General features: G+C 42.5%; 2 protein-coding genes across 5 annotated transcripts; both read right to left on the bottom strand.

The window, feature by feature from the left end:
- Positions 1–58244: 58244 nt before the first annotated feature.
- Positions 58245–61416, bottom strand: LOC120973943 (GATA transcription factor 27-like). Of its 3 annotated transcripts, XM_040400272.3 has the most exons (5): positions 61064–61412; positions 59827–60081; positions 59146–59566; positions 58870–59018; positions 58245–58736 (listed from the first exon to the last, which is right to left on the bottom strand). In XM_040400272.3, exons 1-5 carry the CDS (start codon positions 61065–61067, stop codon positions 58675–58677), a joined length of 891 nt encoding a protein of 296 aa, XP_040256206.1. In that variant the 5' UTR covers positions 61068–61412; the 3' UTR covers positions 58245–58674. The 3 variants fall into 3 exon arrangements, with proteins under 3 accessions (XP_040256206.1, XP_045089454.1, XP_040256207.2); XM_045233519.2 differs by having other exon boundaries at positions 59827–61416; XM_040400273.3 differs by having other exon boundaries at positions 58245–58730; positions 59827–61416.
- A 3030-nt stretch (positions 61417–64446) lies between these two features.
- Positions 64447–67975, bottom strand: LOC109760714 (GATA transcription factor 26). 2 transcript variants are annotated; one of them, XM_020319521.4, is made up of 6 exons: positions 67596–67975; positions 66218–66559; positions 65612–66041; positions 65417–65474; positions 65217–65307; positions 64447–65053 (listed from the first exon to the last, which is right to left on the bottom strand). In XM_020319521.4, the coding sequence occupies exons 1-6, from the start codon at positions 67636–67638 to the stop codon at positions 64677–64679; spliced, it is 1341 nt and encodes a 446-aa protein (XP_020175110.1). In that variant the 5' UTR covers positions 67639–67975; the 3' UTR covers positions 64447–64676. The 2 variants fall into 2 exon arrangements, with proteins under 2 accessions (XP_020175110.1, XP_020175125.1); XM_020319536.4 differs by having other exon boundaries at positions 64447–65047; positions 67596–67931.
- Between the last annotated feature and the right edge of the window lie 4114 nt (positions 67976–72089).

Raw genomic sequence — 72089 nt, 5'->3', positions numbered from 1 at the left:
CCCTAATCAAACTCGCCGCCAGCTCGGTAGGCCGAAAAAATGACCACCCCCTCCATGGCTTCACGCCATGCTCCATAACAAGGTATCCTCGATGGACTTTGTCGTATTGTTTCAGCCGTGCAGTTATTCGGCGTTGTAAATAGTAACTTGATGATTGGTGGGTGCGATTAGGAGGGAGAGATGCTGGGTGAGTGTAGTATATATTCACACCAGCATATATCAATTGGCAAAAAAATACTCAGATCTTATAGTAAGCTAATGCTCCTATTCTCTTCTGTTTGGTTGGTTTAGTACCCTATCCTAGTGCAAATCATTTTATACTGTTGTGTTTTTTGTGTTTTCAATTCTACAATTGGGATGGAAAATACTACTCCCTCCGTCCCATAATATAAGAACGTTTTTAATGTCAAAAACGTTCTTATATTATGGGACGGAGGCTGTAAAATGTCTTGTATTAGTTTGGCAGGTTACAGAGTTAAGATGCACCAAAACACACAAATGCATACACACGTACAACATGTCTTAGAGATGCACTGTGATTCTCCGTCGTTTCATATGTTACAACAAGCTTATTACGATTGTGCAAACTGGAACTGATAATGCAGATGGAATTATTAGCACAAATATGGATTGCAGATGGAACTACTGACATAACCAAATTGCTAAAAAGGAAATGCAGCTCCAGACCGACAGATAGATAGAGACGACGACAGATAGATAGACTGAGGTGTTCCAACTTCCAAGTGATGCAGCTATGGCCCATGGGGTTCAGTCACCTGAAGAAGAAAAATATTAATTGTTCATAGAATTATTTTTTGACCATGTATTAAAAAATAATTTTGTTAGAAAAATGTTATCAAGTATTCAAAAAATGTTAAAGTTGTATTTGAATAATGTTAAACATGTATGAGAAATATATATTAGATATATACCAAAAATGTGCAATGTGTATGGGAAAAAGTAGACATAAAAATATAAGTACTCAAAAAATGTTGACCATGTATATAAAAATATTTCAAATGTATAAGGAACATGTCTAATGTGTACTAAGAAAGAGTTAACATGTGTTGGACCAAGCAAAAACCGATGCAAAATGACAAAAAATAATAAAAAACAAAGAAAACCCAATAAAAGCCAAAAAAATGAAACCACGAAGAAACAATTTCAAAAGAATGGACAAGAAAGAAATAAACGAAAAACTAGAGAAAGCAAGAAAGAAAAGAAAAGAAAATCAATGAAAACCAAGAAATAAACAAAAAACACGAAGAAAGAAAGAAAAAAAAAACAGAAAACCCTGAGCGAGAACCGTCGAAGCTAAAGAAGCCTATCTCTTTTTTGAATGGTTGTTCCTTCTCCGTCTCCCACAAAGTTCGAATTTGCAATAACACGCAGTTCCACCCACACCCAAAGTGTAGTGAATTGCCAAAAACCACCACATTTTAGGTTATCATACGGATTTGCCACCCCATTCCTTGTGCGTCCTAAAAATCAACCAGTTTCCTTTCTAATTTTCTTAATAAACACTAATGATCGATCTGTGACGACTTAATTCAATTTCTGACAGAAAGGGCCTGCCTGTAAGCGCTGACATGGCATAAAACGGTCAACACTGTTTGTTGACCGTTAAGTTGGACATGAGGCCCACCAGTCATCAGCTGAGCTAACAGAAGGGTCCCTGAAAAATTACAAAAAACACCCTAGAAACATAATTAGATCACAATGGACCCCTTGCAGGAAGGTTGTTGTGCCCGTGAGCACTGTCACTGCCGGAGGGGAGATGGGCATGAACAGAGGGGCTCGGAAAGCCAACTCCGGCGACCAAAGGAAAGGCTCCCCTCCGGCAGGCTCCCTGGTCGCGGCGTCTCGGGTCAGGAGATCGGCAGCCGCAGCACGCGTGGTTGCTCCTCGGCGGGCACCCAAGCCTCGATCAGCTTGGACGATCCTACATCTCTGAACTTGAAGCAGCTGCTGCACTTCTCTGACACAGGTGCCCTCTGCTTATGATCTGTTCTGCAAACTCGACTCTCATTGCACAAGTTACAGGCAACCAATTACTCCTACTACGCAACTGAGCAACAGAATTTGCAGAGTAGACATTGGATCAACCACACCACACCGATTAAGATGAAGGTCCAGATGTATTAGTGCCAGGCCAACACACTTGTATACAAGAAATGAATTCAGAATTTCAGATGCAGCTACAGCTACAGCATGACTGACTGTTTGGAGTGCAGCCATTAGACCCAAATCAAGTTTTTGACACTCTGAAATAATACATCTGAGGCAAATAGAAAACCAAAGAAGAAAAGAGAACGCAAGCAGAAGCTAAATTGTCTAAAAACAAGACCTGTATGAGGGGAAAGATCATCAACTAGCACATGCAGTGCTCATGAAAGACAGTTAACATATTCTAAAGTCAAGATGCAACAAAACAGACAAAAGCATACATATATAACATGTCTTAAGAGATGCACGGCGGTTCTCCGTCGTTTTACAGGTTACAACAAGTTACTAGGATTGTTCAAACCGGGAACTTTGATAAAGTATCAGCACACACATGGATTGCAGATGGAATTATTGACTGCTAAAAGGAAGATGCAGCTATGGACTGATAGATGGAGACGACGAGATGAAGGCATGGTGTCTCGTTGTCCCCAGGGCTTACAACTTCCAAAGTGATGCAGCAATGACCAATGGGGTTCAGTCACCTGAAGAAGAAAACATGGTCAGCACATTTGGCAAAAGATTACAAAAACAGAGTTTTGACTTAAAACACGCAATGCAACAGTACTTGTACGTACAAAGTTTTTCCAAAATGTCATCTATATGAAATTACTGTAAACATCGCAAATTTCTTCACAGAAATATAAACACATCAAGATTCTATACAGCGTAAGCATTGGAGCTAATAAGCAGAAACAAGACATACAATACATGTAGGTATAACCAATGAGTAAGTTCAGCATACTTTTAGTAATAAGGATTTACGTCCCATTGATACTGCATAATACACGAGTTAGTTATTTCCAGTATATAGGGAATTTCAAATAACAGATAAGTAAAAGCTGGACTGGAAACAAGTGTTACCACAAATACCTTAGGCTGATTCTTCTATTGCTCTGCTCTGCTTCCTTTATTTTTTGAAACAGCCGTTGCTCCACTGAAGATGCTGCCAGTTGCCAGTACCATCTAGTAACTCATCCTCAGAGGCACAACAAATCACACGTATATGCGGAAGTTTAGTACACCACTGGCCCATTATAGAACCTATTTGTCCCCCTAAAATCTTCTCGCAAATTATGGTACGCAGCTTCATGTACTTGCATAGTCTCAGCAAGTCGGAATCGTCTAAGTCACCACTAGGGTATACGTAAACATGACGAACATTCTGGGGAATTTTACCAAAATCACTCTTGTTTTTTAAGATGAAGCAGTCGTGCTCTGAAACTTTTTGTGCCATGTCATGCAACAAGTCATGGATCACGTATTGAGCTGTCGTAGGCGTGCTATGGGTACTTGAGTTGCCGTGTGCAGAACCAACACTAGGATCTTTCTGAAAGAAGGACCGTGCTACAAGGTCTTCAAAATACTGGCAGCCAATGTCTTGAATTGGAACACGGCCTTCAGGTTCCACATAGCCTTCAGCTACCCAAATTTCAGCTAAGTGTGCCTTCTCAAATTTGTATTGTTTGGGGTACACAGCACAGAATGCGAAGCATTTCTTCAAATTAAATGGCAAATATATGTAGCTCAACGGAAGGGCGGGTAAAATCTCACGCACTTCTTGTTTCAGTTCCCACACTTCACTCTCAAGTATATTATTCCAATGTGATGCTTCAGGATTTGTTCTTAACATGCGTGCCAGGGTTTTGGCAGCCAAAGGAGAACCCTTCAATTTAGGAAGTATTTCCTTACCAATGCGCTCTAATTCTGAACCTTAAGCAGCGGCTGCTCTATAATTCACTGAGGTTTGAGTTTGGCTGACTCTGCTATCTTTTCCACCTGCTCTGTTTTTGTGTTTGGACACTCTGATTTTTCGTCTCCATTTGAGCTGGGAAATATGAAACATTCAAGTAGTCCCGTGCACTTTGTTTACGAAAAATATTTCAAGTATTAGTTGTTGGCACGTGGTACGATAGCCATCTCAACTTTGTCTTTTTCTTTCTGTGCCAACCAATCAGTTAAAGTTTTGGAAAATGTATAATATAAATGCCAGTATATTGCATCATTCCGGTGAGAATCCAAGACAGAAAATATATCTTCAACTCAAACGAAATGCTTTTTGTACTCTTGTGAATCTGGTACACACAAAGAAAATGCTTCATCAAACAGGACTTCACCGTCCCCCCGCCAAAAAAAAAGGCTTCACTCAACCATGATCAATTAAAGTCAAAGCAGTGATGCATCAATAGATCTCTGATTGAATTTGCAACGGCTGAAAGGCAACAAAGAATGATGAATCAATCAATCAGTTTCATCAACCACACCCTTCAAACCCAGTCAAAAAAAAACCACACCCTTCAAAGCACATCTCAAAATGTCAAAAGAGGCATCCATCTGCCTGCCTGCTCATTGTTCATTGTTCAGATACTAATCAAGATGAAGATTTAGATGAATGCCCACTCATGCTAAGCACATAAGATTTTTAACATGCTAACGACACCGATACAAAAATGCAAGCATGTCTTGGAGACAGATCGTTTAATAAGTTACGGCAGATTTACTACGATTATGCTACTATAAGGAACGGTGACACGAAGCTTGGGTGTGTTGTTGTCCCTGGGTCTTCCATATTCAAAATTAATGCAGACTATGAGGTTCAGTCCCCGAAGAAGAAGAAAATGGTAGTAAAGCAAATTTGTCGAAAGAGAAAAAATAGTTCCGACTTAATGCATGCAACGCGGCAACACTTGTAAATACAAAGTTTTTTCCAAAATTTCATCAATATGAATGCATTGTAAACATCGCAATTGTTTTTATTGAAATATCAAGACATCAAGGTTACATAATCCAGACTTAAACCAAAATACAACACGACTCTTATGAATTTTCAGTTCAAGACGTTGATCATTTCTAGGCAAACAATACAGCAACACAACAATGCTCAGCAACTTCTTTACACCTCAGTCATCAACAAGCCTCAACCTCTAACATCTAGGAATCTGACATCTAATAAACCCCACAAAACTCCATCCATTCATTTTTATCCTCCCCGTACCCATGCAGATTTAGCAACATCCTTAGCAGTCATGTTGAATAAACATGATTTTGTCTTCAAATAAAGATAAGTATTTATTGATGCTTGCATAGTCAAGTGCAACTGATCAACAAAGTTGCTCCACTACGAAACCTTATATACAAACTGAAATGACCTCCTGCAAAACTGAATTGTATGAACAAGGGGTCAGTAGCTTGTAAATTTTTATCATATTAAATTTCTTTTCTACAAAAATATCATGCCATCATGTTACTAAAACAAATGCACAAAAACTAAGTGACATCGTGAAAAAAGGGGTAAAATTGATATCAAAATGATCAAACTGCTCCCAAAACATAACATATACGTTATTAATATCAACATCAAGATTCATTTAGTAGTTTTGATTTCCATTGGGGGAAGTATGTTTTTTTCTAAATAATTCACTCGGTTCAGTAATATTAATGTGACAAGCCGATGTTAATGTTTTAGGAGGTGTGCATGCTCGTTTAAAAGCTTATACAATATTTTTAGACCAAGCATCAGTTAATTTACCATGTCATTTATGTCTCTGTTTAACTGGATTACGTCATTCATTTGTTTTATATTCCGAGACATTATTAAATCTAAATATCACACTTGTGACTTATTTTTTGTTATCATAAAACTTTCTGAACAATTTATCAAATAATATACATTTTATGCCAAACATTTTTAGCTATCTATGATTAATACATCAACATAAGATCATAATTCATATATTTTTAATATAGACACAACAATAAATACTGCAATGATGGTGTTAAAATTTTAAGATGAAATGTTATTTGTTATAACTCGAATATCTATATTTGCAAATACACATGTGCTAAACTAAAATTGCATTTTGCAACAAAAAAATCAGTTAGTGTTTTTTTCTTAAAATTTCTGAAATTTTTTATTGAAAACCCTTCTTGATCACAAAACATAATAATGAAAAAAAAACATCCCTTTGCAAATTAACATGCATCGTTATATGTGTTTTTATGTCTTCACAACTATTGTAAATATCCTTATAGAAAGCTCAAGAACTCAAGTTTCTAACTAATATCTTCACACAGATTTCTAGTGTGCATAGTTGTCTATCTTTGGTATAAAAAATAAAAAATATTGTAGAACAATAAAACTATAGAGCATATGCATACCCTTTATTACTAGAAAGTGTGCATGTGTAAATGCACGTCTCTCCTAATATTACAAATAATTCAAAAAAGATTAATATTTACAAATATATGTGAGAATTAACATACATATTGTTAGAGTTGTGTCGAATATTATTGTACAAATTAGGTTACAGTTGTACTTGAAGTCGTACGGTGTGTAGACAAAATATGGAGTCGTGTCCAAGTAGGACACTTGTATTCTAGGCCTCTCATATATAGCGATGTTAGACACACGATGTAATAGAACAGACACGCAGGGGGAGCCGGCGGTGTGTGCCGGTGCCCGGGTGGCCGGGGTGCATTATTGTGACGGTGTCATGAGAAGGAGTGCCCGTAGTCAGGTCCCAGGGATGTAGCCATTTCGGTGAACCTCGTTAACAAATCTCGATGTCGTACTTGTGTGATTGCTTGGTCTCGGTAGATCGATGACGGCCTCGGATTTATTTGGTACCATGAGGAAGGATATGAGGAGGCTGCGGATCGTTGATCTAGAGGAAGCGACGAAGACCGGCGGATGGTCATGGTGACCGTGCGGGTTCGCACGATTTCGGGAGGACCTTGGCTTCGCAGATCGTTGGGTGAGAAGCAGTCGGAAGGAGTAGCGGCCGACCTAGCGTACGGCGACGGCAGGATCGTGAAGTTCTCGACGAGATGGGGATGACGTGCAGCGGTAGGACTCCACCAGATCGGATCGATCCAGTCTGGGCGAGCGGCCGCGGTGTGGCGCGTGCGCGTGGGCAGGCGTACTGCCAAGCAGTCCTGGCCATGGGCAGCCCGGCCCGAAAAAGCCCGACCCGACGCCGCTCCCGGGCCGGGCTCGGGCCTAGATTTTGAGCCCGAAGACCGGGCCGGGCCGGGCCCGGGCCCATCATTTTCGCGTTTTCCTGAAGGACGGCCGGGCCGGCCCGAAGCCTGACGGGCTTTTACGTGTTCGGGCTGGGCTCGGGCCCAGAAAACAGGCCCAACAGCCAGGCCGGGCCGGGCTCGGGCCTGGGTTTTTTGCATCGGGCTTGGCTAGGCCCGGCCCGAGGTATGGCCAGGTATACTGCCAAGTGCCAACGCGTGGAATACGCGCGTATGTGCGCGCTGGCGCTGGCGCTGGGCGGCCAGCGAGGAGGCTGCAGTCCAGGCGTGGGCGTCTCGTGCACGGAGCGGGCTGCTGCTAGTGGCACGGCAGGTAGCGATCACGGCCGTTCTTGGCAGGCAGCGAGATATTTGTTCTTCACGGACAGCGCAGGCTCAATCAGGGGATCAACTTTTCTCTTCTTTTTGGCAAATTCAGATTGCAGGCATTGCGTCAGGTACAGGACGCCGTGGTGCATGCATGAGGTTGCTAAGTTGAGGCATCGGGGGTATTTTTGGACAAAGAAGTATGCATGGAGTGAAGCTGCTTGGGTCCAAATAATTTCTCGGATGAAAGCGCCGCGTTGGTCAAGATGGAGCGTGTGACGAGGATGACATAGTGCGTATAAGGCTCAGAGCTCAGAGCGGTCTAGAGCGCGTCGTGAAAGGGTCTGCAACGTATGGTATATACTGTGTCATGGACAGAAATGGTATAAAAAAGAGTTACGATGGGACTTGTGGAGGCATGCATGGTGCAGTCACGGGAAGATACCATGGAAATAACTTTCTTTGGGGTTGCATTGCTAATTGCACAGGTGTTTTTACTAGGAGGTTTGCAGGTTGGTGACACGTGCATAAGGTTCGGAGGAGCCTGGAGTGTGTCATAGGGGATCATGCAAATACAAGGCGTCAAAGGCAATGCACAGATGTGCGGGCGGACACGACGCAGGGTGAAGCATGGTTGCAGTCGCATATTTTCGGTTGGGTAAGACTGGATTGTCTGATGGACTGACATGAATGTTGGTCAAAGCAGAAAACGGCGGTGATTTCAGCGACGACGGCATAGGAGCGTGATGCTGACGGTGGCCGACTTCTGGAGCGTGGAAACACGTGGTGCAAGCCCGAGGGCTTGTGCGGCTTCGACAAGACTATGGCACGGGGTTGATTCAAGATGGTGCGCACAAGAGAGCTTGAAGTCGACAGGGTGCGGAGTAGCGTGGCTAGCTACATGGAGTCATGTTGAAGGTGGAGCTAGAGTCTGAAGGAAGATTTCACTCTGTACTGATGGAGGGGCTACGGCGTAAGATATCGGAGAATCGAAGCCTATTTCAGTGGGAAAGCGGGAGACACGTGGATCGGACTGGGTACGAGTGGTCTGATGGAGGCGTGACACTTGGCATCGGTCGATGATGATCGGTGGTTCTCTGCAGTAGGGCTTGAAGCGGTGTGGCCAAGGTACCCAGAAGACTCGACCGGGACAGCAGAGGCTCGACGCGGTGATAGCGGCGAGGCGTGCGGTAAGCACGGGACACAACGACAGGCCAAGGCACTGGTGGTCAGACAAATTGTGTAGGGGGTGCTGAAGCAGTATTGACGAGTACCAGATTCAAGTTGGTGAATGGGTCTATCGGTGCCGGTTGATGGATAGAAGTTGACCATGGAGAATCTGAGAAAGTGGCAGAAAGTCTCAAATTGTCAAAACAGATAGAGTACATGGCCGTATATTCTGTGGTGCTCGGTGCACATGGCAAAGTGCGGATGACAAAACAGAAGGATGCGGAGTGCTATAGCTGTGGGACATGCTAGAGACTATCCGAGAAAAGGGTGAGACAACTGTGAATTTGACTCAGGGTGACACAAGGCGACGGTGAAATTCCTTCAAGTTTCAGACAGACGGTCAAGAAAGAGTAGTGATGTTGAGTCCAGGTAACTCTTATATGTGATGTCCAATATATATGTGAGTTGTACATTTTCACGCAGATAAGTTATCGGTGTGTGATGGCATTGAACGGATTCTCCGAAAGTTGGGAGCACAAGGTAGAGTAATGAGGAACTTAATTTTTACTCGAGTGTTGACTGTGAAGAAGAAGAGAAGGGACTACAGTTGCGGTGGAGTCACATGGAGTCTGGGAGTAGCTCGTGGGCGTATCTCAAGTCCAATGTACATGGAGGTTCGACGCATGGATGAATTCAAGATGGTGAAGAATATTCGCCAAGGTGAAGTTTGTTAGAGTTGTGTCGAAAATTATTGTACAAGTTAGGTTACAGTTGGACTTGTAGTCGTGTCCAAGTAGGAAACTTGTATTCTAGGCCTCTCATATATAGCGAGGGTAGACACATGATGTAATCTATGCCAACATAATAGCACGGGCACGCAGGGGGAGCCGGCGGCGTGTGCCAGTGCACGGGTGGCCGGGGTGCGTTATTGTGACGGTGTCATGGGGAGGAGCGCCCGTAGTCAGGTCCCGAGGATGTAACCATTTCGGTGAACCTCATTAACAAATCTCGATGTCATGCTTGTGTGATTGCTTGGTCCTCGGTAGATCGACGGTGGCCTTGGATTTATCCTAACACATATAAAGATATGTCATCATGGGTATTGTTAGAGAAAAAAATTGGCATCATTAGGCCACCATGGGTATCCCATATGTTCAAAAAAGAAAGACCAAATTGCCCTGACTGAAATCCAGAAGGTGCACTACTCCGCCGCCGCTGCTCCGCTCCACTGCTCCTCCGCCGCCGTACCTGGAGCTCCGCCATCCCACCCGCCGGTCGCCCTGAAGGTCCTCCACCGCGCGCTCCTCCGGTCCCGCGCTGCATTCTCCTGGCGGCGCCGCCGTCCGCCGACCCTAGCTCGCCCCTGTCCGCAAATCGAGGGAAGGAGGGCCCCTCTCTCAGGTGAGCCTCTCTCTCTCATTCATGTGCCCTGAGATTTATTTGGTATCAAGTATGAACTCTCTGGATCTACCAGGGATGAGCCTTTTGTGCACTACTATTTTTTTATGTGGTTACTGTATTTTGATTAGGGTAAGGCTCTGATTGGATTGGCGTTTCACGTCGCAATACCCCTGTAAAATATACAGACCTCGTCAGTCGTTTTTCTTTCCAGCTCAAAATCAAGTGTGGCTGGTATTATACACCTGTAAAATAAATACAGGTGTATAAAAATACCCCCATGCCAAGCGCGGCCTAAGGGATACATTTCGGCCATTCATGTCATCTACCTAGCAACGTAACGAATTGATACGTTTTGCTCATTCATGATCATGTGGCATTCGTAACGAAATGTAGCCCCACGTTAATTTGGTCGATTTCATTCATGTGTCCGTAGATCTATCTGGGATGAGCCTTTTTGTGCAGATTTTTGGTTAGGGATACATTTTGCTCATCCATGTCATGTTATCAATTGGCAAAGCTAATAAAATGTTGCATTTTATCTATCCATCAATTGCAGGGGCATTTCATCAGCTAACCTGCGAGCGATGCGGTGCCGGAAGAAAGCCACCGCCTCGGCCGCCGTCGCCAGCCTCCCCGACGATATACTAGCCAACATCCACGGCCGCCTCAGCCTCCTCGACCGTCTCGCCTTCGCCACAGTCTTCCGCGCCTCGTGCGCCGCGCTAAAGCCGGAGATGCCATGGCTCCTCCTCCGCGGTCACACGTTGGAGACCGCCACGCTCTTCTCCCTCTCAGACCGCTGCGCCACCACCGTGAGCGCCCCCAAACCCGCTCTGTGTCACCACGTCGTCCTTGGCTCCTCCTCCGACGGCTGGCTCGTCACCGCCGACGACCAGGCCAAGATGCGCCTTGTCAACCCGGTCACTGGCGAGCAGCGCGTGCTCCCGGCCATCACCACCATTACTTGCCTCTTCGAGCAACATGGACACTTCATGCTCGACCTAAAGCGCTTCGGCAGAGCACAACCGCACCGCGTCTAAGACAACCACCCGTCCGACTGGAAGCATAGGATCCCAGCCCAGTGCATGTGTGCCAAGTACATGTGATCCTTCTGCCGCAAGGTCGTCCTCTCCAACTCCCCACCGTTCCCCACTGCCATGATGATCACGGGCACCCAGTTTGGCTTCTTGGCCTTCGCCACGGCGGAGGGCGGTGCATGGCGGCTGTGATACGTCTTCATCGTATCTACTTTTCCAAACTCTTTTGCCCTTGTTTTGGACTCTAATTTGCATGATTTGAATGGAACTAACCCGAACTGATGCTGTTTTTAGCAGAATTGCCATGGTGTTATTTTTGTGCAGAAATAAAACTTCTCGGGATGACATGATATTCACGGAGATCAGTTTTGGAATAAATAAAAAATATTGGCGAAAGAATAAACCAAGGGGGCCCACACCCTGGCCACAAGGGTGGGGGCTCGCCCTCCGTCCTTGTGGGCCCCCTGGACCTCCACCGACCTCAACTCTAACTCTATATATTCACGTTCGGGGAGAAAAAAATCAGCGAGAAGGATTCATCGTGTTTTACGATACGGAGCCACCGCCAACCCTGTTCTTCCTCGGGAGGACAGATCTGGAGTCCGTTCGGGGCTCAGGAGAGGGGAATCCATCGCTATCGTCATCATCAACCATCCTCCATCACCAATTTCATGATGCTCACCGCCGTGCGTGAGTAATTCCATCGTAGGCTTGCTGGACGGTGATGGGTTGGATGAGATTTACCATGTAATCGAGTTAGTTTTGTTAGGGTTTCTTCCCTAGTATCCACTATGTTCTAAGATTGATTTTTTTATGACTCTGCCATGCTTAATGCTTGTCACTAGGGCCCGAGTGCCATGATTTTAGATCTGAACCTATTATGTTTTCATGAATATATTTGTGTTCTTGATCCTATCTTGCAGGTTATAGTCACCTACTACGTGTTATGATCCGGCAACCCCTGAGTGACAATAGTCGGGACACTTCCCGGTGATGACCGTAGTATGAGGAGTTCATGTATTCACTAAGTGCTAATGCTTTGGTCTGGTACTCTATTAAAAGAAGGCCTTAATATCCCTTAGTTTCCAATAGGACCCCGCTGCCACGGGAGGGTAGGACAAAAGATGTCATGCAAGTTCTGTTCCATAAGCACGTATGACTATATTCGGAATACATGCCTACATTATATTGATGAATTGGAGCTAGTTCTGTGTCACCCTGTGTTATAACTGTTGCATGATGAATGCTATCCGACATAATTATCCATCATTGATCCATTGCCTACGAGCTCGTTTCATATTGATCTCTGCTAAGTTACTTTTCCGTTGCCACAGTTACGATTGCTACAAAACTGCTACTGTTACTTTCGCAACCGTTACCGTTACTTCCATACTACTCTGCTGCAGATATTAAGTCTTTCAGGTGTGGTTGAATTGACAACTCAGCTGCTAATACTTGAGAATATTCTTTGGCTTCCCTTGTGTCGAATCAATAATTTTGGGTTGAATACTCTACCCTCGAAAACTGTTGCGATCCCCTATACTTGTGGGTTATTAAGACTTTTTTCTGGCGCCGTTGCGTGGGAGCATAGCTCTATTCTCGAAGTCACTTGGGATTTATATCTGTTGATCACTATGAGGAATCTGAAAGACAACAAAACAAAGATCTATCCCTCAACTACGAGGGGAGGTAAGGAACTGCCATCTAGCTCTATACTTGATTCTCCTTCTGTTTTGAGTAAACTTGCGACACCTACACCTGCTATTGATTCTGATACGCCGCATGTTATTGATGATGCCACTTCTGCTATGGATGATGCTTATGATGAAACTACTTCTCTGCTTGATAATACTGTGCCGCTTGGTGAATTTCTGGATGAACAACTTGCTAGGGTTAGAGAGAATGAAATTGCTGAAACTGATGATGTTATTGAAACTGAAGATTATGATTCTCCCCTAGATATGAATTGCCTGTTGTACCTGAGGGTTATGTTATGGATGAGGAAACTGCTAGAGACTTCTTTGCTTGTAATGATAGAGAAGATCTTAAGAAATTGTTAGCTAAGCTGAAAGAAAAATCCTTGAATGCTAGAATGAAATATGATCCTAATTTTGCTACTTCACCTATCTTTGTTACTGATAAGGATTATGAATTCTCTGTCGATCCTGAGTTAATTACTTTGGTTGAATCTGATCCTTCCTATGGTTATGAATCTGAAACTGTGGTGGCACATCTTACTAAATTGAATGATATAGCCACCCTATTTGCTCATGAGATTTTTTTTGCTATTATTATATTCTTAAATTGTTTCCTTTCTCGTTAAAGGGTGATGCTAAGTTATGGTTTAATTCTCTTGCTCCTAGTTGTGTGCGTAGTGAAGGAAATATGCCCTAGAGGCAATAATAAAGTTGTTATTTATATTTCCTTATATCATGATAAATGTTTATTATTCATGCTAGAATTGTATTAACTGGAAACTTAGTACATGTGTGAATACATAAGACAAATAGAGTGTCACTAGTATGCCTCTACTTGACTAGCTCGTTAATCAAAGATGGTTAAGTTTCCTAGCCATAGACATGAGTTGTCATTTGATGAACGGGATCATATCATTAGAGAATGATGTGATTGACTTGACCCATTCCGTTAGCTTAGCACTTGATCGTTTAGTATGTTGCTGGTGCTTTCTTCATGACTTATACATGTTCCTATGACTACGAGATTATGCAACTCCCGAATACTGGAGGAACACTTTGTGTGCTACCAAACGTCACAACGTAACTGGGTGATTATAAAGGTGCTCTACAGGTGTCTCCGATGGTGTTTGTTGAGTTGGCATAGATAGAGATTAGGATTTGTCACTTCGATTGTCGGAGAGGTATCTCTGGGCCCTCTCGGTAATGCACATCACTATAAGCCTTGCAAGCAATGTGACTAATGAGTTAGTTACGGGATGATGCATTACGGAACGAGTAAAGAGACTTGCCGGTAACGAGATTGAACTAGGTATTGAGATACCGACGATCGAATCTCGAGCAAGTAACATACCGATGACAAAGGGAACAACGTATGTTGTTATGCGGTTTGACCGATAAAGATCTTTGTAGAATATGTAGGAACCAATATGAGCATCCAGGTTCCGCTATTGGTTATTGACCGGAGATGAGTCTCGGTCATGTCTGCATAGTTCTCGAACCCGTAGGGTCCGCACGCTTAACGTTCGGTGACAATCGGTATTATGAGTTTATGTGTTTTGATGTACCGAAGGTAGTTTTGAGTCCCGGATATGATCACGGACATGACGGGGAGTCTCGAAATGGTCGAGACATAAAGATCGATATATTGGATGACTATGTTTGGACATTGGAAAGGTTTCGAGAGAGTTCGGGCATATACCGGAGTACCGGGGGTTTACCGGAACCCCCCGGGGAGTATATGGGCCCTAATGGGATTTAGTGGAGAGAGAGAGAGAGGGGCAGCCAGGGCAGGCCGCGCGCCCCCTCCCCCTCTAGTCCGAATTGGACAAGGAGGGGGGGCGGCGCCCCCCTTTCCTTCCTCCCTCTCTCCCCTTCCTTCTCTCCTAGTCCAACTAGGGAAGGGGGGGAATCCTACTCCCGGTGGGAGTAGGACTCCTCCAGGGCGCGCCATAGAGGGCCGGCCCTCCCCCCTCCTCCACTCCTTTATATACGGGGGAGGGGGGCACCCCATAGACACATAAGTTGATCATTGATCTCTTAGCCGTGTGCGGTGCCCCCCTCCACCATAATCCACCTCGGTCATATCGTTGCAGCGCTTAGGCGAAGCCCTACGCCGGTAGCTTCATCATCACCGTTATCACGCCGTCGTGTTGACGAAGCTCTCCCTCGACACTCAGCTGGATCGAGAGTTCGTGGGACGTCACCGAGCCGAACGTGTGCAGATCGCGGAGGTGCCGTACTTTCGGTACTAGGATCGGTCAGATCGTGAAGACGTACGACTACATCAACCGCATTGTCATAACGCTTCCGCTTACGATCTACGAGGGTACGTGGACAACACTCTCCCGCTCGTTGCTATGCATCACCATGATCTTGCGTGTGCGTAGGAATTTTTTCTGAAATTACTGCGTTCCCCAACAGTGGTATCAAAGCCAGGTTTATGCGTAGATGTTATATGCACGAGTAGAACACAAATGAGTTGTGGGCGATAATAGTCATACTGCTTACCAGCATGTCATACTTTGATTCGGCGGTATTGTTGGATGAAGAGGCCCGGATCGACATTACGCGTACGCTTACGCGAGACTGGTTCTACCGACGTGCTTTGCACACAGGTGGCTGGCGGATGTCAGTTTCTCCAACTTTAGTTGAAGCGAGTGTGGCTACGCTCGGTCCATGTTGAAGGTTAAAACATCACACTTGACGAAAAATCATTGTGGTTTTGATGCGTAGGTAAGAACGGTTCTTGCTCAGCCCGTAGCAGCCACGTAAAACTTGCAACAACAAAGTAGAGGACGTCTAACTTGTTTTTGCAGGGCATGTTGTGATATGATATGGTCAAGACATGATGCTAAATTTTATTGTATGAGATGATCATGTTTTCTAATGGAGTTATCGGCAACTGGCAGGAGCCATATGGTTGTCGCTTTATTGTATGCAATGCAATCGCCCTGTAATTGTTTTTACTTTATCACTAAGCGGTAGCGATAGTCGTAGAAACAATAGTTGGCGAGACGACAACGATGCTACGATGAAGATCAAGGTGTCGCGCCGGTGACGATGGTGATCATGACGGTGCTTTGGAGATGGAGATCAAAGGCACAAGATGATGATGGCCATATCATATCACTTATATTGATTGCATGTGATGTTTATCCTTTATGCATCTTATTTTGCTTTGATTGACGGTAGCATTATAAGATGATCTCTCACTAAATTTCAAGGTACAAGTATTCTCCCTGAGTATGCACCGTTGCGAAAGTTCGTCGTGCCGAGACACCACGTGATGATTGATGTCTACTACACAACCTTCTCCTTGTAGACGTTGTTGGGCTCCAAGTGCAGAGGTTTGTAGGACAGTAGCAAATTTCCCTCAAGTGGATGACCTAAGGTTTGTCAATCCGTGGGAGGTGTAGGATGAAGATGGTCTCCCTCAAACAACCCTGCAACCAAATAACAAAGAGTCTTGTGTCCCCAACACACCCAATACAATGGTAAATTGTATAGGTGCACTAGTTCGGCGAAGAGATGGTGATACAAGTGCAATATGGATGATAGATATGAGTATTTGTAATCTGAAAATATAAAAACAGCAAGGTAACAAGTGGTAAAAGTGAGCGTAAACGGTATTGCAATGCTAGGAAACAAGTCCTAAGGTTCATACTTTCACTAGTGCAAGTTCTCTCAACAATAATAACATAACTGGATCATCTAACTATCCCTCAACATGCAACAAAGAGTCACTCCAAAGTCACTAATAGCGAAGAACAAACGAAGAGATTATGGTAGGGTACGAAACCACCTCAAAGTTATACTTTCTGATCGATCTATTCAAGAGTCCGTAATAAAATAACACGAAGCTATTCTTTCCGTTCGATCTATCATAGAGTTCATACTAGAATAACACCTTAAGACACAAATCAACCAAAACCCTAATGTCACCTAGATAGTCCAATGTCACCTCAAGTATCCGTGGGTATGATTATACGATATGCATCACACAATCTCAGATTTATCTATTCAACCAACACAAAGAACTTCAAAGAGTGCCCCAAAGTTTCTACCGGAGAGTCAAGACGAAAACGTGTGCCAACCCCTATGCATAAGTTCACAAGGTCATTGAACCCGCAAGTTGATCACCAAAACATACATCAAGTAGATCACGTGAATATCCCATTGTCACCACAGATAAGCACATGCAAGACATACATCAAGTGTTCTCTAATCCTTAAAGACTCAATCTGATAAGATAACTTCAAAGGGAAAACTCAATCCATTACAAGAGAGTAGAGGGCGAGAAACATCATAAGATCCAACTATAATAGCAAAGCTCGCGGTACATCAAGATCGTGCCAAATCAAGAACACGAGAGAGAGAGAGAGATCAAACACATAGCTACTGGTATATACCCTCAGCCCCGAGGGTGAACTACTCCCTCCTCATCATGGAGAGCGCCGGGATGATGAAGATGGCCACTGGTGATGGATCCCCCCTCCGGCAGGGTGCCGGAACGGGTCTAGATTGGTTTTTCGTGGCTCTAGAGGTTTCTGGCTGCGGAACTCCCCATCTAGGTTATGTTCGGGAAGTTTGGGTATATATAAGAGGTGTTGGCGTCAGGAACAAGTCAGGGGGGTCTCCGAGGCGGCCACGAGATAGGGGGGCGCGCCTAGGGGGGTAGGGCGCGCCCCCATCCTCCTGGTGGCCTCGTGACTCTTCTGGTCCGTCTCCGATGCTCCGTGGGCTTCTTCTGGTCCAAAAACTATCTTTGTGAAATTTCAGGTCAATTGGACTCCGTTTGGTTTTCCTTTTCTGCGTTACTCAAAAACAAGGAAAAAACAGAAATCGACACTGGGCTCTAGGTTAATAGGTTAGTCCCAAAAATCGTATGAAACAGCATATAAATGCATATAAAACATCCTAGATGGATAATATAATAGCATGGAACAATAAAAAATTATAGATACGTTGGAGACGTATCAAGCATCCCCAAGCTTAATTCCTGCTCGTCCTCAAGTAGGTAAATGATAAAAACATAATTTTTTATGTGGAATGCTACCTAACATATTTTTCAATGTAATTTACTTTATTGTGGCATGAATATTCAGATCCGAAAGATTCAAGACAAAAGTTTAATATTGACATAAAAATAATAATACTTCAAGCATACTAACAAAGCAATTATGTCTTCTCAAAATAACACGGCCAAAGAAAGTTCATCCCTACAAAATCATATAGTTTGGCTATGCTCTATCTTCGTCACACAAAATACTCAAATCATGCACAACCCCAGTTTCAGCCAAGCAATTGTTTCATACTTTAGTATTCTCAAACTTTTTCAACTTTCACGCAATACATGAGCGTGAGCCATGGATATAGGACTATGGGTGGAATAGAATATGATAATGGGGGTTGTGTGGAGAAGACAAAAAGGAGAAAGTCTCACATTGACGCGGCTAATCAACGGGCTAGGGAGATGCCCATCAATTGATGTCAATGCAAGGAGTAGGGATTGCCATGCAACGGATGCACTAGAGCTATAAATGTATGAAAGCTCAACAAAAGAAACTAAGTGGGTGTGCATCCAACTTGCTTGCTCATGAAGACCTAGGGAATTTGAGGAAGCCCATTGTTGGAATATACAAGCCAAGTTCTATAATGAAAAATTCCCACCAGTATATGAAAGTGACAAAGCAAGAGACTCTCTATCATAAAGATCATGGTGCTACTTTGAAGCACAAGTGTGGAAAAAAAGATAGTAGCATTGTCCCTTTTATTTATTTTCTTTTTTTTTCTTTTTTGGGCCTTTTTTGGCCTTTTTTTATTTGGGACAATGCTCTATGAATGATGATCATCACACTTCTATTTATTTACAACTCAATGATTACAACTCGATACTAGAAGAAAATATGACTCTATATGAGTGCCTCCGGCGGTGTACTGGGATGGGCAATGAATCAAGAGTGACATGTATGATAATTATGCATGGTGGCTTTGCCACAAATACGATGTCAACTACATGATCATGCAAGACAATATGACAATGATGAAGCGTGTCATAATAAATGAAACGGTGGAAAGTTGCATGGCAATATATCTCGGAATGGCTATGGAAATGCCATAATAGGTAGGTATGGTGGCTGTTTTGAGGAAGATATAAGGAGGTTTATGTGTGATAGAGCGTATCGTATCACGGGGTTTGGATGCACCGGCGAAATTTGCACCAACTCTCAAGGTGAGAAAGGGCAATGCACGATACCGAAGAGGCTAGCAATGATGGAAGGGTGAGAGTGCGTATAATCCATGGACTCAACATTAGTCATAAAGAACTCACATACTTATTGCAAAAATCTACAAGTCATCAAAACAAAGTACTACACGCATGCCCCTAGGGGAAGGGTAGGTAGGAGTTAACCATCGCGTGATCCCGACCTCCACACAAAGGATGACAATCAGAGAAATACCTCATGCTTCAAATTTGTCACACAACGGTTACCATACGTGCATGCTACGGGACTTGCAAACCTCAACACAAGTATTTCTCAAATTCATAATTACCCTACTAGCATGACTCTAATATCACCATCTTCATATCTCAAAACAATCATCAAGTATCAAACTTCTCATAGTATTCAATGCAGTCTATATGAAAGTTTTTATTATATCCCTCTTGGATGCCCATCATATTAGGACTACATTCATAACCCAAGCAAATTACCATGCTGTTCTAAAAGACTCTAAAAATAATATAAGTGAAGCATGAGAGTTCATTAATTTCTTCAAAATAAAACCACCGTCGTTCTCTAAAACATATAAGTGAAGCACTAGAGCAAACGACAAACTACTCCGAAAGATATAAGTGAAGATCAATGAGTAGTAGAATAATTATGTAACTATGTGAAGACTCTCTAACATTTAAGAATTTCAGACCTTGGTATTTTATTCAAACAGCAAGCAAAACAAAATAAAACAAAATGACGCTCCAAGCAAAACACATATCATGTGGCGAATAAAAATATAGCTCCAAGTAAAGTTACCGATGAAGGAAGACGAAAGAGGGGATGCCTTCCGGGGCATCCCCAAGATTAGGCTTTTGGTTGTCCTTGAATCTTAACTTGGGGTGCCTTGGGCATCCCCAAGCTTAGGCTCTTGCCACTCCTTATTCCATAGTCCATCGAATCTTTACCCAAAACTTGAAAACTTCACAACACAAAACTCAACAGAAAACTCGTAAGCTCCGTTAGTATAAGAAAATAAATCACCACTTTTGGTACTGTTGTGAACTTGTTCTTAAATTCATATTGGTGTAATATCTACTGTATTCTAACTTCTCTATGGTTCATACCCTCCGATACTACTCATAGATTCATCAAAATAAGCAAACAACACAATGAAAACAGAATCTGTCAAAAACAGAACAGTCTGTAGTAATCTGTATCATCCGAATAGTTCTGTAACTCCAAAAATTCTGAAATAAATTGGTGGGCCTGAAGAATTTGTCTATTAATCATCTGCAAAAATAATCAACCTAAATTCACTCTCCAGTAAAAAATGGCGTCTAATCTCGTGAGCGCAAAAGTTTCTGTTTTTTTACAGCAAGATCGCAAAGACTTCACCCAAGTCTTCCCAAAGGTTCTACTTGGCACAAACCATAATTGAAACATAAAACCACATCTAAACAGAGGCTAGATGAATTATTTATTACTAAACAGGAGCAAAAAGCAAATAACAAAAATAAAATTGGGTTGCCTCCCAACAAGCGCTATCGTTTAACGCCCCTAGCTAGGCATGATGATTTCAATGATGCTCACATAAAAGATAAGAATTGAAACATAATAGTAGCATCATGAAGCATATGACTAGCATATTTAAGTCTAACCCACTTCCTATGCATAGGGATTTTGTGATCAAACAATTTATTGGAGCAAGAATCAACTAGCATAGGATGGCAAAACAAGCATGACTTCAAGATTTTAAGCACATAGAGAGGAAACTTGATATTATTGCAATTCCTACAAGCATATATTCCTCCCTCATAATAATTTTCAGTAGCATCATGAATGAATTCAACAATATAACTCTCACATAAAGCATTCTTTTCATGATCTACAAGCATAGAAATTTTATTACTCTCCCCCTAAGCAAAATTCTCTTTCGGAATAGTGGGAGTATCATAAGAGACTCGAATACTATAAATTGTTTCCATATTAAAAGAGTAATGTTCAGAAAAAGGGTAATCATAATCATGACAAGTTTTATAAATATAATCATCACTACTTTTTATAGCATAAGTGTCATCACAATAATCATCATAAATAGGAGGCATGCTACCATCATAATAAACTTGCTCATCAAAACTTGGGAGGCCAAAAATATCATCTTCGCTAAACATAGCATCCCCAAGCTTGGGACAAACATTAATTGCAGCAAATATATTCTCAAACTTGTCAAACATAGCATCCCCAAGCTTGGGCCTTTTCGTATCATAAGCATAATCACTCTCATCATTAATAGTATGGATAGCACCAATAGTATAGCAATTATCATCATCACAATGAGTAATAGGAGCAACATCATTTGGGAGGGATACCTTTTTACCTTTGCTTCTTCGTATTTTCTTTTTCTTCTTCACATTATGTGTGGGTTTAATCTTCTCCTTGGAGCTCCTTATTAATGAGATTGGTTGAATAGAAGGCTCCTCATCGTCTAAGAAATAATAGGAGGATAATGGGAAGTCTCTTCCATTTCATTAGTATTCTCTTCATATTCTATTTGTTTTCTTGTCTTTATGTAATTGGCAATATAAGGATTTTAAATGCAATTCACCGCACAATACATAAAAATTTCTTCTAGATCAAAATCAAGAACTTTATCAAGGACAAATTCTGGCATATCCTTAGTTATACGTTTCATTTCTTCATAACCCAAAAGCAAACTAAGTTCATTATGATGTGCAAGGGAAATCAAGTCATCACAATTTTTGGACACGATTCGATCATGACTCAATTTGCATTGGATATTTAAATGACCACATTAATTGCAAAGTTCACATGGATGACTAAGAAAATTTAAATTTTCAGCACAAACATCTAGCCTTTCTTGCAACCATTTAGTTTCTAAATACTTATGCCTCTTGCAAAATCTATCTTCCCTATTTGGTGTGTACTTGCAAACTCTATGCACTCCACAAAAATTGACATGCTTATAAGAGACATTTTCATCATGACTAGTGCAATCATCATTAGTACCATAGATATTCAAAGAGTTCATACTAACAACATTACAATCATGCTCATGATTCAAAGATTTAGTGCCAAACATTTTAATGCATTCTTCCTCTAGCAATTGAGCACAATTATCAGAATCCTTATTTTCATGAAAGATATTAAAAAGATGAAGCATATGAGGCACCCTCAATTCCATTTTTTTTGTAGTTATCTTTTATAAACTAAACTAGTATAAAACAAGAAACTAAAAGATTCGATTGCAAGATCTAAAGATATACCTTCAAGCACTCACCTCCCCGGCAACGGCGCCAGAAAAGAGCTTGATGTCTACTACGCAACCTTCTCCTTGTAGACGTTGTTGGGCCTCCAAGTGCAGAGGTTTGTAGGACAGTAGCAAATTTCCCTCAAGTGGATGACCTAAGGTTTATCAATCCGTGGGAGGTGTAGGATGAAGATGGTCTCCCTCAAACAACCCTGCAACCAAATAACAAAGAGTCTCTTGTGTCCCCAACACACCTAATACAATGGTAAATTGTATGGGTGCACTAGTTCGGCGAAGAGATGGTGATACAAGTGCAATATGGATGATAGATATGAGTATTTGTAATCTGAAAATATAAAAACAGCAAGGTAACAAGTGGTAAAAGTGAGCGTAAACGGTATTGCAATGCTAGAAAACAAGGCCTAAGGTTCATACTTTCACTAGTGCAAGTTCTCTCAACAATAATAACATAACTGGATCATATAACTATCCCTCAACATGCAACAAAGAGTCACTCCAAAGTCACTAATAGCGGAGAACAAACAAAGAGATTATTGTAGGGTACGAAACCACCTCAAAGTTATCCTTTCCGATCGATCTATTCAAGAGTCCGTAATAAAATAACACGAAGCTATTCTTTCCGTTCGATCTATCATAGAGTTCGTACTAGAATAACACCTTAAGACACAAATCAACCAAAACCCTAATGTCACCTAGATACTCCAATGTCACCTCAAGTATCCGTGGGTATGATTATACGATATGCATCACACAATCTCAGATTCATCTATTCAACCAACACAAAGAACTTCAAAGAGTGCCCCAAAGTTTCTACCGGAGAGTCAAGACGAAAACGTGTGCCAACCCCTATGCATAAGTTCACAAGGTCACTGAACCCGCAAGTTGATCACTGATGTCTACTACACAACCTTCTTCTTGTAGACGTTGTTGGGCCTCCAAGTGCAGAGGTTTGTAGGACAGTAGCAAATTTCCCTCAAGTGGATGACCTAAGGTTTATCAATCCGTGGGAGACGTAGGATGAAGATGGTCTCTCTCAAACAACCCTGCAACCAAATAACAAAGAGTCTCTTGTGTCCCCAACACACCCAATACAATGGTAAATTGTATAGGTGCACTAGTTCGGCGAAGAGATGGTGATACAAGTGCAATATGGATGGTAGATATAGGTTTTTGTAATCTGAAAATATGAAAACAGCAAGGTAACTAATGATAAAAGTGAGCACAAACGGTATTGCAATGCTAGGAAACAAGGCCTAGGGTTCATACTTTCACTAGTGCAAGTTCTCTCAGTAATAATAACACAATTGGATCATATAACTATCCCTCAACATGCAACAAAGAGTCACTCCAAAGTCACTAATAGCAGAGAACAAATGAAGAGATTATGGTAGGGTACGAAACCACCTCAAAGTTATTCTTTCCGATCATTCCATTGGGCTATTCCTATAAGTGTCACAACCAGCCCTAGAGTTTGTAGTAAAATAACACCTTAAGACACACATCAACCAAAACCCTAATGTCACCTAGATACTCCAATGTCACCTCAAGTATTCGTGGGTATGATTATACGATATGCATCACACAATCTCAGATTCATCTATTCAACCAACACATAGAACCTCAAAGAGTGCCCCAAAGTCTCTACCGGAGAATCAAGATGAAAACGTGTGCCAACCCCTATGCATAGGTTCATGGGCGGAACCCACAAGTTGATCACCAAAACATACATCAAGTGAATCAATAGAATAACCCATTGTCACCACGGTTATCCCACGCAAGACATACATCAAGTGTTCTCAAATCATTAAAGACTCAATCCGATAAGATAATTTCAAAGGGAAAACTCAATCCATTACAAGAGAGTAGAGGGGGAGAAACATCACAAGATCCAACTATAATAGCAAAGCTCGCGATACATCAAGATCGTGCCAAATCAAGAACATGAGAGAGAGATCAAACACATAGCTACTGGTACATACCCTCAGCCCCGAGGGTGAACTACTCCCTCCTCGTCATGGAGAGCGCCGGGATGATGAAGATGGCCACCGGTGAGGGATCCCCCCTCTGGCAGGGTGCCGGAACAGGGTCCCGATTGGTTTTTGGTGGCTACAGAGGCTTGCGGCGGCGGAACTCCCGATCTACTCTGTCCCCCGAAGGTTTTAGGGTATATGGATATATATAGGCGGAAGGAATACATCAGGGGAGCCACGAGGGGACCACGAGGGTGGAGGGCGCGCCCCCCTGCCTCGTGCTCTCCTCGTTGATCCCCTGACGTGCACTCCAAGTCTCCCGTATTGCTTCTTTCCAAAAATAACTTTTCCGAAGGTTTCATTCCGTTTGGACTCCGTTTGATATTCCTTTTCTGCGAAACACTGAAACAAGGGAAAAAACATAAACTGGCACTGGGCTCTGGGTCAATAGGTTAGTCCCAAAAGTAATATAAAAGTGCATAGTAAAGCCCATAAAACATCCAAGATGGATAATATAATAGCATGAATACTTCATAAATTATAGATACATTGGAGACGTATCGGCATCCCCAAGCTTAATTCCTGCTCATCCTCGAGTAGGTAAATGATAAAAGAAATAATTTATGAAGTGTGAATGCTGGAAGGTGCACAAGTTTGATCAATGATAATTTCAATCACCTTTTCTAGCATCATCATATGTCATAACAGTAGCTCATCTCATAAAACTTTTCATGATCAAGTAACAAGCTATTCACATGTTAAAGTATAGATCTTAAACTTTCTTGAAAACTAACAAACAGTGCTCTTAGTCATCAAACAATTGCAACTCGTCTTATTTTTAGGAAGAGTCTATGTCAGAGCTTTAATTCAGCAAACTTCACATACTCAACTATCATTTAGTCTTCCATGATTGCTACCACTCAAAGCATATTTTTAGAAAAAATAGTATTCATCAAACACAGAGAAAGATAGGGGCTTAATGTTTCGCCTCCCAACCTTTTATCTCAAGGGTAATGTCAACAGTAATAATTCATGCTCAAATGTATTTGAATGGCCATATATGCTTAGTTCTTTCCATCACATGATGCTTGGCAACAAAAAGGGTGGGTTGGAATGAGAAGGAATACTACTGACTCTTGCATAAAGTAAAAGATAGGCCCTTCGCAGAGGGGAGCATGGATTTGCAGAGCTGCCAGAGCTCGAAGCAAAAAGAGAGATGAAAATAATTTTGAGAGGTATGCTTTCATTGTCAACATAACGACCAAGAGTTCCCAATATGTTCCATACTACATACATTATAGGCGGTTCCCAAACAGAAAGGTAAAGATTTTTACTCCCCCTCCACCAACAATCATCAATCCATGGCTTGCCCGAAACAACGGGTGCCTCCAACTAACATCAATCCTGGGGGAGTTTTGTTTGCAATTATTTTTGATTTGATTTTGATCTTTTGATCATGTGACTGGGCATCCCAGTTACCAGCCATTTTCTCATGAATGATGAGCGGAGTCCACTCATCGTGAGAATAACCCACCTAGCATGGAAGATACTGCTAGCCCCTAGTCGCTACATCCGATTCGGGCATACAAAACAGATTATTATTTGAAGGTTTAGAGTTTGGCACATGCAAATTTACTTGGAACGGCAGGTAAATACCGCATATAGGTAGATATGGTGGACACTCATGGAAGAAACTTGGTTCAAGGAATTTGGATGCACAAGCAGTATTCCCGCTTAGTACAGATATTTCGGCTAGCAAAGGATTCTAAATAGCAAGCACCACATGTTAGAGGATCCATAACAATATAACTTCTATACAAATATACCCAAGCATAACTCATTATGTTGTCTTCCTTGTCCAACTTCAACTAATTTGCTCAGGTTTGAAAATAATTAATGGGGCTCACAATCATAGAAGATGTCCAAGATAGTATATTTATACGTGAAATCTCTCTTCCTTCAATATTCTTTCATGAATTGTTCAAGTGACCAATACAATGTTTGCTAACCTTCAATAAATTTACCACCTCTACTTCTTATATCTGAAGTCATTACTCCCCATGGGAAAGGCCTATGAAACATATATAATTTAAGATTTACGAAATTCAAACCATTCAACCATTTATTCATAGGATATAAGTGAAGCACACGAATAAATGACAAACTACTCCAAAAAGATATAAGTGAAGATCAATGAGTAGTTAAATAATTATGTAGCTATGTGAAGACTCTCTCTTATTTAAGAATTTCAGATCTTGGTATTTTATTCAAACAGCAAGCAAAACAAAATAAAACGACATTTCAAGGATAGCACTCATCATGTGAAGAAGCAAAAACTTAGGCTCAACCGATACTAACCGATAATTGTTGAAGAAGGAAGGTGGGATGCCTACCGGGGCATCCCCAAGCTTAGATGCTTGAGACTTCTTGAAATATTATCTTGGGGGTGCCTTGGGCATCCCCAAGCTTGAACTTTTGCGTCTCCTTAATTCCTTTTATATCACGGTTTCCTAAATCTCGAAAGCTTCATCCACACCAAACTCAACAAGAACTCGTGATATAGGTTAGTATAAACCAATGCAAAAACCTTATCATACTATACTGTAGCAAATCACTAAAATTATTATTCAACATTTCATACTAAATTCCTCTGCATATTTAATAGTCCTATCCTCAAATAGAATCATTAAACAAGCAAACATGTGCAAACAATGCAAACATAACAGCAATCTGCCTAAACAGGACAGTCTGTAAAGAATGCAGCAAGATCCATACTTCCCTAGCTCAAAAAATTATGAAAGAAAATTCCCACTGTAGTAAATTTATCAGAGCTTATTATGAAAAAGGTTTCAATATTTTATCACATTCTGACTTTTCTAGGGAATTTTTGCAACAGCGATAAACTTTCTGTTTTGAAACAGCAACATGTATACTTGCAAAATAAGCATGGTAAAGGCTATCCTTGACATTTTTATTGAAAATAGAGATGCAAAACATTATTATAAATAACAGAAAGCAAAGCTAAAGAAAATAAAATGACGCTCCAAGCAAAACACATATCATGTGGTGAATAAAAATATAGCTCCAAGTAAAGTTACCGATGAACGAAGACGAAAGAGGGGGTGCCTTCCGGGGCATCCCCAAGCTTAGGCTCTTGGTTATCCTTGAATATTACCTTGGGGTGCCTTGGGCATCCCCAAGCTTAGGCTCTTGCCACTCCTTATTCCATAGTCCATCGAATCTTTACCCAAAACTTGAAAACTTCACAACACAAAACTTAACAGAAAATCTCGTGAGCTCCGTTAGCGAAAGAAAACAAAACACCACTTCATAGTACTGTAGTGAACTCATTCTTTATTTATATTGGTGTTAAAACTACTGTATTCCAACTTCTCTATGGTTTATAAACTATTTTACTAGCCATAGAGTCATCAAAATAAGCAAACAACACACGAAAAACAGAATCTGTAAAAAACAGAACAGTCTGTAGTAATCTGTAACTAATGCAAACTTCTGGAACTCAGAAAATTCTACCAACATAGGAAGACCTAGATAATTTGATTATTGATCTTCTGCAATTGGAATCAGTATTTTATCACGTTCTTGTGATTTTAAACAATTGTTTTCGTGAACAGAAAGTTTCTGGAATTTTCAGCAAGATCAAATAACTATCATCCAAGAAGATCCTATAGGTCTTACTTGGCACAAACACTAATTAAAACATAAAACCACATATAACCAGAGGCTAGATGATTTATTTATTACTAAACAGGAACAAAAAGCAAGGAACAAAAAATTGGGTTGCCTCCCAACAAACGCTATCGTTTAACGCCCCTAGCTAGGCATGATGATTTCAATGATGCTCACATAAAGATAAGAATTGAAACGCAAAGAGAGCATCATGAAGCATATTACTAACACATTTAAGTCTAACCCACTTCCTATGCATAGGGATTCTGTAAGCAAACAATTTATGGGAACATGAAACAACTAGCATAGGAAGATAAAACAAGCAAATCTTCAAGATTTTCAACACATAGAGAGGAAACTTGATATTATTGCAATATGTAGAAGCATATGATCCTCTCTCATAATAATTTTCAGTAGCATCATGAATGAATTCAACAATATAACCATCACATAAAGCATTCTTTTCATGATCTACTTGCATAAAAAATTTACTACTCTCCACATAAGCAAATTTATTCTCATCAATAGTATTGGGAGCAAACTCAACAAAATAACTATCATGTGAAGCATAATCCAATTGAAAATTGAAATCATGATGACAAGTTTCATGGTTATATTTATTCTTTATAGCATACGTGTCATCACAATAATCATCATAAATAGGAGGCATGCTTTCATCATAATAATTTTTCTCATCAAAACTTGGGGGATTAAACATATCATTTTCATCAAACCTAGCATCCCCAAGCTTGTGGCTTTGCATATCATTAGCATCATGGGTATTCAAAGAATTCATAGTAACAACATTGCCATCATTCTCATCATACAAAGATTTAGTGCCAAACATTCTAATGCATTCTTCTTCTAGCACTTGAGCACAATTTTTCTTTCCATCATTTTCACGAAAGATATTGAAAAGATGAAGCATATGAGGCAACCTTAATTCCATTTTTTTGTAGTTTTCTTTTATAAACTAAACTAGTGATAAAACAAGAAACTAAAAGATTCGATTGCAAGATCTAAAGATATACCTTCAAGCACTCACCTCCCCGGCAACGGCGCCAGAAAAGAGCTTAGTTGACGGGGTGTGAGTGCCGCTTACCTAGCCTCCCCGGCAACGGCGCCAGAAAAGAGCTTGATGTCTACTACACAACCTTCTTCTTGTAGACGTTGTTGGGCCTCCAAGTGCAGAGGTTTGTAGGACAGTAGCAAATTTCCCTCAAGTGGATGACCTAAGGTTTATCAATCCGTGGGAGGCGTAGGATGAAGATGGTCTCTGTCAAACAACCCTGCAACCAAATAACAAAGAGTCTCTTGTGTCCCCAACACACCCAATACAATGGTAAATTGTATAGGTGCACTAGTTCGGCGAAGAGATGGTGATACAAGTGCAATATGGATGGTAGATATAGGTTTTTGTAATCTGAAAATATAAAAACAGCAAGGTAACTAATGATAAAAGTGAGCACAAACGGTATTGCAATGCTAGGAAACAAGGCCTAGGGTTCATACTTTCACTAGTGAAAGTTCTCTCAACAATAATAACATAATTGGATCATATAACTATCCCTCAACATGCAACAAAGAGTCACTCCAAAGTCACTAATAGCGGAGAACAAACGAAGAGATTATGGTAGGGTACGAAACCATCTCAAAGTTATTCTTTCCGATCAATCCATTGGGCTATTCCTATAAGTGTCACAAACAGCCCTAGAGTTCGTAGTAAAATAACACCTGAAGACACACATCAACCAAAACCCTAATGTCACCTAGATACTCCAATGTCACCTCAAGTATCCGTGGGTATGATTATACGATATGCATCACACAATCTCATATTCATCTATTCAACCAACACATAGAACCTCAAAGAGTGCCCCAAAGTCTCTACCAGAGAATCAAGACGAAAACGTGTGCCAACCCCTGTGCATAGGTTCATGGGCGGAACCCGCAAGTTGATCACCAAAACATACATCAAGTGAATCAATAGAATAACCCATTGTCACCACGGTTATCCCACGCAAGACATACATCAAGTGTTCTCAAATCATTAAAGACTCAATCCGATAAGATAACTTCAAAGGGAAAGCTCAATCCATTACAAGAGAGTAGAGGGGGAGAAACATCACAAGATCCAACTATAATAGCAAAGCTCGCGATACATCAAGATCGTGCCAAATCAAGAACACAAGAGAGATATCAAACACATAGCTACTGGTACATACCCTCAGCCCCGAGGGTGAACTACTCCCTCCTCGTCATGGAGAGCGCTGGGATGATGAAGATGGCCACCGGTGAGGGATCCCCCCTCCGGCAGGGTGCCGGAACAGGGTCCCGATTGGTTTTTGGTGGCTACAGAGGCTTGCGGCGGCGGAACTCCTGATCTATCCTGTCCTCCGAAGGTTTTAGGGTATATGGATATATATAGGCGGAAGAAATACATCAGGGGAGCCACGAGGGGCCCACGAGGGTGGAGGGCACGCCCAGGGGGGTGGGCGCGCCCCCCTGCCTCGTGCTCTCCTTGTTGATGCCCTGACGTGCACTCCAAGTCTCCCGTATTGCTTTCTTTCCAAAATAACTTTTCCAAAGGTTTCATTCCGTTTGGACTCCGTTTGATATTCCTTTTCTGCGAAACACTGAAACAAGGGAAAAAACAGAAACTGGCACTGGGCTCTGGGTCAATAGGTTAGTCCCAAAAGTAATATAAAAGTGCATAGTAAAGCCCATAAAACATCCAAGATGGATAATATAATAGCATGAATACTTCATAAATTATAGATACGTTGGAGACGTATCAATCACCAAAACATACATCTAGTAGATCACGTGAATATCCCATTGTCACCACAGATAAGCACATGCAAGACATACATCAAGTGTTCTCTAATCCTTAAAGACTCAATCCGATAAGATAACTTCAAAGGGAAAACTCAATCCATTACAAGAGAGTAGAGGGGGAGAAACATCATAAGATCCAACTATAATAGCAAAGCTCGCGGTACATCAAGATCGTGCCAAATCAAGAACACGAGAGAGAGAGAGAGAGAGATCAAACACATAGCTACTGGTATATACCCTCAGCCCCGTGGGTGAACTACTCCCTCCTCGTCATGGAGAGCGTCGGGATGATGAAGATGGCCACCGGTGATGGATCCCCCCTCCGGCAGGCTGCCGGAACGGGTGTAGATTGGTTTTTCATGGCTCTGGAGGTTTGTGGCGGTGGAACTCCCCATCTAGGTTATGTTCTGGAAGTTTGGGTATATATAAGAGGTGTTGGCATCGGGAACAAGTCAGGGGGGTCTCCGAGGCGGCCACGAGATAGGGGGCGCGCCTAGGGGGGTAGGGCGCGCCCCCACCCTCGTGGTGGCTTCGAGACTCTTCTGGTCCATCTCCGATGCTCCGTGGGCTTCTTCTGGTCCAGAAACAATCTTCGTTAAATTTCAGGTCAATTGGACTCCGTTTGGTTTTCCTTTTCTGCGATACTCAAAAACAAGGAAAAAACAGAAACTGGCACTGGGCTCTAGGTTAATAGGATAGTCCCAAAAATCATATGAAACAGCATATAAATGCATATAAAACATCCTAGATGGATAATATAATAGCATGGAACAATCAAAAATTATAGTTACGTTGGAGACGTATCAATGATCGGGTGTGATAAGCTCTACGTTCACATACAACGGGTGCAAGCCAATTTTGCACACGCAGAATACTCGGGTTAAACTTGACGAGCCTAGCATATGCAGATATGGCCTCGGAACACTGAGACGAAAGGTCAAGCGCGAATCATATAGTAGATATGATCAGCATAGTGATGTTCACCATTGAAAACTACTCCATCTCACGTGATGATCGGACATGGTTTAGTTGATTTGGATCGCGTGATCACTTAGATGATTAGAGGGATGTCTATCTAAGTGGGAGTTCTTAAGTAATATGATTTATTGAACTTTAATTTATCATGAACTTAGTACCTGATAGTATTTTGCATGTCTATGTTGTTGTAGATCAATGGCCCGTGCTACTGTTCCTTTGAATTTTAATGCGCTCCATGAGAAAGCTAAGTTGAAAGATGATGGTAGCAATTACACGGACTGGGTCCGTAACTTGAGGATTATCCTCATCGCTACACAGAAGAATCACGTCCTGGAAGCACCGTTAGGTGCAAGACCTGCTGCAGGAGCAACACCGGACGTTGTGAACGTCTGGCAAAGCAAATCTGATGACTACTCGATAGTTCAATGTGCCATGCTTTACGGCTTAGAACCAGGACTTAAACAACGTTTTGAACGTCATGGAGCATATGAGATGTTCAGGAGTTGAAGTTAATATTTCAAGCAAATGCCCGGATTGAGAGATATGAAGTCTCCAATAAGTTCTATAGCTACAAGATGGAGGAGAATAGTTTTGTCAGTGAACATATGCTCAAAATATCTGGGTATAACAACCACTTGATTCAACTGGGAGTTAATCTTCCTGATGATAGTGTCATTGACAAAATTCTTCAGTCACTGCCACCAAGCTGCAAGAGCTTCGTGATGAACTATAATACGCAAGGGATGAACAAGACAATTCCCGAGCTCTTCGCGATGCTAAAGGCTGCGGAGGTAGAAATCAAGAAGGAGCATCAAGTGTTGATGGTCAACAAGACCACAAGTTTCAAGAAAAAGGGTAAAGGGAAGAAGGGGAACTTCAAGAAGAACGGCAAGCAAGTTGCTGCTCAAGTGAAGAAGCCCAAGTCTGGACCTAAGCCTGAGACTGAGTGCTTCTACTGCAAAGGGACTGGTCACTGGAAGCGGAACTGCCCCAAGTATTTGGCAGATAAGAAGGATGGCAAAGTGAACAAAGGTATATGTGATATACATGTTATTGATGTGTACCTTATACTAATGCCCGCAGTAGCACCTGGGTATTTGATACTGGTTCTGTTGCTAATATTTGCAAGTCGAAACAGGGACTACGGATTAAGCGATGATTGGCTAAGGACGAGGTGACGATGCGCGTGGGAAATGGTTCCAAAGTCGATGTGATCGCCGTCGGCACGCTACCTCTGGATCTACCTTCGGGATTAGTTTTAGACCTGAATAATTGTTATTTTGTGCCAGCGTTAAGCATGAACATTATATCTGGATCTTGTTTGATGCGAGACGGTTATTCATTTAAATCTGAGAATAATGGTTGTTCTATTTATATAGTAATATCTTTTATGGTCATGCACCCTTGAAGAGTGGTCTATTTTTGTTGAATCTCGATAGTAGTGACACACATATTCATAGTATTAAAGCCACAAGATGCAGAGTTGATAATGATAGTGCAACTTATTTGTGGCACTGCCGTTTGGGTCATATTGGTGTAAAGCGCATGAATAAACTCCATTCTGATGGACTTTTGGAATCACTTGATTATGAATCACTTGGTACTTGCGAACCATGCCTCACGGGCAAGATGGCTAAAACTCCGTTCTCCGGAACAATGGAGCGAGCAACGGATTAGTTGGAAATCATACATACTGATGTATGTGGTCCGATGAATATTGAGGCTCGCGGTGGGTATCGTTATTTTCTCACCTTCACAGATGATTTGAGAAGATATGGGTATATCTACTTGATGAAACATAAGTCTAAAACATTTGAAAAGTTCAAAGAATTTCAGAGTGAAGTGGAAAATCATCGTAACAAGAAAATAAAGTTTCTACGATCTGATCGTGGAGGAGAATATTTGAGTTACGAGTTTGGTCTTCATTTGAAACAATGCGGAATAGTTTCGCAACTCACGCCACCCGGAACACCACAACGTAATGGTGTGTCCGAACGTCGTAACCGCACTTTATTAGATATGGTGCGATCTATGATGTCTCTTACTGATTTACCGCTATCGTTTTGGGGTTATGCTTTAGAGACGGCTGCATTCACGTTAAATAGGGCACCATCTAAATCCGTTGAGACGACACCTTATGAACTGTGGTTTGGCAAGAAACCCAAGTTGTCGTTTCTTAAAGTTTGGGGCAGCGATGCTTACGTGAAAAATCTTCAACTTGATAAGCTCGAACCCAAATCGTAAAAATGTGTCTTCATAGGATACCCAAAGGAGACTGTTGGGTACACCTTCTATCACAGATCCGAAGGGAAGACATTCATTGCTAAGAATGGATCCTTTCTAGAGAAGGAGTTTCTCTTGAAAGAAATGAGTGGGAGGAAAGTAGAACTTGATGAGGTAACTGTACCTGCTCCCTTATTGGAAAGTAGTTCATCACAGTAATCCATTCCTGTGATCCCTGCACCAATAATGAGGAAGCTAATGATGATGATCATGTAACTTCAGATCAAATTACTACCGAACCTCGTAGGTCAACCAAAGTAAGATCCGCACCAGAGTGGTACGATAATCCTGTTCTGAGGTCATGTTACTTGACCATGACGAACCTACGAACTATGAGGAAGCGATGATGAGCCCACATTCCGCGAAATGGCTTGAGGCCATGAAATATGAGATGGGATCCATGTATGAGAACAAAGTGTGGACTTTGGTTGACTTGCCCGATGATCGGCAAGCCATCGAGAATAAATGGATCTTCAAGACGAAGACTGACGCTGATGGTAATGTTACTGTCTACAAAGCTCGACTTGTTGAGAAAGTTTTTCGACAAGTTCAAGGAGTTGACTACGATGAGACCTTCTCTCCCGTAGCGATGCTTAAGTCTATCCAAATCATGTTAGCAATTGCTGCATTTTATGATTATGAAATATGGCAAATGGATGTGAAGACTGCATTCCTGAATGGATTTCTGGAAGAAGAGTTGTATATGATGCAACCCGAAGGTTTTATCGATCCAAAGGGTGCTAACAAAGTGTGCAAGCTCCAGCGATCCATTTATGGACTGGTGCAAGCAGCTCGGAGTTGGAATAAACGCTTTGATAGTGTGATCAAAGCATACGGTTTTATACAGACTTTTGGAGAAGCCTGTATTTATAAGAAAGTGAGTGGGAGCTCTGTAGAATTTCTAATATTATATGTGGATGACATATTGTTGATTGGAAATGATATAGAATTTCTGGATAGCATAAAAGGATACTTGAACAAGAGTTTTTCAATGAAAGACCTCGGTGAAGCTGCTTATATATTGGGCATCAAGATCTATAGAGATAGATCAAGACGCTCAATTGGACCTTCACAAAGCACATACCTTGATAAAGTTTTGAAGAAGTTCAAAATGGATCAAGCAAAGAAAGGGTTCTTGCCTGTGTTACAAGGTGTGAAGTTGAGTCAGACTCAATGCCCGACCACTGCAGAAGATAGAGAGAAAATGAAAGTTTTTCCCTATGCTTCAGCCATAGGCTCTATCATGTATGCAATGCTGTGTACCAGACCTGATGTGTGCCTTGCTATTAGTTTAGCAGGGAGGTACCAAATTAATCCAGGAGTGGATCACTTGACAGCGGTCAAGAACATCCTGAAATACCTGAAAAGGACTAAGGATATGTTTCTCATTTATGGAGGTGACAAAGAGCTCGTCGTAAATGGTTACGTCGATGCAAGCTTTGACACTGATCCGGATGACTCTAAGTCACAAACAGGATACGTATTTGTATTGAACGGTGGAGCTGTCAGTTGGTGCAGTTCTAAGCAAAGCGTCGTGGCGGGATCTACGTGTGAAGCGGAGTACATAGCTGCTTCGGAAGCAGCAAATGGAGGAGTCTGGATGAAAGAGTTCATATCCGATCTAGGTGTCCTACCTAGTGCATCGGGTCCAATGAAAATCTTTTGTATACTGGTGCAATTGCCTTGGCAAAGGAATCCAGATTTCACAAGAGAACCAAACACATCAAGAGACGCTTCAATTCCATCCGCGATCAAGTCAAGGAGGGAGACATAGAGATATGCAAGATACATATGGATCGGAATGTTGCAGACCCGTTGACTAAGCCTCTCTCACGAGAAAAACATGATCAGCACCAAGACTCCATGGGTGTTAGCATCATTACTGTGTAAATCTAGATTATTAACTCTAGTGCAAGTGGGAGACTGAAGGAAATATGCCCTAGAGGCAATAATAAAGTTGTTATTTATATTTCCTTATATCATGATAAATGTTTATTATTCATGCTAGAATTGTATTAACCGGAAACTTAGTACATGTGTGAATACATAAGACAAATAGAGTGTCACTAGTATGCCTCTACTTGATTAGCTCGTTAATCAAAGATGGTTAAGTTTCCTAGCTATAGACATGAGTTGTCATTTGATGAACGGGGTCACATCATTAGAGAATGATGTGATTGACTTGACCCATTTCGTTAGCTTAGCACTTGATTGTTTAGTATGTTGCTATTGCTTTCTTCATGACTTATACATGTTCCTACGACTATGAGATTATGCAACTCCCGAATATCGGAGGAACACTTTGTGTGCTACCAAATGTCACAAGGTAACTGGGTGATTATAAAGGTGCTCTACAGGTGTCTCCGATGGTGTTTGTTGAGTTGGCATAGATCGAGATTATGATTTGTCACTCCGATTGTCGGAGAGGTATCTCTGGGCCCTCCCGGTAATGCACATCACTATAAGCCTTGCAACCAATGTGACTAATGAGTTAGTTACGGGATGATTCATTACGGAACGAGTAAAGAGACTTGCCGGTAACGAGATTGAACTAGGTATTGAGATACCGACGATCGAATCTCGGGCAAGTAACATACCGATGACAAAGGGAACAACGTATGTTTTTATGCGGTTTGACCGATAAAGATCTTCGTAGAATATGTAGGAACCAATATGAGCATCCAGATCCCGCTATTGGTTATTGACCGGAGGGGAGTCTCGGTCATGTCTGCATAGTTCTCGAACCCGTAGGGTCCGCACTCTTAACGTTCGGTGATGATCGGTATTATGAGTTTATGTGTTTTGATGTACCGAAGGTAGTTCGGAGTCCCGGATATGATCACAGACATGACGAGGAGTCTCGAAATGGTCGAGACATAAAGATCGATATATTGGATGACTATGTTTGGACATCGTAAAGGTTTCGAGAGAGTTCGGGCATATACCGGAGTACCGGGGGTTTACCGGAACCCCCCGGGGAGTATATGGGCCCTAATGGGCTTTAGTGGAGAGAGAGAGAGAGGGGCAGCCAGGGCAGGCCGCGCTCCCCCTCCCCCTCTGGTCCGAGTTGGACTAGGAAGGGGGGTGGCGGCGCCCCCCTTTCCTTCCTCCCTCTCTCCCCCTTCCTTCTCTCCTAGTCCAACTAGGGAAGGGGGGAATCCTACTCCCGGTGGGAGTAGGACTCGTCCAGGGCGCTCCATAGAAGGCCGGGCCCCCTCCTCCACTCCTTTATATACAGGGGAGGGGGCATCCCATAGACACACAAGTTGATCATTGATCTCTTAGCCGCGTGCGGTGCCCCCCTCCACCATAATCCACCTCGGTCATATCGTTGCAGCGCTTAGGCGAAGCCCTGTGCCGGTAGCTTCATCATCACCGTCATTACACCGTCGTGCTGAAAAAGCTCTCCCTCGACACTCAGCTGGATCGAGAGTTCGTGGGACGTCACCGAGCCGAACGTGTGCAGATCGCGGAGGTGCCGTACTTTCGGTACTAGGATCGGTCGGATCGTGAAGACGTACGACTACATCAACCGCGTTGTCATAACGCTTCCGCTTACGGTCTACGAGGGTACGTGGACAACACTCTCCCGCTCGTTGCTATGCATCACCATGATCTTGCGTGTGCGTAGGAATTTTTTTGAAATTATTGCGTTCCCCAACACGTAGTCCCCAGGATATGATTTACTACTTCTCTGCAAAATATTTCCCCGCTCATAAGAAACAAGCTGCCCTTCAGGAAATATTTAATTTTGTGCAAACTGAAGAAGAGAGTCTCCCACAAGCTTGGGGGAGGCTTCTCCAATTAATTAATGATTTGCCTGATCATCCTGTCAAGAAAAATGAAATACTTGATATCTTTTATGATGGACTAACCGATGCTTCCAGAGACCACCTGGATAGTTGTGATGGTTGTGTTTTCACGGAAAGAACTGTTGAGCAAGCTGAATTTCTATTGAATAATATATTGATTACTGATAATGATTGGACACTTCCTGAACCAACTCCTAAGCCAACTCCGAAGAAAAGGGGTATTCTATTTCTCAGTCCTGAACATATGCAAGAGGCAAAGAAATCTATGAAAGAAAAAGGTATTAAAGCTGAAGATGTTAAGAATTTACCGCCTATTGAGGAAATACATGGTCTTGATAACCCGACACAGGTAGTAGAGGTAAACTCTCTCCATAGATTTGATAAAGGTGATATTCCTCATAATAAGTCGGCTAGTCAATCCTTGGATGAGTTTGATAATTTTATTGTTAAACAAGAAAATTTCAATGCTTATGTTAGTAGACAATTGAAACGAAATGCTTACATGCTTGACCACTTGGGTGATTATATGAGTAGAACTGTTAATGATCTTAAGCTTATTAGTAAACATGCTTCCATGGTTACAACTCAAGTAGAACAAATACTAAAGACACAAGATGATTTGCTTAATGAGATGAATAGTAGAATAGTGATAATGCTGTTAGGGTTATGACTAGAGGTGGTAAGATGACCCAGGAACCTTTGTATCCCGAGGGCCACCCTAAGAGACTTGAGCAAGACTCTCAGAGAATTAATACTGATGCACCTAGTCCTATTACTAAAAAGAAAAAGAAAACTGATAGGACTGTGCATGCTAGTGAACCTGCTATAGAGGCACCTGATGATCCCAATGATATTTCTATTTCTGATGTTGAGACACATTCTGGTAATGAACATGAACCTAGAGATAATGTTAATAATGATGTTCATGTTGATGCTCAACCTAGTAATGATAATGATGTAGAGATTGGACCTGCTGCTGATCTTGATAACCCATAATTAAAGAATCAACGTTATGATAAGAGAGACTTCATTGCTAGGAAACATGGTAGAGAAAGAGAATGATGAGTTCAGAAACCCATGCCCTTTCCTCCTAAGCCATCCAAGAAAAAGGATGATGAGGATTTTGAGCGCTTTGCTGAAATGATTAGACCTATCTTTTTGCGTATGCATTTGACTGATATGCTTAAAATGCCTCCTTATGCTAAGTATATGAAAGATATTTTTACTAATAAAAGAAAGATACCGGAAGCTGAGCTTATCACCATGATTGCTAATTATACTTTTAAGGGTTGAATACCAAAGAAACTTGGAGACCCAGGGGTACCAACTATACCATGCTCCATTAAACTAAACTATGTTAAAACTGCTTTATGTGATCTTGGAGCCAGTGTTAGTGTTATGCCTTTCTCTTTGTATCATAGACTTGAATTGAATAAGTTGACACCTACTAAAATTTCTTTGCAAATGGCTGATAAATCAACTGCTATACCCATCGGTATCCGTGAGGATGTGCCTGTTGTGGTTGCAAACGTTACTATCTTAACGGACTTTGTTATTCTTGATATTCCCGAGGACGACAGTATGTCGATCATCCTTGGTAGACCCTTTTTGAATACTGCAGGGGATGTTATTGATTGCAACAAAGGCAATGTCACTTTTCATGATAATGGTAATGAGCATACGGTACACTTTCCGAAGAAACAACCTCAAGTTCATAGTATCAATGCTATTGGAAAAATTCCAACTATTATTATTGGAGGTTTTGAATTCCCTCTTCCTACTGTCAAAAAGAAATATGATATTCTTATTGTTGGGGACATGCATATCCCCGTTGAGGTAACCTAGTGTTATTCGAAAATTCTCCGCTTTCATGTCACTCGAAAGAAGTTTGTTAGTAAGACTTGATCAACCTTGTTAATGGGTTCCTTTTGATGGGCATGAGATGGATGAATTTAGAAGGCACAACTTTCTGTACCCACCTTTTACTTTCTGTTATTTAGATCAATTAAAGCAAAAAATAGTATTTTCTGTCTGTTTTCTGAATTATCCATGCAATAAAAAAGGTCCCGAAAATAAAAGTTCTCCAAATGCCCTGAAAATTTAGTATGATTTTTTATAGAATATTTGAGAATTTCTGGCACTTAGAACACACCAGGGGGATGCACCAGTGGGCCACAAGGGTGGAGGGCGCGCCCTACCCCCTGGGCGCGCCCCCGACCTTGTGGGCCCCAAGTGACTCCCATCCACTTATTCCAGCACCCATCCACTCCGTCTTCCTCCAGAAAAAATCACTCCATAGCTCAAACCCGTGTTCTTGCTCATTTTGCTGTCATTTTTGATCTCCTTGCTCAAAGCTCCATTCACATAACTGCTTTGGGGGATTGTTCTTCGGTATGTGACTCCTCCAATGGTCCAATTAGTTTTTGTTCTAGTGCTTTGTTTATTGCAAATTTTTTGCTGCTGTGGTGACCTTGTTCTTGAGCTTGCATGTCAAATTTATATGGTCCAAAGTAGTTTTAATGCATGATATAGCCTTTGGACAGTTGTAGGAGTAGTTGCTATCAATTTTGATGAGTTTGGTTCAACTTTTATTTTAAGTCACTAAAAATTTCAGAAATTTTCAGAGGAAGAAAAATGTCTAGGAGAATGTACCAAGGTGGTTCTTCAAGGAAGCAAGCACCGAGGCTCGCGATACGTGAGCCGGATCTTGGACCACCAAGGGAGGCTCAAGTGCGGCCTTGTGAATGGTCGTTAGATGAGTTCATGGTTCGTGCAGGCTTCAAGGATGAGTTTTATGCGTACGTACAGAATGCCGGCCTTGAGGACTTCTTGTCAGACAAATGCCGACAATATTATTACATCACCGATTCCTTCGTGCGGAGGTTTGAGTTTTCATCTAAGCGCAATACTCATACTGTCCTATTTGACCTCTATGATAAATCTTATACCATGGACTTAGAGGATTTTAGTGATGCATGCAAACTTCCCCAATGGGGTATTCTTAGTGAACCTCACAAATCTGAATACAATGATTTCCTTGCTAGCATTACTGTGGGAGAAACTAGAAATATTACACAAGCTACCATGGGGAGCATTCACTTTCCTGCCATACATTATTTTTCTTTTCTTTATAGAAAGACGCATTAACGGTAAGCATGAGCATTGCCACCTTTGCGTTCCAGATCTTAGTGTCCTCACGTGTGCGGTGTTAGGTGATAAGCGATACAACTTGGGGGCCATAGTTGCAAGGAGGTTACATCTTAATGCTAAAGAGGGAGATTTATTTGGTGGGATTTATGCAACTCGTTTAGCTAATTATCTTGGAGTACCCATAAGGGGGAATGACATAGAGTTGCCACTTGCTTTCTTAATTATAATGCCTTGGTGCGCTATCAGTTTCTAGAGAGAAATGATCAGTCCCTCCAGTACCGACTAATCTTTGACAGACGGCGTGCCGTCCATATTACCCTTCCTGCTCCTGCCTTCTTTAATTTTCAGGTAAAAGGGAGATATTTTATAACCAAAGAGGAGGCAAACGAGTATGAGAGAACAGCGGAGGCTGCTCGTCTTCAGGAGGCAGCCCACCAAGCGGTGGCTGCCGCAGCACAATACGACCCCAACTATGATTTCGGATATCATCCGGGCCAGTGGTGGCCCTAGACCAACTTAGGCCAAAAGCCTAATCTTGGGGGAGTACGTATTTCTCACCGACATTACATTCATATTCACACACTCATTCCAGTTGACGGTGCTTATACTTTTTTATTGTATTATCCATGTTAGTTTATTTCTTTTTCTCTCTTTCTTCTTGTGTGTTTGAAAAACCTTAAGAAAACCAAAAAAATAGTTGTAGTATACTTTCCATGCATGTTTAGTAGTAGTATTAAAAGAAAACCCAAAAATATTTCTCGTTCTTCTTTTGCTTGTTGGGAGCTTTCCCGTGTAAATAGTTTTCTCGTTCTTGTTTTATCTCTTTCAGAGAAACAAAAACTCCAAAAACATTTCAGTGTGTTTCTTTGAAATTCTTTTCTTTTCTTTGGGGGTCGAGAGGAGAAGACCACGATGAAAATGTTGAGTGGCTCTCATATGCATTATTGTTGATCTAACAAAGAGCCCATATTACCTTGTCTTCTCCTTTGAATAAATGTTTGCAGATTCCAGCTTAGCCCAATGCACGTGCACTCTTATTATTATCCACACCATTCGGTCGTGCAAGTGAAAGGCAATAATGACGATATATGATGAAATGATTGAGATGAGGAAAAGCTCGTATGAACTCGACCTATCTTGTTTTTGTAAATATGATTAGTTCCTGATTCAGCCTATTATGAATGAAACATGTTTGCAATGACAATTAGAGATTATAATTACTCATGCCATGCTTAATTAGCTAGAAGTTTATAATGGTTTACCTTGCGTGCCAACATGGAAATTAAAATAGTTGTGATGTAGTATGATAGGATGGTATCCTCCTTTCAATGATTCGAGTGGCTTGACTTGGCACATGTTCACGCATGTAGTTGAAACAAAATCAACATAGCCCCTATGATATTTACACTAGTAGAAAAGGGGGCTTTTGTCCCGGTTGGTAAGGGCCTTTAGTCCCGGTTTTTGAACCGGGACTAAAGGGTCGTTACTAATGCCTCCCCCCTTTAGTCCCGGACTAAAGGCCGCGGCCACGTGGAGCTCCACCTTTAGTCCCGGTTGGTGTTACCAACCGGGACTAAAGTAAATTTTATGATATTTTTTTTTGAAAAAAAAATTTGCGAATTTCTTTTATTTTTTTTATTTTCAAATTTCTGAATTATTTTAACCTCTAATCTCTAATCACCACCCCTCATCACTGCTCAATTTATCCTCTAATCTCTAATCACCCCTCATCATTCCAAATCATCTAACTTCCCGGACGGTCACCCATCCTCTCACTACTCCAGCCTGAGCACGCTTAACTTTCGGGTTCTATTCTCCCTCGTTTCCAAGTCTGCACTTGTTGTTTTCCTGACAATAGTAAGATGTCAATTCTATTAACCCTCAGGAATTTAGCTTGAGCATGAAGTGACACATTTCACTGTTTGAGTTTGAAACTATTGTTTTAAAAAACAATAATTATTTAGTAACACTAATATTTCTGGAGTAATTAGTTTGACCACTGTTTGACCACAGTTTGACCAGATTTGACCAAAATTCAAAAAACCTGAAATAATTATTTAGTAACACTAATATTCTAGAATAATTAGTTTGACTATTGTTTGACCACAGTTTGACCACAATTTGAATTTTTTTGCCTCTCCAGATCTTAAAAGCCCCGTAACTTTTTTCTGTTAGGTTTTTGAGGATTTTGAAAATGTTTAACGGGGTTCCCCCGGTTAAATTCGGATGTAACTTTTCGAGTAGATGATTTTTCATATAAAAAACTTTTTCATCCGAGTTCGTATGCAAAAGTTATGCCCATTTTAAGAAATTCCAGAGAGATTTTGCAAATAAAGTCGAAATTCATATTTGTTAATTTTCCCAACAACTAGACCACATATCACATGGAAAACTTATTTTATTTTATTTTATTGACATTTCCATCATTTTCTTTTGTTTTTTCTAAAACTGAAAAGGCGGTCCACAGGGGAGGTAGAGTTTGAAAATGGGCCCTTTAGTACCGGTTCGTGCCATGAACCGGTACTAATGCCTCAAATCCCATTAGTACCGGTTGTTGACACCAACCGGGACTAAAGATCTAACCTTTAGTCCCGGTTGGTGCCACCAACCGGTACTAATGGGCATCGCACCCTTTAGTCCCGGTTCATGGCACCAACCGGGACTAAAGGGCCCAGGTGAACCGGGACTAATGCCTTAGCCGCACGAACCGGGACCAATGCTCACATTAGTCCCGGTTCGTGTCTGAACCGGGACTAATGTGAATATTGCCCTGTGACGAAAGCCCTGTTTTGTACTAGTGTTATGTTCATGGTGATTTATATCCTACTCATGCTTGCATTCACTGTTGGTTAATCTCAATGCATGTTTATGACTGTTGTCGCTCTCTAATTGGTCGCTTCCTAGTCTTTTCTAGCCTTCACTTGTACTAAGCGAGAATACTGCTTGTGCATCCACTTCCATAAACCCAAAGTTGTTCCTTATGAGTCCACAAATACCTTCCTATATGCGGTATTTACCTGCCGTTCCAAGTAAATTTGCATGTGCCAAACTCTAAACCTTCAAATGATAATCTATTTTGTATGCTCGAATCGCTCATGTACCAACTAGGGCTGTCAATATCTTCCATGCTAGGTGGGTTATTCTCACGATGAGTGGACTCCGCTCATCATTCACGAGAAAATGGCTGGTAACCGGGATGCCCAGTCCCATGCTCAAATCAAATCAAAATAATTGCAAACAAAACTCCCCCAGGATTGTTGTTAGTTGGACGGTACCCGTTGTTTCGGACCAGCCGTGGAGTGTGCTTGTTGGTGGTGGGGAGTATAAACTTTACCATTCTGTTTGGAAACCGCCTATAATGTATGTAGCATGGAAGATACCGAGATCTCTTGGTTGTTATGTTGACAATGAAAGCATACCCCTCAAAATATTATTTATCTCTATTTTCAAAACCCGAGCTTTGGCACCTCTGTAAATCCCTGCTTCCCTCTACGAAGGGCCTATCTATTTACTTTTATTGTTGAGTCATCATCCTCTTATAAAAAGCACCAGTTAGAGAGCACCACTGTCATTTGTATGCATTGTTATTAATTTATATTGAGTATGACTGTGACTGGATCTCTTTTACCATGAATTACAATGTCTAGTCAGTCCTTGATCTTCAGGGGTGCTCTACATTTATGTTTTGCGGTCTCAGAAAGGGCTAGCGAGATACCATCTTGTTATATCATATCATGATTGTTTTGAAAAAGTGTTGTCATCCCAGATTTATTATTATTGCTCGCTAGTTGATTTATGCCATTGATATGAGTAAATATGAGACCTAAATGTTATTGTGAATATGGTTAGTTCATGATCTATGCTGAAAACTTGAATGCTGGCTTTACATATTTGCAACAATAAGATCAAACCGAGTTTGTAAAAGTTTTTCTTTATCACTTTTAGTTTGTCAACTGAATTGCTTGAGGACAAGCAATGGGTTAAGCTTGGGGGAGTTGATACGTATCCATCGTATCTACTTTTCCAAACTCTTTTGCCCTTGTTTTGGACTATAATTTGCATGATTTGAATGGAACTAACCCGGACTGACACTGTTTTCAGCAGAATTGCCATGGTGTTATTTTTGTGCAGAAATAAAAGTTCTCGGAATGACCTAAAAATTCACAGAGATCGGTTTTGGAATAAATAGAAAATATTGGCCAAAGAATCAACCGAAGGGGGCCCACACCCTGGCCACAAGGGTGGGGGCGCGCCCTATCCCCCTGGGCGCGCCCTCTGACCTTGTGGGCCCCCTGGACCTCCACCGACCTCAACTCCAACTCTATATATTCACGTTCGTGGAGAAAAAAATCTGCGAGAAGGATTCATCGCGTTTTACGATACGAAGCCGCCGCCAAGCCCTGTTCTTCCTCGGGAGGGCAGATCTGGAGTCCGTTCGGGGCTCCGGAGAGGGGAATCCGTCGCCATCGTCATCATCAACCATCCATCACCAATTTCATGATGCTCACCGCCGTGCGTGAGTAATTCTATCATAGGCTTGCTGGACGGTGATGGTTTGGATGAGATTTACCATGTAATCGAGTTAGTTTTGTTAGGGATTGAAGTTGCTCTGACTTTGCTATGCTTAATGCTTATCACTAGGGCCCGAGTGCCATGATTTCAGATCTGAACCTATTATGTTTTCATGAATATATTTGTGTTCTTGATCCTATCTTGCACGTTATAATCACCTACTACGTGTTATGATCCGGCAACCCCGGAGTGACAATAGTTGGGACACTTCCCGGTGATGACCATAGTATGAGGAGTTCATGTATTCATTAAGTGCTAATGCTTTGGTCCGGTACTCTATTAAAAGGAGGCCTTAATATCCCTTAGTTTCCAATAGAACCCCGCTGCCACGGGAGGGTAGGACAAAAGATGTCATGCAAGTTCTTTTTCATAAGCACGTACGACTATATTCGGAATACATGCCTACATTATATTGAAGAATTAGAGCTAGTTCGGTGTCACCCTATGTTATAACTGTTGCATGATGAATGCTATCCGACATAATTATCCATCATTGATCCATTGCCTACGAGCTCGTTTCATATTGATCTCTGCTAAGTTACTTTTCCGTTGTCACAGTTACGATTGCTACAAAACTGCTACTGTTACTTTCGCCACCGTTACCGTTACTTCCATACTACTTTGCTACTAAATACTTTGTTGCAGATATTAAGTCTTTCAGGTGTGGTTGAATTGACAACTCAGCTGCTAATACTTGAAAATATTCTTTGGCTCCCCTTGTGTCGAATCAATAAATTTGGGTTGAATACTCTACCCTCGAAAACTGTTGCGATCCCCTATACTTGTGGGTTATCAGGCTAGCGCGCGACGGCGTCGATCCACTATGAGGGCTGGTTCTACTCGATCACATACTCCGGCCAAGTGGAGGCATGGGAAGACGACGCCGATGATGTCGGGGTGTTCATGAGCGTGGTGGTCGCGCCAAGGCTGCTCCTGCCAGCCGACTTGGACCACCGCAATTACCTCTTGGGGGCGCTGGGCGGGCGGCTGATGGTGGTGGTTAGAGAGGCCGCACACGGTTATGGGGCATTGCCGTCCTTCAAGGTGCAGGTCCTTAACGCCCATGGTGAAGAGTGGAGGGAGATAGACGATATTGGCGATGTCGCGCTGTTCGTTGGTGGGAAGAGCTCACTCTGCGTGTCGACGAGGGAGTACCCGGAGCTCAAGGCTGGATGTATCTACTACGCCAACGAAGGGTACGTTAACGAATACGACGGGCGCGCCAACCGTGTCAAGGTGTTCAGCCTCAAGGACGGCGCGGCAGAGAAGGTCGAGGGCCTCAAGCGGCGCCAGATCAACCTGCGGCCGGCGTGGTTCATGTTGGAATTATGTGTCCGCAACTATATTCGAAGTAATAGGAATTACTAATATTCGGAATACCTCATAATGGAATTATACATATATTTATGCATGGAATTACTTTACATGATTATCATGGAATTATCACTTGTTGGAACGTACTTAAGTTATATGCTTAAGGAAGCTGGTCGATTATCAGTGGAATACAATATACTATTTATATTGGAAAGACTACCTGGGTACGTACAGTGATAATCGGAAGGAGCTAGATCATATAGTTAAATTACAACCCTAATGTTGGTCTACATAATTAGAGGAATTTACACTCTATTATGGCGCGTTGCTCACAAGCGCGTGCTCCGGGGACATAACAGGTAGAATCCGTTAATAGACAAATAATCGTGGTTGGTAATTTGATCTGGAGTCTATCCCGGAAGCTAGTAGAAAAGATTAGAATCTTATATCTATATAAGAGGCGGACTTTTTGGAAAGATAGTATAAGAAGGTCTAACAAGGTTGTCACCACTCCATTATCTTCGCCAGACGACGACTCGCCCAGCCGAACAAATTAGATGCCCGGAAAATGCATGTCACGCATACGCCTGCTGCCGCTGCTATGACTTACGCGTCCCTCCGAAAATTACTGGAATTTCAAGGTATTAGTTGAAGGAAAAGGAAGAAAATTTTGTTATTGTTTAATTGTGTCTAACATCTAGCCAACTGCACAGCCAACCGGTCGGCCGGAAGAACTAGATGCATGTGTGCATACGTGCTTTTGGAAGGAGAACTACGCTTTTCCAGCTGGTCTACTACTACTAGAGGAAGCAAATTGAGTAGCTTACACGAGGATTAAGGGAGCATCTCAAATGTTTCACGGAATTAAGTTGACACGTGAATTTTTCATATCAAAGACTTCGTCAAGTTTATCGATCAATCAAAATAATCCAATTTTCAGTTAAACTTCATTTAATATGCAATACGGGATGTTATTTGCTCTGTGGAGGAAGGTAGGAACTCTCAGAGGGAAGGATATGACCAAATTTTACTTGTTGCGCCTCCAAGAGCAAGATATTATGCAATTGGCAAAGGGGAAGGTATGTCTGTAATTTGTATGCGCGGAATTTTTCATTCACCGCTATTTTTTTATAAAAATAGTTTTGTTGTCCATTTTGGTTATATATCGTATACTTCCATGCAAGCAATTCCAAAAAAATGCTAAAGTTAATAAACTTGGAATTGGAAATTATGCCCTCAAACTCTTGTCTGGAGGAAAATCATTATTGATGGCTACACTATTATACTAACCTTGCATGAGAAGGAGAATTCAAAAGGTGTCTATTATGACAATCGCTTATTTATGGAACAAGATGGGAACCACTCCGTGGGAAATTAAGGAAATCTGCTCTCACTTAATGGTATGCACATTGTTAATAGTATTTGCATTAAATATGTATATGTCAATACTTTTTCAAATAGTTGGATTATGCATTGGTTTATATACATCATTTATTGTTGGAATACCATAGCAACTTTATTGACATGCAACAATTTCAAAGGAAAATTGGTGTACTTTGGATTAGAAATTATGCCATGAAACTTTCTTGTGGACGAAAACTATTATTGTTATAGGACACTTTGTGCAACTTTAGTGAGAAGGTATTTGATTTATTGTTTTATCTTGGAATCTATTGATTATGACATACTATTTGGAAAAGGAAGAGTGGAAATATTGCTTAATGGTTGAATTAGTGCATTATGAATTTTCATACAATGGTCTATCTTTCTTGATGTCCATTGGAAGTTGGCATTGTTTATATTTGGCAAAGATAACTCCATGTGGAGGAATATCGACAATGGGAACACATACTTGGAATCTTATTATCTACATCATCAACGACTTAGTCACATATCTTGGAACTGGATGAAGAGGCTTATTGATTCTGGAATTTTAAACTTTAGTGGGAGGACTATGGTACATGTGAAGCATATATGATTTTTTTAATTCAACCATTGCATTGCAACCTTCTAGTTGTTTCTTCTATCAGATCTCCATCTTCCCAATGATGGTAAGATGCCATCAATTCACCAGACATACAGACAACTATAACGCAAGTTACAATTTCTCCAGACAAAACAAACTTCACCGAGTTGGCAGATGCACGCGCATCGGTGATCCGTATGATGATGATGATCCAGGGATCCAAGGTAAACAAAGCAACAACTCATGCCCGGTCCTAAGCTGATCTCTAACGGAGCTGGGATTGGTAGCTCGAAGGCGAGGCTGCAGCTAGGGTCACAGAGCTGAGCTGAGATGGTGGGGGCCAGCAGCGAAGAAGCTCTGCCTCTAGGTGCCGTGCGTTGCGAGGAACCTCCAGCAGTAGGGAGTCTTGATCACAATCCTTGTCCGGAGGGCCAGCATGGATGATAACTTGCCGGGGGTAACATGAACCGGTTAAGTGCTGCTGCTCCTCCTCCGGTGACATTGCCAGATTTCGGCATTCTCAACTGAGAAGAAGCCATAGCCCCAGATCTAGAAGAAGCCTTTTCCATGGTTACTCCTCTCACTTCTGCATCTTCACAAAAGATACAAAATCACAAGATATCTCCATGTTACTTGTAGTAAGCAAAACAGCAGAAATTGCGAAAAAGAAAATCTAGATAATATATATGCAGTGCAGAAGCAGAGGAACCAAGATTGCTGACCTGTGAAGTTTTTTGCAACTGGCTTTGATGAGGTCTTTTGAGAGACCACATGGTGGACTTGGTAAGGCCTCTGAAAGTGCCAACTGCATTTCCCCTTCCTCTTACTTCCTTGCTGTGATTGTCCTAAACAAAGAGAGAGATACATAACCACTCAGTCTAGTACAATATCAACAACTTGGAAATCCAAACTACTACATGCAGCGTGGAGGTTAACTCTAAAGGAAAAAAAACATTCATAAGTTAGGTAGGATACCTCCAAAGGCACTGAAACCAAAGCTGAATCCTCATTTTCCATGATACACTGCTTCAAATAATCAAGTTTATGCCTGCCAGCAAAAATAGACATTACCGAGTCAAAAAAAAACTCTTTAATTAGATTGATTCACACCACAATAACTGCTATGAATTAGTATTGAATATGAAAAAATGGCAGCAAACATTTTGAACGCCTGGGCTGACCGGCACCCCTCATATCCAGCACAAATCTAGGGCGGATATGGGGCGGCCGGGCACACCTGGACGCGTCCGCCTGACAGGCCCGGCCCACCACGAACTAAGATGATCTTTTGGATGTTGCAAAGTTTGTTAATGTCCATTTGCCGCTGTGCTTGTGTTCGCTTGCAGCCGATTTTTGTTATCCGTTGTTTGATCACGTAGAATAGCTCAATGTTGCATGTGTAGTATGGATATAAGGTGCCGGATATGAGATACGCGGATGCAGAGTGGTTGATATGAGGCGTGACCGGTCAGTGCTCGTGGACGCATCCGCAGGCGTTTGAGGGGCCGGATTAGCCCATCGCGGCTGTAGATGCTCTAATATCGTAGAATCGTATTCAGTTTCTCCAATATTGAGTCATGGGCTGGAGTGAGTTTGCTTGACATGGACGTGTAATCATTCCATTCAGCAACCGTGTGTTTAATAAAATGTCTAAATGCACCCTAGGGTGTCTAAAGGTAGTTTTCTTCCATTTGAGACTGTCGTCGCCATTTGCGTGTTGACTGGTTCGTCTACTTTTGTTTGGCACTATTCCGATGATGTTTCAGTAATTATTTGCGATGATCTTTGATCAGGCAATGTCAACGCACGCGTTTGTGTCACGTTCTTAATTGCTAAAGGTGGTGACTCGAAACTCGGAATAAAAATGCCGTCGGCCAAAGTTAAAAAGAGAAAACACACATGTATATGAACCGATGACAAGTCATCCGGGCTCAAAAAATACTGATAACAGCTCACCGGCCGTGTTGACAAGGCACGCACACATATAATATCAGATGAGATTCAACTCTGCTGGGTACTTCCGCCAAGGTGCCTAGCTACTTGCTGATTAATCAGGACCAGTTCAGGACTAACGACGGCCCGAGATGCTCCAACCGATCCGCACTTGCCTTCAAGCTATATCGCTACCGAATGATTGTCACACACACACATATAGTTGGGATCCCCAAGTAAGTAATCTTGCATTTCTCACCCATTTCTCCAACATCAACATGGAGGCCACACAACTACTCATCTCCCTCGTTGGCTATCTCCTCTATGCCATTTGCATGTTTGCGCTAACGATTCTGGTATTGGTTGCCATTCTCGAGACCTTCCCGTTGTTTGAGGAGAAACTCCCCTGGTACATTGGGTTCTCGATCATTCAGGCCGTCTGCTTCGCGCTAAAAAAATTTCGGTGGGTTGTTCTCATCTCGGAATCCCACTACACCTTACCTTCCAGTGTCTCCCAAGTGATAGCCATACTTATTTGCATCGCTAGCTACCTTGTCTGCATGATGCCATTGCCGGTGCTCCTGATCAACGCATGCTCCTTGGTCTGGAGTGCAGCAGTGAGGCAGCAGTGTGATGTTAATCAGCTACCCGATTGGGTAGGCAACATCTGGTTTGTTGTCAACTTCGTGGTGACGGATAGGGTCGCAGGCTATTATGTAGATCCTGCTATTATCTCTGGATTTCTCTCCTACATCATCTTTCTCGCCGGCTACCTCGTCTACATCGCGTGCATGCTGGCTCTGTCAGCTCTGGTGCTCTTCATAGCCGGTGCCGGCATCGAGAATTCAAAGAGCTGGTGGCCCGAGCTGATCCACACAAGCATCGTCGGCATCAGCCTCCTCCTGCTCAACATGATGTGGGGCTCGCCGTTCCACAAGCCTTCCGCCGACTCCGACGCGGCGGGAGCGGCACTTGTCGGCCTCGCCGGCTACATCGCCTACATCCTCTGCTCCATGGCGCTGTCCTACAACTTGTTCGGCGCATCTTTGCTACTCAGGACCTTCACCATCGGCCTCACCTTCACGCTATTGGATGTGTTCCTCAAGCCTTCCAGCTACTCTAACATGGTGGCCACGCTTGGGACCATCACCACGGCGCTCATGGCCTTCTTGGTTCTGGCGGCCATGTCCTTTCTCGTCTTCATATTCCTGCAGACGTGGGTCGACATGCTGCTTCCGTCTGCCTGGCGTCACCACCCAGCACGAACCTTCGCCACCATCGTCAGCCTCACTTTCGTGGCGATGAAAGCCATGTTGGACGTCGTCCTACAGGCCGTCGACGAGCCTTCCGTCGTTTCCGGCATGAAAGCCAGGCTCCTCGGCGTCATCGACATGATAAACGGTTACCCCGGCGCCTATGCAGGGATCAGGAACCTCACCGTTCTAGCCGTTCCCTTGTTATCCATGGAGTCGATGCGCGTGGTTTCCATGTACAGGTTGTACACCAAGGCGGCCTTGATCGTCGCCCTAGGCCTCGTGTTAACCATGCCGCCAGGGCTCACCACCGAGGAACCTGCCTTCATGTTGGTTTCAGATGATTTCGTCCAGCAAACCATTAACAGCTTCGTCACCTCACAAATTCAAATCACGGATGCTGGAGGAACTAAGCAACTTACTAATTAAATAGAGGGCCAGGCGATGTTTTGTAACGCCTCTCTATGTATGTATTGTGCTGATCTAGCTAGTTATTTTTGTTGCAACCTACGCATGTGTAACAAGCTAGCTAGGAGTATGTTGTATTCATGGGAGAGTTTTCCCTCGAATGTGTGAGGACCATCTGTTTTTACTTAGCTTCTTTGGCTTCTTTTTTCAGCATCTGCATCGAACGATGCACACACTTATTTGCCTTGTGTGATGTAACCTCAAAGAGTTTGTGCGTGCAGGCATTCGACTCTAACAACATTGACTATCAATCTGACCATCAAAATAGAGTTATGTGCTAAAAAATTACCATTTAAAAAACAAATCGAATGGCATATACTTATACTTTGTTATCCAAATGGTCAAACGACTTAGATTCAAATTACAAGTGCCTTTGTATATCGAATCTAAAATGATGTAAACTACGCACCCGTTGTAAACTACTATCATATATAGTTCTATATAATTTATCTATTTAAGAACCAACTACTAGCTGGTGGCATCTCACGATCTTATCAACAACGATACCCAATGGTTGTTTGCTTATATGTTAGGCTGTTCAAAGCTAGTTTGTATTATGATAATAAACTAGTTCTTTATGGAGATGAACAATACGCCAGCAATAAATAATTAAGCTGACGAGCCAAGATGTTGACTTTGCACCTACTCAACTGTCAAAGTCTTCTCTTGACAGATACACTTTATTAAATGTTGCTCATAGCAGAGTAAGCTAACTAATTAAGAACAAGTCAAGAGAAGGTTAGCCATGATCCCACTACAACATGTATTATTCCATTTTTGCTAATTAGTGCTCCAACTCCATCTATGCCTTCTAGGAATAGCCGGTCCCAAACCTAGATGAAGGAGGAGGGTTGTGACACGCTTGGCGAGCCAACATAAAAACCAATTATTCCTACAGATATGAAACCCAATAGAAAAGTTGGGTTTATATCTAACCTACCCAAACTTGCTTGGAACAAAAGGCTTTCATAATGGGGTTTCATATCTAGCTTATTTTTTGGTAAAGGCAATATATTAATATCACGAAGATACCAATTACACCCAGCCTCTGCACCAACAAGATGTCAAAAAGACATCACGGATGCACACAATCAAGACAAAAAAATAAAAAGAGACAAAAAGAAAACAAAGTCCCTATCGCGATGATGAAAAACTCGCAACAACAGCACTCTAACCACCATCGAAGGAAACAATACACAAACATTGTCGTCGCCCGATCGAAGATCCTGGGTTTTCATCCTGGAGAAAGTCCAAGTTTCCAAAACAATGCCTTCAACAGGCCATTGCCAAGTACAGCCAGCGAAGGCCAGACTTTGGGTTTTCACCCTGGAAACCGCAACTCGGTACTCGAGGAGCACCACAAAAAATGCAGTCCGCCTGTGTTGCCACCTCCTCTTGCCAAGGCTGGTGTTGCAAGTCGCCAAACACCCGACACATAGGGAGAACCTGTGCCGCATAGTCTTCATCGCAGCCAATACACATCTCCGCCGGTATAAACCTCCGATCACAACCAACATGACTTTCTCCAACTCTATCAATTCCATGGAAATCTATATTTAGACATATCCCATGACACCGATCAAAAGGCGAAGCTTCGCTCCACGCCCTCATGAAACTTCACTGGCTGAAGGTGAGGGCACGCACGACTGGATGAATTCCAATCGAGATATCCAGTCCGGCACCAGTTTCGGCCCGAGCCGGCGAAAAATGGGCATCTGGGGGCGCGACTGGGCCGTATTTTCGGCGCCAGCACGGCAAAAACGCCTGGGGATGGCCTGTTGGGGGCGCGGCTGAAGATGCTTTTACCCAGCATAGATGTTTCTGTTGCTGCTGGAGCTGAAGATGCATTTTGCATCTGTTTGTTTTGGTGCATCTTTACTCTGACACTATTGATAGATTATTTCGAAAAGGATTGCGATGTGCAGCAGAGCAAGCAAACGCAGTGTACTTTGTTTAGCTCACTATTATATTACATTATATATGCATGTGATGTGCTGCTGGTGCTTGGAGTTGGTTGAGAGCCCGAGGAAGAGTTTTTGGCTCGCAGGGTTCTTCAGACTTCAGACTGGTCTCTTGTGTTTGCTTTGTCTTGTGATTGTTTCATGTTTCATGCTTGCAGGGTTGTTTAATGTAGCCGCTTTGCAGGGCTCTGTTTTCGATTCATTGGATGATTAATTATTTCAGTCTGCTGTTGCACAAATTAAGTTAACTTGAATCTCAAGGTCACAAGAGTGTGTCAGTGTTGTTTGGACTTTTTATGAGCAGGCAGTCAGTGAGTTTTGAGGTGCAGTGTGTTGTCTGTAAGTGATTGATGCAACTCAAATGAGGATTCATCATCACCGTCCAGATTTTACTATTTTAAATCATCATCATTGAAGTACGATGGACTTTGTTGATAACACCTTACATGTATTGTATGCCTTGTTTATACCTGTTGGTTCCAATGTTTAGCTTATAACTAATACTGGTAGCCGAGATACAAGGGATGGGACGTGTTGTGTTTGAAACGGATTGCATGGCTCTTCAGCATGCAGTATCCTTTTCTAGCCTTGACCGTGGTCCTCTTGGTGTGCTCTTCAGGGAGGCAAAGTATAAGCTTCAGCTAGGATTTATTGATTTTCATGTTTTTTTTCAAAACGGAGGCAAAAGATTTGCCTCATCGATTAATTAAGGAGAAGAGAGTTGTCCAGTTAATTAATGGAAAACCAGCGAAAACCGATACAAACCTACCACATGAGGACTACACATAACATGCAACCCCATAAGCACACAATCAGCCTGACAATCATACCCAACACATAACGACCACCAACCTCCACACAGCTACATCACAAAGACACCCCCAACGAGAGTACCTCGGCCGAAGACCACGAGCGCCACCAAGACCACAAAGACAAGTCAGGCCATAGGGATTACCGAAGAGACTGATGACCATACATCAAGCAGCTGCGGACGCCTTTCCTGCGCCGCCACTCTTCTTACTTTTGCTCTTGATGAGAGCCTCCTCCACAATCGCCTTGCTAGATCCAGGACAAGCCGCCTCCAAACGCTTGAGCAAGCTATGAACCTCTAACTCGAAGAGAATCTCATCGACCTTGTCACGCACAGACGCCACCTTCCCAACGGCCACATGCGAGTGCGTGACCGCAACGTCGGAACCTCCGCGGTCCACAAAGGCGAGCCGCTGGCCGAGCTCCAAAGGGTCAGGCGCCAACATACCGACCGCCTCAACATCATAAGCCACAGAAACCACCAACACGACAACATCGCCCACGGGAACCGCTGACATGATTGACTCAGGCACCTCCAGTTGCTCACATGACAGAGGCGAAACGTACCCCTCACATGAGGTCACCGAAGAGTCCACCTCCACGCGCTCCACAGACAAAAGGCGAAACAGGGCACAAAGATAGCTCCTGTAGGTCGGGCATGATCGGCAGAACTGGAGCCTTGGGCACGGCGATGGGCTCGCCCTCACTGGTACGCAACACAGGAGACAAGGTCAACAGTGCTGATGAGTTATCTCCAACACGAGGAGAGAAAACACCCATATAGCTCTTGGCTCCCTTCCTCAACACCGACCACACCAGGAGGGCATGACGTCAGAGTGGTCGGCAACACAGTCGGCACAAGGGTGAGCCTTCCCAAAGCAGCCTCTGCTCTCTCCAAAAAGCTCTCGGCCCGTGCCATCGAACCCTACAGCAGTGTGGTCTAATCAGCCAGAGCAGATTGCAACATCACATCGGGCTGGGTTGTCGAGCCAACGGTAGCAGAGACGACAGACGCCCAAGACCCATGAGGAAGCACCTTGGATGGGAGCGTGGATTTCATCGGACTCTCACATGAAGCTGAAGCAGGACGATGGACGGTACCAAGTAGTGGCTGCACAGCAAGGTAAGACAACGAGCTTAGAGGACGCCATGGATTGCGGCATCCGTTCATATTGTCCTAGAAGATGTAATAAACCAGCTCATATGCTGGCATCGTATGGGTGCCGGAGCAATGAGGAGTGCCAAGCTTTATGGCCACCGAATCTCCCGCTTGATGTAACTGATGCTGTGACCGTCAATTTGATCGGTCCACCGTAAGTTTTGGAATGCAAGGTGTTCCAGGTTAAAAGAAATCCCTAAGAGAATTTGTGATGCTTTCAATAATTTCATACATTTTTTTGAATTTGTTTAGTATTTTTATTATTTTACTGTTCATATGATGCAGATGAGGTCGAGCTCAGAAATGAATATTCGAGAGAGCGTTAACCGATGGCCAACAAGTATCTGCATGCTCTATATGATTTGACTATCGGCATCAAAATATAAGACCTTTTTTAGCTAAACTAGCCTACGTACAAAAGCATGTTAAATTCTGTTACAGAGGTAGTATATATAACCGATCGACATGGCTACTGTACAACATGCAAACAGCTAACACCGCAAAGAAACATTTTCTTTATATGTATGAAGAGAGACAAAATAAAGAGCACATGAATAGCTAGCTACTTTGATTTGATTGATTGAATGGTGCCACGTAAAGTAGACAAGTTATGAAAATTTGAAGAATCCATCCCTCCTCTTTTTCTTTTTTTTGACAATCATCCATCCCTCCTCATTAATGAAATGGAAAAGACACAACTAGGACTGGTACAATGCAGCAGCATCTCTTCTCTCTGTACACAAACCAAGGGCAAAAATGACCAACCAACCTACTACTCACTTGCTCTGGGGCCGGTGGGCCTGAGGGTGACCGGCGTCCATCTTCCCGCGCGTGCGGATTTGTTTGTATTGGTGGGCCGTAGTCAAAGTTGGCCCCTGGGCACTCCGCTCCTCCCTCCTAGCCCGTGGGCTCTTCTGCCTCCTAGAGTCCCATTCAACTTTGAACTTCTTCTAAAAACAAAACAAACTCTGCACTACAGAAATCTTCTACAGTATGTCTCAAAAAAAAACTACAGAAATCGTTTCCTCTCTCACACAAATATTTTTTTTCTAGTTCTGGCAGACTAACTGTACCCAAATTCACAATTATTTGCGGGAGGTAAGAGGCAAACTAATATAATAATTAATTAATTAAACCTGAGACTGAGAGGCAACCTGTCGAGCAAATATTGAGCTGCAAACCAGAGTACTTGTTGTTTCTTCTATCCTACTTCCATCTTACCCATGCTAGTAAAATTCATAAAATGCTACTCCCTCTGTAAAGAAATATAAGAGCGTTTAAATCACTATTTTAGTTATCTAAACGCTCTTATATTTCTTTACGGAGGGAGTACAATACAAGTTAGAGTTACCATTTCTCCTAGCCAGCTAAAAGACTCTGAACTTGTTCAGTTTCAAAAAAACCAAAAAACTCTGAACCTGTTCTAAAAAAAGCTCTGAACTTGTTCAGGTGTGATGGCTAGCAGAAAGCTGCAGTTTCAGATGCAGGGTGTACATTTGATGGTAAATGAGCATTAGTCTGGAAATTGAGTCTGTTTCCAAAGGAGTTGCAGTTCACAGCAGACCTATAGTGTGCTTTATTTAGCTCACTAATGCTAGCTCTTGTGCAAATTAGTGGGCTGCTGATGTCGGTGGGGTGGGTCGAGGGACTGAACTAGAGAAGCCATTTGGCTTACTGAACATTTTTCAAGACAGTGTTTGGCACCACTTTATTCAAGATTAAGCACCACTTTATTAATATACTTAATAATTTAACTAATTAAACTTGAGAGGAAAACCTGTCCAGCAAGTACTTGTATTGCATTGCAGACTAGTACTTCATCCATTCCCCATACATACAGCAGAGCTATAATACAAGTTGCCATTTCTCCAGCCATATATATGCTACACAAAACGAAACAAAATTCACCGAGTTGGCGGATGCCCACCCACCGGTTATCGGTATGATGTGGGGCAGCTGAGAAGAAGCTCTGCCTCCGGGTGCAGCGCATTGCGAGGAACCTCCAGCAGCAGCGAGCCTTGATCACCATCCTTTTCAGGAGGGGCCAGCATGGATGATAACTCGCCTGGGGGTAACATGCACCGGTTAAGTGCTGCTGCTGCTCCTCCTCCGGTGGCATTGCCAGATTTCGGCATTCTCAACTGAGAAGAAGCCATAGCCCCAGATATAGAAGAAGGCTTCCTCCTCTCACTTCTGCATCTTCACAAACAGAACAAAATCATAAGACATCTCCATGGTACTTGCAGTAAGCAAAACAACAGAGATTGAAACAAAAGCGATATCTAGAAAATAAAAATGCAGGTGCAGAAGCAAAGGAACCAAGATTGCTGACCTGTGAAGTTTTGAGGCTGGCTTTCATAAAGTCGTCTGAGAGACTTCATAGTGGACTTGGTAAGGCCTCTGTAAGCGCCACCGGCGTTTCCTCTTCCTCCTACTTCATTGCTCTCCAGGATATGCTGCTTCGAACAATGAAGTTCATACCTGCAAAAAGACCAAAGAAACTAAAGCTAATGAAATTCTCCAGGACATTACCAACCAAAACAAAACCTCTTTTCTCTGATTAGTATTGAATGTAGGACTGCAACCAATGCTAAAGGGTGTAAAATACCTCCTAGCACTCTCATGTGACCACATTAGCTTCTCAGATGCGGCATTTGAGTTGCTCGCTCCGTTGCTTCCACTATGCAGAGTAAATGAGGCAGGCCCCGAATAGGACTGACTTGTCACATATGACTTGCTATGTGCAGGAACAGAATTTGCTTCTGATCCTGAGTTTGGATGTCTAAGAAGCATGCTTCCATAACCAATCTCAAAGCAGCTAGCGGGAGTGTCGACATGATAAATCAGTAGGTCTTGGTCTGAGGATCCTGGAATGGTACGAACCGCTGAACCAGGGCATAACTGCTCTTCATGCATTATGGAGTTGAGATCCTCTGCAAGCGCTTCCACCGTTGACGGCTTACGACGACCGATGCAACTCTTTTTTCTTGATGGTACCAGTGGCTCCCGGGCATGTGATTGCGCCGAACCTGAATTTTAATGATACAAAAAAAACCACCATCAACATACTTAACAGCAGTGAAGGAATGTGTATATATCAAGTGATGTTTGTGATGTGGTAAAGTGATAATAGTATCACTTCAGTGAAGGAATGTGTATATATCAAGTGATAATAATAACACTGTAATGAAGAAATGGGTTACTTAAAAGTGGCTCCTGACAACTACAAAACTACCTACACATGTTTATACAGAAGAAGAAGAAAAATAGAATGTTTAGACAAAAGTACCTGAATACGATAGCGCCAATCCGAAACCAGATGGACTGTTGCTTGTGTAAGCAGCATCCCCTGTCTTCAAGGAGTTGTGATGAGAAGATGGTTCTTTCTTCACTGTTGTGCGGATGGGCGTTTTATTGGGTTGTTTCCTCTGCACTTGTGGTGCTGGTGTGTAGTTGTCCAGTGTACCCTTTTTCCTCCATCTCGTCCCACACGCATTGCAGAGCACCGGCTTCTCCGGTGGCCCGTGTCGCCAGAGAGGACTGCCTATATCAGCAGCATAGATAGCCAAGATTGAATCTGTCTGTGTAATATTGTACAGGCATAGAGTTTCATTGATGAGTTTCAGTGAGAGGGAGCAGCAAAGAATAAACTTGAGTTGCAGTCGTACCCTAATAGTATTAGGCATTTCAGGTGAGTGCAGGCAGCAAGGATATATGGAACTCTGAATATCTATCTGATGATTGGCAAGATGAGATAGTATCTCTTTTCCTTCTGTTTATTCAGGTATTTTTTGTTTTCAACTAATGTACTGTAGTACAGAGTAACTAGAAGCATGCAACTTTCCATGTGCTGTCCTAGAGAAGAATAACTGCAGCAAATACCTGACATGAAGCATTTTTAGTAAGTGCTACACCTGCCTGACACAAAGCTCTTTTCATTCTTTTCTACTACTAAGAAAAACTGCTGGAACAAGAAGCCTGTCTGAATGTATCAGCAGCATCATTTGGCATGAGCAACAAGAAGTAGGGTAGAAAACAGATAGCCAAGATTGAATCTGCATAGAGTTTGAGTTTGAGTGACAGTGACAGGGAGCAGCAAGTAGGGAACTCTGGATATCAGATATCTCTTTTCCCTTGTTTTCTTTCAGTTCAGGTATTGTTTGTTCTCACTGTTACTACATACTGTTAGCAATATGCAGAGAGTCCTACAAAAATTACTAGTTGCTGATGAGTGCAGAGACACTAGAAGCCTGACATTCAGCATTTTCAGTCTGTCTGAATGTTGAGACTTTTACTGGAGTAGTACAGAAGACTTGGAAGCGGCGCAGAGTTGTCTTTGTTTGGACGTTTGGGGGAAGGAGAATTCAGCGAATCCACCAGAAACAAGAAGCGACAAACCCTCAAACTAGAAGAAGAAGAAGCAAGATTTGATTTGGAACCCCTGTTTCAAAAAATCAGATGCAGAGAAAAAACAGGATTTGAGGGGAAACAAACTCGAAACTCGAAGAAGAGAAGCAGATGCTTACTCATGACTCGGCAATGGCATCAGGGTCCCTCCTTCTTCACCTTCACCATGGCTCTCTCTTGTCCCCTCTTCAACCAACAAAACACGGGACGAACAAACACACAGCGGAAGCAAAGCAACGCGGAAGCGAGAAAAATCTTCTTCTTCTTTTCGAGCAAACAAAGAGGGGACGCGAGATTCAACAACGAATCTAGTATGTACGTATGTATGTTTCAGATCCACAAGTGAAAAATTCTCTTCTCGGTCGGTGCTCTCTTTTTCTGTTTCTCTCCGGTCGGTGTTTAGAGAGAGATAGACAAGGAAGAGGGCAGAGGGGGGAGAGAGAGAGAGAGAGAGAGAGGAGGAGGAGGAGATTTAGAAAACACAAGTTGCCGTTTTTCTCACTAATATAATAGAAGGGAAGCAATGAGAGAAATTGGGCAACATTAGACTAGGAAAAGAGGAGGAGAGGCTCTTTTCAATTTAACCCTCGGGGCCCTTTCTTTTTGTAATTATATGCAACTATCATTAAACTCAATTTTTTGTCACCATTATACATAGTATTCTTTGACTTTCAGAGCATGTTTCGATTTCGATTTGGGGGACAGCCATGGAGCCTCGGAGGCCGCTGGCGGAGAGGGAGGTCCCGATGAGCTTCGATGGATCAGGGCGACAAGGCAAAAAGCGGCTGCTGCAGGCGTGTGGCCTCTAAGAAGCGCGGGAAAGGTTAAACCTATACATTTTGAACGCGGCATCAATTAATACAAAAGCGACTTGAAACGTCACAGACAACTAAGAGCGCGGGAAATTCAAAAGAGGTATGATGATGTTATCACAAACGAGCCTATCTGACGTGGCATGATTTAGCCTAAAAAGGAGTCGGCGAAGCGGAGTTACTCACATGAGCGCTCCCGCAACTGCCTCTCCCTCGCCTCCACCTGCTACCCTCCATGTTGTGATCTCATCGGAGACCACACCGCTCCCTTCTCCGACATTCTACCCCGTGCTCTTAGCGCTTCCCCTTCCCCGACACTCTACCCCGGGCTCTTAATTAGCGCTTCCCCTTCCCCGACATTCTACCCCGTGCTCTTAGCGCTTCCCCTTCCTCGTTATCCGTCCCTATCTCGGGCGCGGCAAATGGGCCGCGAAGCTCGGAGTTCGGCTGATCCTCGATTTCGGCCTGGGGGACAACCATGGAATCTCGGACTCCGCTGACAGAGAGGGGGGTTGCCGACGAGCTACTACAGATGAGAGCGCCAAGGGATAACGCGGCCGCTGGGGCTGCCCAAGGAGAGGCGCAAGCTCGCGGTGTCGACCTGTGTGAAGACAAGCGTCGAGGAGAGGATTCATATGATTCTGAACGGAATGCAATGATAGAAGAGGTGATATTGTGATATTGCTTGGGCAATGACGACAAAGGCGTCCTCCACTTATCTGGTGCAATGAGCTTGCTGGGGAAGGAGGTAGAGATAAGCGTCTTTTCAATTTCAGCCTGCTTGTAGTTTCTTTTTGATATGTGTTACTACTGCAGTATTTGATTAATTTCACCATTACATATATACATATACATATACAAGTTAATTTGCTTAACTTCAAAGCCTTACAATTCTAAATCCATTGAAAGGATATTTTCCTTCCATTCTGCCCCCTTGAGGGGGGGGGGGGGGGGGGGAGGGGGGTGTTAAGAAAGATCATGTTAGCGGTACATGTGTAAAACATTTTTTTATTGATGATGCAAGGCATGCACTCCGTTGATTTCATTAACAGAGAGAAGAAACATACAATTTTTTTTAATGATGCAAGGCAGACTATATGTTTAGAATATAGTAATTTCACATAATTTTTAGAGCCACTTGCCAATGAATTAGGTTTTCCCCCGTTGTTTCAATATAAGACTTTGCATGTATCATAACTAGCTACCAGTTTAAAACTAGCCATTTATTGAATTAAAGTTGTGATACACGCGAAAAATGCAAGAGAAATGTGTGGCCTTTAAGAAGCGCGCGAAAGTTCAAACATTTACATTTTAAAGGCATCATCAATTAATACGAAGCGACTTAAAATGCCACGCATAACTAAGAGCGCAAGGAAAATTTACATAAGTATGTTATAAACACAACATAAGTAAATGCGAGTTGACTTCAAGCGCCACACGGAGCAATAGCGGGAGGCCGCTAAGAATAGGATGATTCAGTGTGGGAGAGTTCAAACATGTACAGACAGACTTGATGCGTCACACCGGATAATAAAAGCGATCGGCATCCGCAACATATCAATTAGTTACAAACCGCTTCCCAGACTAGTTATATGTCTACTTTAATTGGTGTCTATGCTTGTGTTTCAACATGGTTCAATAACCATTTTTTTAAAAACACCCCTTTGCATAAAATTCTTATTCCGATATAGAAGTGGGTAACATATATAGGGAATTCAGTTTTTTGGGAATGCGATTATAATATATAATAAATAAGGGTGTTCTAGAGAAAGGAAGATACTGGAAACAGGGATCCAACAACTGCTTACGTATTTAGTTATCCAGGTACAAAGCTCAGCACAAGCGGTTAGCTATCTTACAAACAACAAACTAAGAAACAAAAATAGTTATGCATGGACAAAATGGTAAAAGAAGAGTTCCTTGCTGGTCGTAATACTGTTCTGCCTTTAACAATAAATGGTTGTTTCCTTCAACGGCTTAGCATATCGCTTTTAAACCCAATCATACACATCTCACAACAAATTTAATTGTTTGTATATGCAAACTTAATTGTTTGTACAAGATGATAAATACTCCATAGAGATGCTGACATATGTTTGTTTGCCAAGATAGTTACCCGGGAAATCCAGCGGTGTTGCTTTTGAATTGTTTCTACGGTTTAGGAATGTCTTCAAACTCTTACAATTGATTGTCATTAAATAAGTCTTTTTTATATACAAAAGAATTTTACTTCCATACACCCCTTTAAAATATCAGAATAGACTACAAATCGTTTTTTCTAGGGTTTGAGAGCGGGAGGTGGTTGCACTTCCCGTTGACCCGCTGGCGCTGGTTTCCCTGCCGGTACGGCTGTGAGAGGGTGAGGGAACCCCGGATCTATGTGTCGGGTTTGTGTCCCGCAGGTGTTTCGAGTTCTTTGTCGCCGGTGAAGCTGGGGCAGCGAAGGGGATGAGAACAATGGTTCCTCGACTTCTCCATGTGGATGGCTTTCCTCAAAGTGCGCGTCCATGAGGCGGAGGATGGCGAACACACCACCTACAACACGCGAGGGTGCTGCTCCGATAATCGCGGGCCTCTCCGCAGCCCAGATCTCCTCAGGGCCGAGCGCCACCACGAGAGGCCCCGCCGCCACCCTCACCGCACGGGCTTTGTCTGATAGTGCTGCACCTACAGCAAGTAGCTTCAAGCAATGCACTGTAAACTTCTGTTTTTTCGATTTCCATCTTTCCCATGATAGCAAGATTCTATCCATTCCCCATACATACAGCAGATATACAGGTTACAATTTCTCCAGCCATATATATATGCTACACCAAACAAAAGAAAACAAGCGCAGACAAATTCAGCATGTGCATGTCTGGACGATCATCGGTGAGCGGTATCGTATGATGATGATCCAGGAACCAAAATGTAAACAAAACTACCACTGATGCCTGTTCCTGAGCTGATCGCTAGCGGAACTGGGACTATGGTTGCTCGGGGGAGAGGCTGCGGTTACGGTCACAGAGCTGAGCTGAGATGGTGGGGGGCAGCAGAGAAGAAGCTCTGCTTCAGGGTGCCGCGCGTTGCGAGGGACCTCCAGCAGCAGCGAGTCTTGGTCAGAATCCTTGTCCGAGGGGTTCAGCATAGATGATAATTTGTCTGGGGCTAACATGAACAGGTTGAGTGGTGCTGCTGCTGCTCCGGTGGCATTGCCAGATTTCGGCAAAAATGCGCTTCTTCTCAACTGACAAGAAGAAGCCATAGCCCTGGATCTCGAAGAAGCTAATCTCATGGTTCCTCCTCTCACTTCTGCATCTTCACAAACAGAACAAAACCACAATACATATCCACGTTACTTGCAAATAAGCCAAGCGCAGAAATTGCAAAAACTATACGAAAATTAAGTGTACATTTTCAGATGTGCAGAATCTACAAAATGTATGTGCAGTGCAGAAGCAGAGGAACCAAGACTGCTGACCTGTGAAGCTTTGCTGCTGGCTTTCATAAGGTCTTTTGAGAGACCTCATGCTGGACTTGGTAAGGCCTCCAACTTCCTTGCTGCAATTGTCCTAAACAAAGAGATAGACCTCATGTAAGGGAAGTGAAAACCACCCAAAGGCAGATATACAACATGTAGCGAGGTGAACTCAAAAGGCATTCGTAGGTCGGATAGGGTACCTCTAAAGCTGAATCTGCGCTCTCCAGGATATGCTGGTTCGAACAATGAAGCTCATCCCTGCAAAAAGGCATTCGTAGGTCGGATAGGGTACCTCTAATAGCTTTTCTGAATTAGTATCGAATGTGGGACTGTGGACACAGGGCAGCAACCAATGCTCAGTACAAACATTTTAGGCTAACAAGAGTGTAAAATACCTTCTAGCACTGTCATGTGTCTGCATTGGTGACCACTTTAGCTTCTCAGATGCAGCATTTGAGTTGCTCGCTCCCTTGATTTCACTATGCGGAATGAATGAGGCACAACCTGAATAGGATTCACTTGTAATGTATGACTTGGTATCTGCAGGAACAGAGTTCGCTTCTGATTCTTCCTCCTCTGATTTTGTGTTTGGATGTCGAAGGAGCACGCTTCCATAACCGATCTCAAAGGATCCAGCAGGAGTTTCGCTATGATAAAGTAGGTCTTCCTCTGTTGATCCTGCTGAAAGGCAATATAACTGCTCTTCGTGCATTATGGAGTTGAGATCGTCAACAAGCGCTTCTAGCGCTGAAGGCTTAGGACGACTGACACAACTCCTTTTTCTTGATGGTACCAGTGACTCCAAAGCATGTGACTGCGCTGAACCTGAAGTTTAACGATACCAGAAAACCCACCATTAATATACCTAACAATGGTTGTGAAAAGAACTCATCCAAAAAGATTATGCTATGCATAGGGACATAGAGGGTCAACTAATGAGTATGAAGAACATAAAAGTTTTGACTTAACAGAAGCAAGTCAAGAAATTAGAGAGAACTCACCGGCTATTTCACTCGCATCAATAGAACCATACGGGGCACAACTCTCTGAATATGATACCGCTGATCCAGAACCAGATCGATTGCTTGTGTCCGCATTTCCCATCTTCCAGAAGTTCTGATCAGACCATGGTTCGTCCTTCACTATGCTGCGGTTTGGTCTTTTCTTGGGCTGTTTCTGTCCCTTGAGCTTCAGCTTGTCAGGTCTAGCTTCACTAGCGCCAGTATCTTCCCGGCGATGCGCCGGCGTGTAATTCACCAACGTACCCCTTATCCTCCATCTCGACCCACATGCATTGCAGAGAACTGGCTTGTCTGGTGGCCCATTTCGCCAGAGAGGAGTACCTGTATCAGCAGCATTTGCCATGAGCAATAAGAAACAGAGTACAAAACTGGTACCCAAGAATCTGTGTAAAATGCAGGTACAGAGTTCATCAGTAGTGGGTCCATCAGTCAGGAGTTTGCTAGCATATAATAGATTTACAAGAATTATGCCTGGCAGTGGTACTACAAGAGATGCTGGCCGGGGTCAAAAAGAAAAGGAGAGATGGTGGCGCTAATCGAGGAAGCGAACATAAAACAACAGTCAGGAACAATACATCTTCAAGGCAATAAGAAAATAATCTCTCATGGATACAGATAGCCAGACTTCACATTCCAGGTACATACAAGCCTGTAATGTTCCATGTGCGGTCCTACAGAATAAAGCCTAGCAAATGCAGATGACACAGAGCAGCAGAAAATCAACTCTACCCCTGACATGAAGCATTTTCTGTATCTGCAGCAAGTATATATGGAACTCTCAATATAATGAGATGAGGATACATAGTCAAACTGCATATTTCTTTCAGGTGTTGCTTGTTTTCAATGGTTAGTACAGACAGGCCAGATGTAAATTTCCATGTGCTGTCCTAGAAGCATGTAACTAATCTGTGCAGATGACACAGAGCAGCGAGCAGAGAATCAACTCTGACATTAAGCATTTTTTCTGAAACTGCAGCAAGCATGTAGGGAACTCTGAATATCTGAATAACTGCAGCAAGTAGTATTAAGTATGAGCAGACAGTTCTCTTCTTCCTGTAAACCAAGAACGGAGGGAGTAATAAGCAAGCAAGCAGAGTCAGAACACAAGTCTGAATGAGATAATTTTGTTCAGAGTTTCACATCCAGAGAAAGAAAGGCATCTCCTAGATCTTAACCATATCCACGGAGGATTCGGCCGGCGGGTTTCAGCGTCCAGAAGAAGCGAGATTGGGAATCCACCTCCCAGATGCAGAATCCCAAGGGGGGGAACCGCCACAGCTCGCGGTCGCGGTTGCGGTTGCGGAGAAACAAAGGGGAGGGGAAAATTTGAGCTTTATGGAGAAGAGGAGGAGCTCACTTGTGACTCCGCAATGGCCGCAAGGTCCCTCCTTCTTCGCCATGGCGCCCTCCTCCCTCTTCTCTCTTCTCCCCACGCCCACGCCCACGCCCACGCCCACAAACAAACAGGGGAAAAGAGAAAGATTGGGAATTTTTGAGCAAACAAAAAAGAGGGGAGTGGAGATTCAACAAGCAACTATTTTCTCTGGGACCAAAAAAGGGACTAATTCCTTGGAATACATCTTCACCAAGTCAAAAGCCAAGGCTTGCTTCTTCTTCTTTCTATTCCTTTTTTCTTGCCTGTAGAGGAGGAGAGAGATGGGAGGGGAAAGGGGGACAAATAATGCAGCCAGCCAGCCAGCCAGCCGCAAGGAAGGGCAGATTTGCAAAGCAAGAGTCTTTAAAAGTTGCAATTTTCTTTTACTGATAGTATATAACAGAGATTGATAGTGAAACGTCTTATTTTTATTTATTTTTACAGAAAGAGTACCATATTTAATTTCACCATTCAATAGGGGATGTTGCTTGATGCAATTTAGTGGTCAATTTTGTCAGGCCCTTTGCATTTTCATTCCCCCCTAGCAATGTACATGTCGATTCAAAACAACTACTGTTTTTAGATATTAGTTAATATGATCTTGTGAGTAGAATACAAATATAACTCCCTCTTGAAGAAGAAAAAAACACTATAAGTTTTCCTATTTTGTGTTTTAGTACTTCACATGTTAGAACATATTGACTTCACATAAATTTTAGAAGAACTGGCTAAAGAATATAAGGCATTGCATATATTCATTGAATTAAAAGTGCAATGCACGCGCCATGTGCGGAGAAATATGTGGCCTCTAAAAAGCGCGGGAAAGTTTAAACATGTAGTTGCTCGACGCCGCCTCAAGTGGCAAGGTGGCGTGTCATTCCTCCAGCCGTGAAGGAGGACAGGAACGATGCCAGCTCCCCATGTCGGTGTGGTTGGGCAAAGCGGCACCACTGCTCCCTTCCACAGTCCCACCACATGTCAGTTGCTTGGCATCGGTAAGCAAGCGACGGTGATGGTGCCGGCTCAGTGGCGCCAAGAAGATACTCCTGTAACCCATCTTCCTCTATGTTCCTCCCTCCTGGGAAGGAACAAGGCCGGTGTTTCTACCATCGACATACATGACGCGCACGAAGTGAACCGTAGAAAGTAAAATAGAGGGGGGAAAGTAGGGGGGTTCTTGTCTTTGGTAGTTTGTTGGAGAAGGTGAAAAAGGTGCACATCATTAGGAGCCCTAGAAAGAGCTTTTAGGGGCTATATTTTTTGTTAGTCTTCGGTGATCTTCTAATATTGTATCTTCTGGGTATGCCTTAGTTGTGGTGCAAGATGTATCTACAATATTACAATTAATTTGGTACAATCTCTTGCTCAAAGAAAAATGTACTCTCACTTGGCCATATGTCATCATAAATTGACATAAATGATCACTTTTAGGGGCTATATTTTTGGTTAGTCTTCGGTGATCTTCTAATATTGTATCTTCTGGGTATGCCTTAGTTGTGGTGCAAGATGTATCTACAATATTACAATTAATTTGGTACAATCTCTTGCTCAAAGAAAAATGTACTCTCACTTGGCCATATGTCATCATAAATTGACATAAATGATCAAATATATTTTTTACCCTGTAATAGTTTGCATTGGGTCCAACTTACCCATCTCAGGATAGCATTCAGGGGTTAATAGAGAGTGTATTTCTCAACATTGAAGGATATCAAACCATACGGGTTGCATCCGCACCATTTTCTGTACTTTCCACATTTAACCTGTTCACATATCACAAACAAGGATAACCACATCATAGGCTAACTCTTGTAAAAAAGTTCCGAGAACACTAATGGACCATGATGATATACTCACACTTACTCCCTTAGTCCCGAAATACATGATGTATAAACTGAGTAAAAAACTCAATGCATTCTAAGTTTGACCAAATGTATATTCAAACATATTAAGAGAAACAGTGCCCAATCAATATCAGTATATTGATCGTTAGATATATTTTCATAATGTATGCATTCAATATTATACTTGTTGATATTTTCTTTTATCTATTTGGTCAAACTTAGACAAAATTGACTTTTTGACTAAATTTATGTGCCATGTATTTGGAGACAAAGGGAGTAATTGAATCCATCGATGACACTGCCGAGACGAATATTGCATAAAAAATATTAAATAATTGTACTCAAAAAATAAGAAGAAAAAGAAAAGGAGGGAAAGTGTACAATTTACGTCTCAAGAAAAAAAGGGAATGAAATTTACGAAACAAAATTTGATGTGAACCAAATGCTGCATTTCTAGTAGAATCATATACTACTGGATCATTTCGAACAAGAATATTTGATATATGTGTGTGTGTGTGTGTGTGTTGACCTATTTTCTTTTCGCTAGAGATGAAGATAGATAGGCTTTGCATGGTACCTTTGTGTTTTGTCGCTGGTGTGGAGGGATAAGAAAGGAACGGAGAGAGGGGTAGCGGTGCCAACGCATCCACCGTCATCCCACCCAAATTTTCAACTTTGCTTTCCTCGCCTTGGCATCACTAATAAACTCCATCCAACCACATTCTTTGTCATTATCTTTTATTTCATCGAGGCCACCCCAGGAATTATGTTCTGTACCCCATACTAAATTGGCCAGAGGCACACATTTGTTCACTGGCCCATAATACTTTGATTTTTAGTTTGTTCCAAGTCAAACCATCTCATGTTTGACGCAAAAAAAGGTGTGCCGGCGTTTGTGGTATTGAAGTACTACTATTAGGTTCATCATCATATAATAAATCTATGGTGACATTTTCTAGCAGGGCGTGTGCTTCATCTTATGAAATTATTAATGATAGAAATTAATTTTTCCTTTTAGACATCTCCAATGTGGATGCTTATTTTTTTCCTTTTAGACATCCAGCACGGGCGGACGTCCGAAATTTCCTAGTCTGTTCCAAAATCGAGGGGCAACAGGGGGAGTCTGGATATCCACCACATCGACCCCAAGGGCCCACCTCCCACCGCATTTTAATCGAACCCCACACCTCACTCTTAAGTCTCACTCACTCCACAGTCCACTCCTCTCCCCTCCAAAAACCCTAGTCGCCACCCGCTGCGATGGGCAAGAAAAAGAGGGTGTCGGAGGAGGCCATACGGAGACGGATTATGTGGTACCTCGGTGGGTACCACTCTGACATGTCATTGCTTCGCCGCAATGATGGATATGGCGGCAGCAAGAGCACGAGCTTGATGTGCCGCGGCGCAGAGACACTTCACCGATGCGTGCCGCCCTGGGGCAATGCGCCGCACTGGGCCCGTCCTCATCCACCATGCCTTTCGTTGTGAAGCGTGAGCCTGCCTGCGTCGACGACGGTGTCGACAGTAGTCACCATCGCCAGAGGAGGAAAAAGAGTAGCTCCTTGCTGGGCTCCGTGCATCCCTCCTTGATGTGTCGACACAACTATTGTCGCCCCCGTCGCAAAATTGCGGCGCCCAGATCAGATGCCTTGTTGACTGCCAGCTCTCTCCGCCGCCATCAAATATATAGGACCGGGTTTCATCCATGTCGCCTCCACGCACCAGCCTCGAGTACTGCCATCACTCTGTCCTCGTCAGCGTGTCAGGCGCTAGAAAATTAGATCTAGCGCTGGTGTTCATGCTAGCTAGTCCACGGCTCAGTAGATCTACGATTAGTCACTCGATTTAACTAGCACTTCCCTGCTCGTCTGGTTGGGGTAGGCAGTGAGCAGTCAAGACTACCCGTTTTACTAAAAGAAGAACTTTAATGTTTTAATTGATTTCGAAAACTCTTATATTAAAAAAAAACTCATCAAATAGGAAAGTTCATAAAAATGTTTGGGAATTAAAAAAAGATTGGTAATATAAAAAATGTTATGAATTGGGAACGATGTTCAAGAATTTGAGAAATGCTTGCACATTCGAAAGAAATTCATGAATTTTAATCACAAATTTTAAAAACAGTAAATGGATTTATGTCAAAAATCAAGGTTTGAAAAATGTTCAATTTGAAAACAAATCTAAATATATTAAGAAAGGACAGAGAAATCTGAAATAAAAAAGGATACGAAATAAATAAATCAAAAACAAAAAAAATTAATAGATATTTTGGATCATTTTAATATATCATGAATTTTTTTAACAATAAGTACTATCATAATATTTTTCCCAAAAAATGTGAGAACATTTTGAAATAAACCAAATGAGAGAAGAAATTAGAAGGAAAAAACACCAAGTGAAGCGTACCTACTACGTTGCTTGTGGGCGATAAAAATAGTATAGTCGTGCTAGCAAGTGACGGTATGGGGCGTGCTTTGTGGGTCGGGCTAAGTATTAGTCACTGTACATGACTGCATATGCGAGCCCCTCTTTCGTGTGCAGTCGCCAGAAATTTGAGGTGACACTCGTGCTCAGACTAGCTCGGTTGTGGCCCAGTAAGGTCTAGCACTTCCCTCGCTCACGTCGCTCGGCA

The sequence above is a fragment of the Aegilops tauschii genome, chromosome 2, assembly GCF_002575655.3.
Source record: "Aegilops tauschii subsp. strangulata cultivar AL8/78 chromosome 2, Aet v6.0, whole genome shotgun sequence".
NCBI classification, from domain to species: Eukaryota; Viridiplantae; Streptophyta; class Magnoliopsida; order Poales; family Poaceae; genus Aegilops; species Aegilops tauschii.
This window is presented reverse-complemented; position numbering and strand designations above follow the sequence as displayed.

What these genes read in the sequence shown, in the direction of transcription:
- LOC120973943 (XM_045233519.2), bottom strand. Translation starts at nt 60,223, where the DNA reads ATGCCTAATACTATTAGGGTACGACTGCAACTCAAGTTTATTCTTTGC. An exon ending in TCACATGAGAGTGCTAGGAG is followed by an intron (nt 59,019 to 59,145) that starts GTATTTTACACC and finishes GTCTTTTTGCAG; the next exon opens with GTATGAACTTCATTGTTCGA. An exon ending in CCAGCCTCAAAACTTCACAG is followed by an intron (nt 58,737 to 58,869) that starts GTCAGCAATCTT and finishes CTGTTTGTGAAG; the next exon opens with ATGCAGAAGTGAGAGGAGGA.
- LOC109760714 (XM_020319521.4), bottom strand. Translation starts at nt 67,638, where the DNA reads ATGGCGAAGAAGGAGGGACCTTGCGGCCATTGCGGAGTCACAA. An exon ending in CGGCCATTGCGGAGTCACAA is followed by an intron (nt 66,560 to 67,595) that starts GTGAGCTCCTCC and finishes CTGCTGATACAG; the next exon opens with GTACTCCTCTCTGGCGAAAT. An exon ending in TGATGCGAGTGAAATAGCCG is followed by an intron (nt 66,042 to 66,217) that starts GTGAGTTCTCTC and finishes GTTAAACTTCAG; the next exon opens with GTTCAGCGCAGTCACATGCT.